Source organism: Sebastes umbrosus, chromosome 4, assembly GCF_015220745.1.
Source record: "Sebastes umbrosus isolate fSebUmb1 chromosome 4, fSebUmb1.pri, whole genome shotgun sequence".
Lineage (NCBI taxonomy): Eukaryota > Metazoa > Chordata > Actinopteri > Perciformes > Sebastidae > Sebastes > Sebastes umbrosus.
Genome location: NC_051272.1, coordinates 16,154,443 through 16,225,911, shown reverse-complemented (window position 1 = coordinate 16,225,911; position 71,469 = coordinate 16,154,443). Strand labels below are relative to the sequence as shown.

Sequence of the window (71,469 nt, the reverse complement as noted above, 5' to 3'; positions counted from 1 at the left end):
GCTGCAGACTGTGTGTCTGTGCTCTGCAACAGACCTCTGCTGGACAAACGGCAGAATAAAAACAGCATTTTAGAAGCAGAGCTACAGTTAGTGAACGCCACACTAGTATGATTATCATATCAGTAATTCTTTATTCTGTAAAATGTGTGTAATATTGCTTTCTTCCTGTCTGTTTCCCTCCTCCTCCTCCTCCTCCTCCTCCTCTTCAAGGTCTGGAGTCATTGCGTGACAGTGCCCACTCTACACCGGTGCGTTCAGTGTCCCACAGCGACTGCTTCATGCCACGCTCCCGGAGCCAGGCCACAGACCACAGCGAGAGGACTGCGGTGATCTCGGACGAGGCCTACAGCCCGTCCGACAGCGTCCTGCCCACCCCGGTGGCCGAGCACAGCATGGAGATGGCTGTCTCGCGCCAGATCAACGGGGCGCCCTGCAGCATTGAGGAGGAGAAGGAGTCGGAGGCGGGCACCCCCCGCGGGGAAGGGGGTGATTTTGGTGCGGACGGTAGATCCGCACAGGAGGGCGCTGGGGTGGACTCGGCCCTCAGCGAGGTGGAACAGGTGAATACATTTGTCTTAAGTGTCCTGCGTTTGCTCCTTGTGACCATTGGACTCCTCTTTGTCTTGCTCCTCCTCCTCATCATCCTCACCGAGTCAGACCTTGACATTGCATTTTTACGTGATATCCGCCAGACCCCCGAGTTTGAGCAGTTCCATTACGAATACTTTTGTCCCCTCAGGCGGTGGTTTGCCTGCAAGCTCCGCTGGGTGGGCGGGTTGCTCATTAACAAGTGAGAGTGAGGTCGTAGAGTTCGTAAAGCCCGTTCGAGGGTCTGAGATGACGGTTAGGACTCCGGAGTGATGGAGGGCAGCCTCGTCCCAACCATGAACCCTGCTTCTCTCATCCTCCTCCTGCAGACACACAGCTTGGACCACTCCTGGTATCACCAGGCCAGGATCCTTATTATTCTCCTCCACTTTGAGTTAACCCCCCCCCACCCACCAAACCACCTCCTCGTTTCGTTTATTTTCTCCCGTTTTCTTTTTCTTTTTTTTCTACAAAACCAGAGGATTTTTTTTTTTCATTTTTTTTTTTTATTTCAACTCATTTCAGGGTATTTTATTTTTTCAAATAACACAAAGGAAAAAAATCAAAGAACTGAAGAAGTTTAAACAGTTCCTTTTACAGGAACGGAAGATTTTGTCGCAACAGATGAACGTTGCCTTCATTTATTATTTATTGCTTTTATTAATCATGTATTTGCATATATGAAAAGGAGAAGATATGAACAGCAATCGAGGAAGTTGTCATTGAAATGAAGATGGAAATGAGTTATGTTATAGAGTCGATCGTCCAATGCATTCTCATCCCAACTTGTCATATACTGACACTTTGCCGGACCCCTCAGCATCACTCTTTTGGCCGCATTAAACACATACTTAATGTTGTGAAATAAACAACATTAAGGTTCAGGCAATAAATCCACTATCTTTCCTAACTAGGTTTAGGAAAAAAAACAACATGGTACTACAAACTACTACGTTTGTACAGTAAAAATGGATGAAAGCCTTGTGTTTGTTGGACCCATCCATCTCCCGTCCTGCCTGCCTGGTGCGTGTCTTTCCTCTCTTAAAGCTACGTCACCACACTGTCCGGCACACTTTCCCTGAGCGTTTAATATTGACGCGGATGGGTTTAGTTAATAGAAAGCCCGGTGCATTTCATACCAACGCTAAAGGGTGCCTTTAAGCGTCGGTATCTAACGCCGACGGCCGTGACAAAGTGTCTGTGTTTGACACCCTGGGAATGAGAACGAGCTGGATAGTCCTGCTGCTGTGAAGTATATGTGAGGTAAAGTAGTATAATATCTTTTGATATTGGTTCATCCCCATCAGACGTCAACTAGACAAACAGCAGATTCACCTCTGAAGGGAATAAAAGTGAAGGTTGATGAAACAGAGAGCAGACAGGGTGATTACCAAATGCCTTTTTGAGAAGATGTTGATGACTGAATTTTGTGGATTGTTTTAAGACACAATTACACTTCAGTAAACAACGGTGTACAAAGTAAACCGATGAAGAACACAGTTGTTTTTCTAACATTTTATAGGGATACAGTAACATAAACCGATAGTGTTATGTGAGATAGAGAAATATTCATGAAGAGCAATGATTCGCTGGCACCAATAGATAATAGTCTAGATAGATATGGTTTTAATAATTAAGTACTTTTGAATGTGCTCATTTGTTCAGTTGTTCTGTTATTTCTCCAATTAATTTGCATTTTTTTCATCAAGTTGAAATTCGATGAATTTCAATAATTTCTTTGTATGAAGAGTTTATTTTGATTTATTTTGGTTTCATATCAACCTTGCTCTTAGGTTTATGTATCATACTATATTATTATTATTATTAGAATAAGAATAATGATGTACTTTTTGTACAAATTAGTTTGTTTCCTAATATATATTGACAGGTTTTCCATGTATATTTTAACAGAACTGAAATGTTATTTTGTTATTGAAGATTAAATTATACCTTTTTTAGCGCTGTGTTTCAAGTAAGGTCAGAAGCATTTATGGAAATGTGGAAGTGGGGACTTAAAAAAACAAAAACAAAAAAAAAAAAAACAGGGTTTTTATCCAGATCCACTCAACACTGATCACACCTCTCATCTCTCCACCAGCAGTGAATCAGACTTCAGTGTGTGCACAATTTTAATGATCATTTTAATGAACATGTATTTGTACAGAATGAAATCTGGAGATATCATAACACCAACACAAATACCAAATAGTCCAAAAGCACATTTTCATCTTTATAACTTTACCATATCTTATTTTACTTGAAGAGTTTGGAGAGGTGACTGCGAGCCTGACCGATACAGGATCTTGTCATTTGTTCGTTGACCTATGACCTATCCTCACACTGAAATTCATTCAATTCTATCGGTCGATAGAAAATTAATTGGCAGCTATTTTGATAATCATTTAATAGCCATATTTCAAGCAAAAATGGCAAACATTTTCTGTTTTTTCCAATGTGAAGATTTTCTGATTTTCTCTGATTTTTGCAAATTGAAGATCTTTCAAACCTATTTTGAATATGTCACCTTGGGTCTCGAGAAATGATAATGGGCATTTTTCATTATTTTCTGACATTTTAATGACTGAAAAATGAATCAATTAATTTAAAAAATAATGGGGAGATTAAAAGATAATTCAATAATTGTTATTTGCAGCCCTAAACAAAATGTTTTGTCCTAATAAATTAAGAATGAACAGTTAAATGAGCAAACACAACCTCTTTGGTGGAGTTAACAATTAAGTTTGTAATGATGACATTTACTGAGGTACCTCGTGCATTATGTACTTCAGTTACTTCCCCTTGATTTCCATACCCGCCAAAATAAAAGCAGACACCAATATATATGTGATAAGCCCATATTGGTGAATAAGATCTGCCATTTAGATTTGTCGGTCAGGCTCTCAACTCTTCTGCCTCACAGCTCCAGGAAGCAATAACTGCCACAGCTGCTGGATTCTGGGTAAAATCTGTTTTTTGTATTGCGTGTCTACCTCCTGCACCAAGTGCAGGTGTAAGTGTTACTGTGTCTGTATGTAGGAATGGAAACAAGGTTCAAGGTGGTTGTGATGAAGGTTTAGATGGAGAGGAGTAAAGAAATATTTTGCAAAAGGAAACTTAGAGGAAGAATAAGAGAAAGGAAATGAGAGAAAGGTAGAAAAGATTGATTTAAAAAATTGGGAATGGGAGGCACTGACTCATGACTCTAATAGCTGTACAGGGTTGCTTGTTTTTGACCTGCTATTTCAAACGCCACACTCTCATACCAGCACCTGCAGCTGCTCCCCGACGGTGCTACCTTCTTCGTTTGCTCCTGTGTAAATCCGAGCGGCTAAATTGTAGTCCTGACCACAGAGTAGCACGCACTTTGGCGTTGTGGCTGGATCCACTCCTGTAGCTCATTATCCTTCACTAGTTATCTGTGGTGGAAGGAGCAGCACTGACATTTCCCAGCTAGAGGGAATATCACATCATTAGCTGGCAACTAACCGGTCATACATACAGTGTAGGAGCTTGTTTATGTCAAGTTAATCATGTGTAACTCGGATACATCCAGTAAATAGCAATGCAAAGATGAAGCACATTTTCCTAACGGGGTGGAGCAGGGTGGGCGGGTTGACTTTTTTTTTTTATGTATACATTCATACTTCATATTTATTACTTCTTTACTGACGTAAAAGGTCAACATGACCGGCCAGTCCAGCCAGGCTGAGTTGTTAGCAGGACATCTTTTAAAGGTCAGTCTGCGGAAGGTGTTTCTCATACATCTATCAGCATTATGTAGCTTCAGTGGTCTCTCTGAACATGCAACAATTACAAAAGAAAGAACAAGGCAGCATTATTCAAGGAGCAATAATCAGCTGTAAGAGCAAAAAGATTTACAAACGTGTGTAAAAAAAAAAATCCAACAATGAGTAAGTCAAATATGTCCTTTCTGTTTCTAGACAACCACGTACCAAATTGTTGCTGTGCCGACTCTAACGATGACCACTGAGACACTTAATTACTGTTGCATTCATTAAGAACATTTTATAAAAATCAGTTTTTCCTTAGAGACCTCTTGTGTGGATGTTTGCTCTGCTGTTTTCTTTGCTGTTTCATTGTTAAGTGACAGATTTGTTCCCTGTGCCTGGATCCTAACTGCAGTTTACCAAAGTGACAAAGATGAAGGAATGGAGAGTGAAAGACAACATCCCTAACAGCTGTACTACAGGCTTCTCCATCCTTAAAACCTCCCAGGCCAAGAGGGGAAAACAGTGTTCATCTCTGTCTGAAACTGTTTGTAATGTACACTGGACTGCCCCCAAGTCTCTGTCTTAATTTGTCTCTACAGGTTTCCTGTGACAAACTTTACATATTTTAGTTGCTGTGTCATGTTTACATAGTTCTTTTACTTCATGGGAGATGGCTGCAGTTTTCGGCCAGATGTGTGACTTTTGATGAACGAGTGCGATTGTCATCCTTTTAGTTTACAAACTAAACAGCTTGTCCGTCCCTGAAAAGCAGCAGCCATGCAAATACAATGTGGTGCACTGGAAGATGATTCTTGTTTAAATTGAATACACGGGATGGATGCAATAACAGAAACACCCACATGGAATAATGTAATGCAACAAATCCTACATGTGTGAAACTTGGGATAATTTATTGAGGCGTTTAGGGATGTTCAGGGTCATTTCTGAGGTCGTAGTTTGTGTTTTTCTACTGGACTGAACTTTACTGTGAGGTGTTTTTATTATTTTGTCTACCCCGTGTTTTGCTGCACATTTTCAGCAATTATCTTATTATAAGTCTTAAAAACCAATATATGTATGACATAATCAGAGATCAAAGATTGTAATTGGCTCTCCTTTAAACATAATTTAAGGTCTTTGTTATTTATGTGACAAAAAATAATGACATATCCAGTTTAGACGATTAAAAATCAAGTGATTTATACACAATTGGCTACCTAAATGTACTGTAATTCCTGGCCAATCAGGTTAATGTGGATGCTGCATGTAGAACTGAGGGGTTGATATATGAAACTAGTCATAACCGAAGACATCTTGATCTGCTTGTTGCCCCTCTGTCAGCTTCCAGTGGGCAGACCTTCACACAGCCGCGCATACACGTCAACAAGTGTATCTCCATGTCTGGTGGTGTGTTATGTCGTCTGCATCGTTCTATCCTGGGATTGGAGATTGCTGTTTAATTACATTATATATACCAGTATATATATATATCTATATATAAATCCATGTGCCAAATCCAGTTCTTGTTCAGTCTGATCCATTCCGATCCCATGTTTGTACTGTAGGTAACCTTCTGTACAAGTCAGTATAAAATATTGTTTCTCTCCAATAGTCCCTTGTAACTGGTGCCATTAAATAAAACTATTCAAACTTGAAATAAACATTGAATAAAAACGTGATGTGGCTCCCCGAGGCTTTGTGGTGCAGCACAAATTCAGCACACGGCTCGTTTTTCTTAATTTAAATTTTGTCTTTAATATAAAAAAAAAAGAAAATAACATTTACATAAAAAGTGAAGGACAATAACTGTACAGAACAAATATACAATTTTAGCAGTTTCAATAAACAGTTGGGTTATAACATTAATATGTTACAAGCAACGACAACTGGTTTGAAAATGTAGTGGAAAAAGTAGTTTGCTGTCTTAGAAAGTCGGATCCAGACGACGTCCCTAGCCCATGTGTGAAAATTTTGGCTTTAAGAAGGGTCTCTGGTTGGTTTGAGGGGTCGGTACGTTGAGGAAGCCCGGCGTCCTGCCTGCTGACGCGTCTCCCGCCGAGCTCCTGGACCCCCGACCTTGACCTGCAGCATACGATCCGCCTCCGGAGCTGGACGACGACCACGATTTATTGCTGCTGTAGCCACGACTGAATTCACAACAACACCGCAGCAAGACAGAAGAAACAGGAAGTAAGATTTCAGCTTATTGCTAAATACGATCTCCAACTACATGATAACATATGAGACAAACACAGTACTGACCCTTTAGAGTTGCCACTAGAGTTGCCATATGATTTCCTCTTCTTGGCATATTTGAAGAACGGAGCTTTCTTTCTCTTCTTTCCCTGTCCAGACTGACTACCGAAGTAGGTGGAGGACTCCTCCTCGTCATCATATGCGCGGCCTTCTGCCGTGTCTATCCACATGTCCCCACCAGTGTCGGGCTGTTCCTCTACAGAGACAATGTAGGATTAATACCACAGTGTGCAGAATAAAAAAAAAAAAAAGTAAACCAGTCAAGAGAATGAGGTGCAAAACGTCTTCTTACCAGGCAGCTGCCACTCAGAGTATTTGTCTAGAACCTGAATGACCTCAGCTCCATACTTCTCCAGTTTGTCCTCCGTCACACCATCGATTTGTAGGAGGATTTCGGGGTTTGAGGAAAGCTTCTCTGTTTGTGTGGAAAAACAAGTTAAAACATGCTTGTTGTATCGTTAGAGCTATTTAAAGGACAGTCTTAACAATTGTCTCAGAAATTACCAGCTATCTTTTTCAAAGTGGCGGTGGAGAAGATGTTGTAATAGTGAATGCCAAACGCTTTGCCCAGCTGCTTGCAAAGATCCGTCAGCTCCTTCAGGCACTCCTGCACCTTCTCCTCTCTCTGGGAGACGTTCTTGGCCACAGCAGCTTTGTGTTTCCTGACGCTGGACGCACTCTCGGTCTCATAGAACTCCACCTGCGATGAGACGGGTTACGTGTTTTGATTTATATCTTTACACTTTAATAAATGTTACATATATCTAGATCTTCATGTTACCTGCATGTGTCCAGACAGCACGTTCATGGCTTTGGATCCAGCAGAGATGTACGACACAGCTTGACCGCCGTTTGTGATGTAGAGATCCTCCATCAGCACGTTGTCCAGAACCAGTTTTTTGAAGAGACGGTCAGCGTTATGCCTAGAGTACGCTCCTCCCATCCCAAACATTCCTGACTGTACCTTGGCAGATTTAGACCCTGACAGAAAGAAACAATTCCCAGCATCAGACCATCTTGCCACATGGAATATGAACACAAGACATCATGCAGGATTCACAGTTGCAAACGTGCATGTACTTTACCTATAAAGATATCCACCAACATATTCAGTGTCAGTCGGTTTTGCTGCGCAGTCCTGCCAAACTTTGATCCAACTTTCTCGCAGGTCTCCTGGGCGAACCTCACAATCTGTTTCACATCTTCAGTGACATTTCTCATCTTGTATTGCTGCACACGGAGACAAACATTGTCGCTCAATTAGAAAACAGCCGGGTAGGGTTTATGAATTCGTAATGAATAAAAGAAAGAAATGATTCCTACGTTGGGTTTGGCACAGTTGTCACAGCTGACGTCTGCATGGTCCTTACAGTAGCTTTTGTTGAACTTCAGCTCCCCGAAGTACGCGAGCAGCTGAATTCTTCTGCACTCCATCATGTTCTCGCAGAAGTGCACCATGCTGTGGAGGTTGTCGATATGAGTCATCTGGGCCTGTCGGTTACCTTCTCGATCCACTGTGATTTAAATTTTTTAAAAAAAAGCCATCTGAGTCTACATTACTTTTCTATACAGTTAGTCATTATATATAACTATCTACATACATTTTGCATGCAATACGAAGGGTCTATATTTTTTGTCACATACTGCTGATAATCCTCTTGATGCGGTGGACGTCGGAGTAGGAGTAGAAGAGGATACAGTGAGAGATATCTCCATCTCTGCCAGCTCTCCCAGACTCCTGGTAGTAACCCTCCACTGACTTGGGCAGACTGGCGTGGATCACATAACGCACATCCGGCTTGTCGATGCCCATGCCAAAGGCTATGGTGGCACAGATGACCTGGCAGACAAAAGTAAACGTGATGAAACAAGAGCACTTTAAATCCTTTAAACAGCTACTTGCTGGCAAAATCCATCCATCAACCCATTCATCTTCTTCCACTTATCCGAGGCCGGGTCGCGGGGGTAGCAGGCTTAGCAGGGAATTCCAGACATCCCTCTCCCTAGCAACGTTTTCCAGCTCTTCCTGGGGGACCCTGAGGCGTTCCCAGGCCAGATGAGATATATAATCTCTCCAGCGTATTCTGAGTCTACCCCAGGACCTCTTACCAGTTGGCCGTGCCCAGAAAACCTCCAAAGGGAGGCGTCCGGGAGGCATCCTGATAAGATGCCCGAACCACCTCAGCTGGCCTCTTTCGACGCGTAGAAGCAGCGGCTTTACTCCGAGCTCCCTCTGGATGTCTGAGCACCTCACCCTGTCTCTAAGGCTGAGCCCAGCCACCCTACGAAGGAAACTCATTTCGGCTGCTTGTATCCGCGATCTCATTCTTCCGGTCACTATTCAAAGCTCATGACCATAAATGAGGGTTTTAGATGGACTGGTGAATTGAGAGCTTTGCCTTCCGGCTCAGCTCCAGCTCAGCTTTCCGGCAGAGAACCATGGCCTCAGACTTGGAGATACTGACTCTCATCCCTACCGCTTCACACTCGGCTGCAAACCGCAAATAGTAAACCATACCATCTATTAGTATTCTTCATCAGTGAGTGAGTGGTGACCTCACCTGGCAGCCGTCCTGGTTGATCCACTTGGTCTGCACATTTTCTCTGGCACCGTCACTCAGGCCTGCGTGATAGGCCAGAGCTAATATCCGTGCTCTCTGCAGACTCTCAGCCATGGCGTCACAGTCTTTACGGGACAGGCAGTACACGATGCCAGAGTCACCTGCAACATGCAGAGAAATAAAAAAAAAAAGACAAAGTCAGAGGCGGTCTGTAACCACTGACAAAATATTCCCCACTAGGATAATTCAAATTGCATAATACAAAAGCATTGAATTTAAATAATTTCTGATACAAGCTCAAGAACGGAATATGCTTTATATAACTGTCCTTTCAACATTATTCAGATACGACCTCAGAATTTGTTCACATAGAAATATGACTTGACTTTTCAACAAAACAGGTGCAGCAGTGTTCTGAAAATAACCAGGATCAGAAAAAGTACTCGTGAATTATTTACGTGGGTAGTGCTTCTTGATCCAGCCGATGCAGTCCTCGTCAACCTTTTTGGGTTTCTTGGGCAGGACAGAGTACTTAAGGTTTGTTCTGTTGAAACTCATAGTGAACCTGAAAATATATAGGATGGAAGATGTGAAGCTGTTGGCTGTTTGAATTTAAAAAAAATATTAAAGACAGAGCCCTGAGACGGAGCACGTACACTTGCGGCCGAGTCATATTCAGCTGGTTGAGGATGTCTTTCTGAACGCGGGGGGTGGCGGTGGCTGTCAGCGCCATCATCGGCACGTTGGGGAACTTCTGACGCAGTTCATGCAACCTTTTATAGTCTGGGCGGAAATCGTGACCCCACTGAAAGATTTAAGGTTGCAGGATGATTCACAATGGCTGTCGCATTAATAAAAGCATACTGCAGACTGTGTATAAAGCAGAGGAACACACCTGACTGACACAATGGGCCTCATCTATGACAAAGCGGACCAGAAGGCCTCGCTCGTACAGGTTCTGCAGGGCCGAGATCAGCTTGTTACTTGCACTCACCTTAGGGAGAAAAAGATGCATCAGTCTTGAGTAAAAACAGTTACTACTAACTTTATTTAGAGTGTAAATCGTTTATTTCTGACCTTTTCAGGAGTGACATAGAGAAGTTTAATGATGGGGTCTTTCCTGGAGAGCTGCATGTAAATCCTCCCTACTTCACTCTCACTTATGGTGCCAGACAGGCTTGTTGCTGGGATCTGAAATGTGGGACATTGCAAGATAACCGATACAACTTCACATATTCTAACAAGGTCAGACTTAATACTGATCCAGCTGACTTACATCCAGTGTAGTGAGTTTCTGGATCTGGTCTACGATGAGTGATTTGAGTGGGGAGATGACCACAGTGACTCCTGGTAACACGCAGGCAGGCAGCTGGTAGCACAGGCTTTTACCCCCACCTAAAAATACATCAGGTACAGAGAAATGTGGACATTGTCACTGCAGTTGACACCCTAAAGCTATTGTTGCGTGGCTAAGATAAACTTTTGATAACTACTAACCTGTGGGCATCAGAACAAACGTGTCCTCTGCCAGAATCGTTGCATTAATTGCTTCTAGTTGATTGAACCTGAATTGATGGAGACCAAAACGCTTGTGAAAGATCTTCATCATCTCCTGCGAGTGGGGGAAGTTGAATCCTCTGAAGCGATCGTGGGCTGGGTTTCTGAAGTTCGGTTCTGCATTGGAAAACATTAAAACTGAGTCAGTAAAATGCACCACAAGACCGTCAACCTAATCATTTTGTACATTAAAACTGAATACATTAGTATCTATTGGTCAGTTTAAATCCTTAATAACTAACCATTTCACCCCAGTCTGCCGTTGTTTTTAGATTGTTTAATTGACTTTTCTTGTATTTGTTTTTATTCTTCATATGTATTCATCACTTATCAGGTATGTATCATTTCTGAATCATACTAAAGAAATATGCTGAGGGTTAAAAAAAAAACTACATAGTTTTCTTACACAGTTGAAATTTTAAATTTGCTTTTTTTGTCCTGCAGTCCAAAACCTGATGGTATTCAATTAACCATCATAAAAAACTAATAAAACCAGCAAATATTCAAATTCCAGTAAATGTTTTGATATATTTGCTAATAAAAAAATGGAAGGTTATTCAATTATCAAAGAAAGTTGCCAGTTCATTTCTTGTCGATCGGCTTATTGATTAACTGACAAATTGTTTCAGCTCTAATTATATCTTTGCAACATATTGTAAAAAGAAACTGAATGATGACGTCTTGTAGTTTAAGTGTGCAATTAACACATTCAAAGACTGACCAGGTTGGTGAGAATATAAATTAATGCAAAAAAATAAGCTTGTTGGACACATTCTTAAGACTAAAAATATATGAATACAGCAGTATGATGACATAAATTACAAACTACAATTCATCTGCGTTTTAAGTTTAATTGCTCTGAGAATCTGGGACCTGTTAAGACTTTTACCGAGACATTTGATAAGTACAGGCCATGCTGACTTACCAGGAGAAGAGATCTTTGGAGGCTTGGGTGTGGAAGCAGGTGTTGTTGGTTTCCTCTCCCATGAAGACGTGCTTGGTCCCGCTTGATTCACTGTTGTAGTCACGGTGCTGGAGTTTTGGCGTTCGTCAAAGTAATCGGGGACATCTGAGTCATTGAAGTCATCTATGTCAAAGTAGTCATTGTAAAAGTCATCTAGTTCTATGTCTTCTGGCGCTGTACTGGCTGCTGGGGTATTAGATTTGTTCTGAACAACAGACTCTGGGTTCTTGGAAGAGAAGAAGAGTTCTGAATCATCCTGGTCTGTGCTTGTTTTCTTAGAGAAATTAAAAGATGGATTTGTGAGGCTGTGGGCTGATGGAGAGTTACGCATACTCTGATCTTCCGAATATATTGTCCCGCTGTTCTTACTGTGCGAGGGCTCAGAGTGATCAGAGTCCAGCGAGATGACTGAAGATCTCCTGATCTGAAGAAGCCTCTTGGAGTCCACGGGCACAGAGCCGCTGGATGACATAACACCAGGCGTATCACAGCTAAAAGAAAATGTCTCTTTAAAGCTGGGTTCAGACATCACAGTGCTGTCTGGCTGCTGCATCCTCAATAAACCACCAGTTGCAAGAATCCTCTTCCTGCAGGAGAAAGGCAGATGATTGCAAATCATACTGAGATATCACTAAATATGAATAATAACGCTGTTCTCCACCAAAGTGTACACACCTTTGAGCCCTCTTGAGCAAAAGCTCACCTCCACAGGACAGACCGATTAGTTCATGTTCAGGGATGCAATCAACCAGAGAACAAATGGACTGCATAATACTGAAGAGCTGCTCATCTGCGACGTGATCAGAAGAAAGAAACGACAAAATTGATGAACAGATCCTGATTTGCAAAATAAAATGCACACAAGATCTAGAGACAAATCAGAAAAAGGCATAATAACACCCACTTGTTTTGTCTTTTGAGTGTTGATTAGAGGGTTCATGAAGAGTTGTGATGGCTCCCTTTGATTGCACAGGATTGTCTCTGCTTTCAGCATCGGTTGATTTAGATCTGTTTGAAATAAAAGAAAAATGATGTCCCCTTTACTTTTTAAAATTTTCTTTTAGGTTAAATCTAATATCCAGATCAAAAATACATATGGACTAATAACTATTACAGTAATACAAATGCACCTACTATAATCACTTTACTAAAAGTAGTATGTTTTTTTAAACCAACGTGTGTATCTCAACTGACACATTTTCTTCAAATTAGTATTCATAACCACAACAAAAACACAGATAGGGAGGAAGAATGCATGGAATAAAAAATTATGATATCTCTGCTGCATCAATTTTGAATCTTTTTTAATGTCCATTGTGACTCCAAAAATCTTAGAGAAGTGCAATGCTAAACAGGTGGAGTACTCCTTTAACAGTGCAACTCATGAACTGTGATCATACTGGATTTACAGGCAATACACATATTTTAAGGGCCATCTAATTTGCTACCATATATATATATATATACACACACACATGAACCTGTGTGAACAAAAGATCAAATGCATAATAAACTGAAAAAACTGACCTGGTCTCCCTTGCAGACGTCGTATAAGAGATCTCATCAGGGATAGGAGAAGGGGGGATGTAATCAAGATCATCTTCAGGCTCTGAGTTGTCTTCAAGCTGTACAACCTTTGGGTCAATCCATTTGTTCTTATTGTCTAAAAGGCAAAAACACAGTGTTTTTTGTACAATTCAATGGACTCACATCTGCCCCACAATGAATGTACAAATAAAATACATATGCTACAACACACAGCTTGTTACCTGTCTGTCCTTTAAAAGGCTCCAGCACTTTATCGTTGTCGTCTTCACTATCACTCAAGACAGACGTCACATGAGGAGGAGGACAACGTCTTCTGGTCCTTTTTACTGGAGAATCCTCGACTTCAATCTCTGCTGGGTCCTGATTCAAAGTAGGTCCTGGTGAAACTGCAGCTTTGAAGACACTGTTCTCCAGTTCATCTGTTTCCATACGAGACTGTTCACATCTGGAAAGACTGTTCTTGTTTGTAAAACTGTTGCTCAACTCTGGTGTCATAAGAGAGAATTTTGTTTTTTCTTCACTAAAAGATGACACTGGATTGGTGCCCTTCACAGTTTTTTCTGAACTGAATGAGTCATTTTTTGCTTTGACAGGAGTTTCAAAGTCATCAAAATCATCCCAGTCATCCATCGGGAATCCAAGAGATGCATCCAGACTTGTGGTATTTCCTCCGTTGCCACTAGTGAACTGGTTGTCAGATTTAGCTGAAGCTGTCGTCACCTTAACAGCAGGAGCACAGTTACCTGCTGGGCTGATGGAGTCTGACTTGCCTTTTGAACTTACATTGAAGAAGTTGTTGATTTGGGCTTTTTGAGGTCTCTCAAGCTTGTTTGAAAATATCATAGGAGATTTAGTCACCAAACTGCTCTTAGGGACATTGACATTCCTGTTTGCCAAAACATTAGAGCTGATTACCTTGGTTGGGACTTCCACATTGGTTGTACCTGATGAGGACTTCTTTTTGAAGGAAAAGGCCCTGAAAAATAAACCAGTGTGGATTTATGAAAACATAATGTGACAGTTAAGAACATCTCAGAGACTAGTCTTGTTGAACTTCTCTAAACTTTTAACATGGTATGGGCACCTGAGGGCTAAGAACAAAATTAGACTATCCAGAATTACAAACATGGCTAGTAAAATTATTGGGAAAGAGCAAAAATTACTGGGATGTATATACTGTATAAAACACAGGTGAAACAAAAAGCCTGACAAATAGTGTCTGATCCCGCTCAGCCTCTTTTCAAAGAATTTATAAAACTGCCCTCAGGAAGACGCTATAGATCCGCCGCAGTAACCAAGAACATTTACAACAAGTCATACCAAATGCAATAACTTTACTAAATTTATAAACACCATTCACACTGGGAACATCTCCGCTATTCTTATCTGTATTATGCATGTTGTGCTATTTATTGTATGTATTGTGATTTCCTATGATGTGTTTTAACCCTCTGAACAGACTTTACAGTCTTTCAGAGGCTGTAGCAGGTTCAGTTTTAGAGCAAGAGTGATGGTGACATCTAATTGCCGAAAAATGCAATTCTTGCAGAAATGTCAAAAGTTTTTCATACCAAATCACAAGACGGCTTTTTCTATGGTGTTCCTCAAGGTCTTGGTGTCTTAATGTGGTATTTTGGAGGGATTTTTTTATCAATTTTATCAATTCTCGAGTGGTAAAAAAGGTTAAATTTAGCATCAAATCAGTGTAACAAATGGTATCAACCCAAAAATTGCTCCAACAACTTATGAGACAAAAGTGAGCATGGGAATGATCATCATATAATTTGATCATAATGTTCTAAGCCCTTGTATACTCTCACAATTAATTTTAATTGAGTAATTCATTAATTAATTCATTCATGTTTGAGGTGCATCTCAAATTAATCTTCAGGTTTCTAGCTTTCAGATGATGTACACCACTTCTATGTGACATCTACTGCTGACCTGCATAAACACCCACTGTGCCCCCCTAAAAAAGATCAAGGGAGTAATGCCCATTCAACTTGAGATTGAAATAAGGAGGATAGTCAAATTCTATTTTCTTGTTTTTTTTTTATAATTTTCTCTTAATTTGAAAAACAAAACAAAAAAAATGTCCTGTATTTATTCTGTCTTTAACTGTCTGACAAGCATAGCAGCTGATGGTAACAGCTGTTATAACAATAGGCCTTTCTCTCAGTAAACATTATGACTTGTCACAATAGGGAAAAACACAGGTGTACATAATGAAATTAATGATTGCTGAACTCCATTTAGCTGATATGATGTCAATATTACGACTTTTATTCTCGTTATATTATGACTTTATTCTCGTTATATTATGACTTAATTCTTGTAATATTATGACTTTATTCTCGTTATATTATGACTTTATTATCGTAATATTATGACTTTATTCTCGTAATATTATGACTTTATTCTCGTTATATTATGACTTAATTCTCGTAATATTATGACTTTATTATCGTAATATTATGACTTTATTCTCGTTATATTATGACTTAATTCTCGTAATATTATGACTTTATTCTCGTTATATTATGACTTAATTCTCGTAATATTATGACTTTATTCTCGTTATATTATGACTTTATTCTCGTTATATTATGACTTTATTCTCGTTATATTATGACGTTATTCTCGTTATATTATGACTTTATTATCGTAATATTATGACGTTATTCTCGTTATATTATGACTTTATTCTCGTTATATTATGACTTTATTCTCGTTATATTATGACTTTATTCTCGTTATATTATGACTTAATTCTCGTAATATCATGACGTTATTCTCGTTATATTATGACTTAATTCTCGTAATATCATGACGTTATTCTCGTTATATTATGACTTAATTCTCGTTATATTATGACTTTATTCTCGTTATATTATGACTTTATTCTCGTAATATTATGACTTTATTCTCGTAATATTATGACTTTATTCTCGTTATATTATGACTTTATTCTCGTTATATTATGACGTTATTCTCATTATATTATGACTTAATTCTCGTTATATTATGACTTAATTCTCGTAATATTATGACTTTATTATCGTTATATTATGACTTTATTCTCGTTATATTATGACTTTATTCTCGTTATATTATGACTTTATTCTCGTTATATTATGACGTTATTCTCGTTATATTATGACTTAATTCTCGTTATATTATGACTTAATTCTCGTAATATTATGACTTTATTCTCGTTATATTATGACTTAATTCTCGTAATATTATGACTTTATTCTCGTTATATTATGACTTTATTCTCGTTATATTATGACTTTATTCTCGTTATATTATGACGTTATTCTCGTTATATTATGACGTTATTCTCGTTATATTATGACTTAATTCTCGTTATATTATGACTTAATTCTCGTAATATTATGACTTTATTATCGTAATATTATGACGTTATTCTCGTTATATTATGACTTAATTCTCGTAATATGACGTTATTCTCGTTATATTATGACTTAATTCTCGTAATATTATGACTTTATTATCGTAATATTATGACTTTATTCTCGTTATATTATGACTTTATTCTCGTTATATTATGACTTTATTCTCGTAATATTATGACTTTATTCTCGTAATATTATGACTTAATTATCGTAATATTATGACTTTATTCTCGTTATATTATGACTTTATTATCGTAATATTATGACTTTATTCTCGTAATATTATGACTTTATTCTCGTTATATTATGACTTTATTATCGTTATATTATGACTTTATTCTCGTTATATTATGACTTTATTATCGTAATATTATGACTTAATTCTCGTAATATTATGACTTTATTCTCGTAATATTACGACTTTTATTCTCGTAATATTATGACTTAATTCTCGTTATATTATGACTTTATTCTCGTAACATTATGACTTTATTCTCGTAATATTATGACTTAATTCTCGTAATATTATGACTTTATTCTCGTTATATTATGACTTTATTCTCGTTATATTATGACTTTATTATCGTAATATTATGACTTTATTCTCGTTATATTATGACTTAATTCTCGTAATATTATGACTTTATTCTCGTTATATTATGACTTAATTCTCGTTATATTATGACTTAATTCTCGTAATATTATGACTTTATTCTCGTTATATTATGACTTAATTCTCGTAATATTATGACTTTATTCTCGTTATATTATGACTTTATTCTCGTTATATTATGACTTTATTCTCGTTATATTATGACGTTATTCTCGTTATATTATGACGTTATTCTCGTTATATTATGACTTAATTCTCGTTATATTATGACTTAATTCTCGTAATATTATGACTTTATTATCGTAATATTATGACGTTATTCTCGTTATATTATGACTTAATTCTCGTAATATGACGTTATTCTCGTTATATTATGACTTAATTCTCGTAATATTATGACTTTATTATCGTAATATTATGACTTTATTCTCGTTATATTATGACTTTATTCTCGTTATATTATGACTTTATTCTCGTAATATTATGACTTTATTCTCGTAATATTATGACTTAATTATCGTAATATTATGACTTTATTCTCGTTATATTATGACTTTATTATCGTAATATTATGACTTTATTCTCGTAATATTATGACTTAATTCTCGTTATATTATGACTTTATTATCGTTATATTATGACTTTATTCTCGTTATATTATGACTTTATTATCGTAATATTATGACTTAATTCTCGTAATATTATGACTTTATTCTCGTAATATTACGACTTTTATTCTCGTAATATTATGACTTAATTCTCGTTATATTATGACTTTATTCTCGTAACATTATGACTTTATTCTCGTAATATTATGACTTAATTCTCGTAATATTATGACTTTATTCTCGTTATATTATGACTTTATTCTCGTTATATTATGACTTTATTATCGTAATATTATGACTTTATTCTCGTTATATTATGACTTAATTCTCGTAATATTATGACTTTATTCTCGTTATATTATGACTTTATTCTCGTTATATTATGACTTTATTCTCGTTATATTATGACTTTATTCTCGTAATATTATGACTTTATTCTCGTAATATTATGACTTTATTCTCGTTATATTATGACGTTATTCTCGTTATATTATGACTTTATTATCGTAACATTATGACTTTATTCTCGTTATATTATGACTTAATTCTCGTTATATTATGACTTAATTCTCGTTATATTATGACTTAATTCTCGTTATATTATGACTTTATTATCGTAATATTACGACTTTTTTCTGTAAATACTCCATTGCACATTGTCTCTTTGTGCCTCACTGCATTAGACTTATAAACTATAAACTGTTACCTTCATCACAATGCTCACACGTTTTGCGGCTCCAGACAGATTTCTTTCTTGCCTAAAATGTCTCTTTTGATAGTAAAGCTTGCTGACCCCTGGACTATCCTATCCTTTCAATAAATGTCAGTATAACTGCAGCTCGTGTTGTGTTGATATCTAGTTTATAGCTGAGTAGTGTTTATCAGTTAGCACAGCTGACAGCTCAATGCTAACAGTTAGCTGTATTGTTTATCAGACTTACCCTGGTTTAGGTTTACCCAGAGACAGCTTGCTCTGAGCGGCAGTGCTGTGCCTCGCCAGCTGCTCCTTCAGGTTGTTTTGTGGAAGACTGGACATTGTTGTTGTTGAGAAGCTGAGCTAGAGCGTGTTAGCTTCCTCTCTGGAGGGAGACACACAGAGCGGATTTTGCGCCCATACAACAAACCGACTCCTTATTGGCCGAGGTCGAACAGGACTGAGGATTCTGGGAAATGTTGTTTTCTTACTACATACAAGGCAACTACAATCAGTGGTTATCAAAGTGAGGTCTGGTGACTCCCCCAGGGGTCCGTGGCAATCTGTCAGGGGGTCCTGCGAAATAATTTGCTTTAAATTTGTGCAATCAATAAAAAAGTACATATCTACAGATGGAGGCCATTTTGCACCAATAAAACAAGCATTTGTTGTGGTTGAAAAGTTAAAAAAATTACATCCTAATGGCTTTTCCCTATGACGGAGTATTAGGGCAACATTGAGGGGGAAAAATTCTGAGATTTCGAGAATATAAAGTCATAATATTATGAGAAAATTCGTATTTAATGAGAATAAAGTCATACTATTTCAAGAAAAAAAAAATTGGAATATTACGAGAATGAAGTCATAATATTATGAGAAAAGTTGTAATTTAATAAGAATAAAGTCACACTATTTCAAGAAAAAGAAGTTGTAATATTACGAGAATAAAATCATAACTTTACGAGAAAAAAGTTGTAATTTTACGAGAATAAAGTCATAACTTCACAAGAAAAAAAGTTGTGATATTACGAGAATAAAGTCATAATATTACGAGAAAAGTCCTAATTTAATGAAAATAATTCATACTATTTCAAGAAAAAAAAAGTTGTAATATTACGAGAATAAAGTCATAACTTTACGAGAAAAAAAGTTGTAACACTATGAGAATAAAATCTGAATATTACGAGGAAAGTTGTAATTTAATGAGAATAAAGTCATACTATTTCAAGAAAAAAAAGTTGTAATATTACGAGAATAAAGTCATACCTTTACAAGAAAAAAAGTTGGAATATTACAAGAATAAAGTCATAACTTTATTATGTAAAAATGGCATTTTATGTCTGCAGTAGCCTAAAATTAATCTTACAGGTCACAGAGGGATAAAACAAGTGTTATGTTAATGTGTGCACTCTCTTTCTAGTGATGTTTTGTGTAATCATGGGTGATACCTTTCTCAGTCATTAGCTATTACTATAGCCATCATATTTGAGCATTGGGCAGACAGCTGCAATATATTGTGGTGAAAGACTCAAACAAACAAAATTTAATAGACTTTATTTGTTATTAAACTGCAATGAATTGAATGATTTTTACTTAAGTGATCATTTCTTATTTATTCATTGAATAATCTGAATATATGCAAAGCCCCACCGTACATGGAATCACAGTCGGCTACTGATTATATAAAAACAACTCATGTTTGGACTCTGCTCTCCTTTCAGCTCTTTTGTAGTTTTGCAATCATGCAGAAATCAAACCACCGGGAAAGATGAGCAGGCAGCGAGTCCACACATGTTCTTCCCACGCTCAATGAAGAAATATCTGTAAGAGGAGAACATTGTTATCTTTCTAGTTGCTATACATTTAGTAATAGTTTTCCTTTATATGATTAAATAGAAGACTTACCCTCCAGTCCCCCAGCTAGATCCCCATGAGTTCTTCACTATCCAGTACGGGGTGCCGTTCTCCTGTCCATACCCGACTGCTAACACCGCATGGTTCACCTTGTCTGTGGTCTGGTGGCACTCAGTGCTGAAAGGAGGAAGAGAAGTGAGTAAGATCCATAGATCCATTTCACAGTTGTAAACATAAATCTCTCAAAAGTTTTATTTCTGGTGCAGTGTATGTGAATGACATCAGCTGACAGGAAGTAAACATGCACCCAAGCTGTTGCCTACCATTGCAATTCCTTTGAAACGGTCTATACACATGTCTGTTTTGATAAAGAAAGAGGAACTAAACCTCGTTGTCAGATACTGATAATAAATGAGGGACATTGTTACTAAAGCAGAAACTAGTAATATAATACTAGCTGTGAGTGGAGGCATTATCATATCCATCTCCCCAGTCTTTGTTGGAGGGAGATTTAAAATTATAATTTCGAGTAAAAGTGTCATTTTTCTAAGATATATATTACTATAAGAAAACATAGGAGTGATTTTAGTGATGTGAGCTACATCTCAAAGCTAGAGAAAAACAGTTTTTCCCCCCTAAAGAAGCAAACTCTGTATACGTTTTATTAACTATTTAGTATAGTGTATATTACCATGAAATGGAAGGTACCTTACTTTGTATATCATTATGTCAGTCTAGTGGAAAAGCATGAAAACTGACAAATCCATTTCCCAGAGCATACATGATAGTATTTCCATGACTTCTGTTCACCTGGTGTACACGCCCTGGGAGTACTGCATGAAGTCAGAGGTCACCTCAAAGGCCAAGCTGACAGGATTGCGTGTGGCGACCGCATCCACCATCCCCATCTCATCATACTGTAACAGAAAAACTCACATCACTCACAGGCCGGTTCAATAAAGACAATATATGTGGAGGAAAGACTCTGGTGTTCACTCACCGCGGTTATGTTCACCACCTCCTTCACAAAAGCAGCTGCTAGTTCTGGTTTATACACACAAACAGCTCCCTGATTTAACCAAAAAAAGAAAGTAAAAAGCCATTAAATATTTGACATCAAAGTCACAAAGTTGTTTATAGTGTAGGATGGTAAATTATTTAGTTACAAAAGCTGTGTATGGGTAGTCCTTCTCTGTCATTAGTCCCTTGTTGTACATGATGTATTCAAATGCTTGACTGGGAAGACCTCTAGAAGACAAAGTAAGATCTCGTTATAAAAATGTGTCCATAGTGATGCACACAGCGGTAGTTACAGGGACATTAGAGGAAGGAAATCGATGTTTGACTCTCACCCGTTACACCCATGGTTGTTGAAGTCATTGGCGCAGTCTACCAGCTGTTGTTCTGACTAAGTGAAATGAAAGAGAGATTATTGTAAACACTCTTAACCCTACTATGACATTGGAACTAAACATTTTTTTTACACAAGCGCAGCAGTTTTGATAGAGAAGTGAAAGAAACTCACCAGCGGTACGAGCTTCCCTGTGGCAATGGCGGTAACCGATTCCAGACAACCCGTGGTGGAAAAAGTCCAGCAGCTACCACAAGGTCCCTTTGGTGCAAAAAAAAAAGAAGTAAAACAATAATACATTTGATTTATGGATTGAATCAGATTCACAGATCTTTTTCAGCAGCAGGAAAAGCACAGGTGCAACTAATAACATTAACGATGGAACCGGTCCAGCAATTACTGCAATGCAGTAATTAATGTTATTAGTTACACCTGTGTTTGACACGTCATAAATCGGCCCAATTGCATGCAGCATACTAACTGTATATGTACTATATATACCAATATTTATAGTATACTGTTTTTGAAATTAGTGTACAATAAATAAGCATACTTTACTGTTTTATAGTAACAGGGTATGATATGTGCTGGCGGATGTCAATCAACCTGCAACTTTAAACTGCCACATGCCAAATTAAACTTAATAAAGAGACAGCAAAATGTTTTTTGTAACATGTATTTTTTTGCTTTGAATGAATGAAATCTTTATTGCCCCTTTAGGAGAATATGCTTTGCACAAAGAGCATAAAAGAATATCAAAAGAATTTCTGCACATAATAAAGCATGAGCATCATAAAAACAACATAAAAAAGCATCATTTGGGAAATCAATAAAGGACATCAGGTGCAAGTTCAACAAAGTGCAGAGATCAGACCATGTGATCAAGGCTTGTTAAGCAGGTGAAAGGATGTGATGCCTCTTTTAGCTATACCTGCGTCCTGAAGATAAAAGGTGTTTCTGTAGCTGTTTCACCACTCTCCACAATAAGTTGTATTTTTTCCAGCTGTGCTCCTCCATTTCCTTTGTGCCAGGGGTGTAAACATAGACAGTACAGGCAGTGCAGTTGCACTGGAGCCCGTGGGGTGGGGGGCCCAATACAATCGCCTAAGCAACTCATTGGACTGTAAAATCCAACACATTATTGTTAAAATATATGTATACATACTGTATATGCCTAATAGTGTGTGTGTGTGTGTGTGTGCTTCATAACTAATGACGAGTGTGCACTAGGTGCCGTCGTAACTACACCACTGCTTTGTGCATTGCACGGTCGCACAAAAAGGTGCTTGAATGACACGATTATGCGCAAGGCAAAAGAATGTATTAAGAACGCCGTTCTTGCTTTAGATGTAATTTTCACGCCAAGTAGTCTGTATTTACTGCAATGTAAATGCATCCCCGGGAACATGCAACGCTCAGAGCTATAGTGACGTAGAATAAAATGTGAGAAAGACAGCTTATGGTGGGCAGGAGGGAAGGTGGATGGGTCCAACAAACACAGGACTTTCAACCAGGAGAACGGTGTTTTATTTTGTAAGTCATGTTAGTGACGTTTGTGACATGTTTTTCGTACGTTGTTTCCGTACGTATTTTACTTAGTTTAAGTACTTATTTTAAGCTCAACCTTGACACTTTTTCCAAATCTAACTAACTGGTTTTGTTACTAAACCTAACTAACTGGTTTTGTTGCCCCCTGCTGGTAGGCTACTATGTAATATTCACGCCTCGGCGAGGTAGAACGTGACACTGACACGCTATCCTCTGGTGGACAGGCGGGTCTATTACACACTTTTGCATGATATCAGGTTGCAACAGCGCACTCAAAAGATTTTTTATGTACAAATAATGATTGTTTTGAGTATACTCAATGTTGTCACTTTTCCAGTGGGAACACACTACAAACACAGCTATTGGCCCCAGTTTGGGACCCATTCGATTACAATTTTATCACCAGTTATAGTTAGCAGTTAGCACCAGACGCTCATTTAATCTGCTGTTACCCAGCAACAGTGTAGCCTACTGTGACCTTTGAGATCAGTAACTGAATATAAAATGTGGGTGGATGCAAGTGCAGTTAAACATCACCTGGTTCTTCACATCCGTCACATAGTTTCCTTTCTTTCTCCAGTCGATGGAGTCTGGATATGGTCCGTCGCTGCTGAGGTGGTTCCCCTTGGTAGCAGAGCAGTTCTGTAAAAGACAGTATGCAAAATAAAGACCCTCACTGTTTAAAAACAAGCATCTATGTACACTACTTCCTGTGTGGATATCCTGTTACCTGTGGCTCAGACCAGAGGAACGACTTTCGAAATTCACTAAATGTCATGTCTGAAAACTGGTTCAGCCGCACTGCAGGAGGAAATGAAACAAAGCTCAGCACATTTTAACAATAGGAACATTATGAAAAAAAATTATAAATGCAATAACAAGCTGTTCCTACTTGTGAATGTGTGATTTCCTTCATTGTGTCTGTCAATCTTCCTCTTGTTCTCAGAGAATATCTGGAGTCTCTCATTGTACTCCTGCACACTGTACACTCTGTTGTGCTGTAGACATGGGAGGGGGAGTTAATATATGCAGTAGCCTATGAAGTATATTATACTCCTGACTGTCCACACATTGCTGATGTAGGAGCCCCCCTAGATGATGTACTTTGGTAAAGTTGGAAAGATATTGACAGATTCAAACTTCCTGGATCAATAAGTCATAACCGAAACGTTGTTATAACACAAACAACGGCTCTTTGTAACCGTAGTAAGGTAGACAACGAGCTACAACCTCATTTTAATCAACACATAACACATAAAGTAGGTCTCTATGTGCAGCCGGCTGAGAGACGACTGGTCAGGGACCGTCTACAAAATGCAACGCTGAAAAGAGAAAAATATTCAATAACTTCAGTATTACACAGTGTAGTACCACCAAAATTACTTCACACATCAATGATCTCCTCATAGTTGTACTACAACACTTAGTTTGGAAAAATATGCTTTTGCATAATTTTGGTGAATTTTTAATGAGAAAAATATTAAATAACTTCAGTATTATGCAGTGTAGTACCACCAAAATCACTTAACACATCAATTGTCTCTTCCTGATTATACTTATTAAACTAATTAAGACATTTTGATGGCACTACACTTTATAAAAGTGACGTTATTGAATATTTTTCCCATTAAAAATTCACCAAAATTATGCAAAATCATATTTTTCAAATTTAAGTGTTGTAGTACAACTACGAGGGGATCATTGATGTGTGACGTAATTTTGGTGGTACTACACTGTATAATACTGAAGTTATAGAATATTTTTCTCTTTTCGGTGCTGCACTTTGCAGACAGTCTCTGACCACTCGTCTCTCAGGCAGCTGCACATAGAGACCAACGTTAAAATGAGGTGGCTCCATAATATTAAGATTATTAATTCAATATAATTCATTCATTATATTATCAGTTTATGGTTGTAATCTTGCAGCTCACAATTGAGTATCACACTTAAGAGGTAACAATGTTACTGTGATTTTTTTTCAGGTAACTTCCTCATAATAACCACAGTAGGGGCTTTTACAGCGTTTGATAGATCTGATAGATAAAGTATAATAACCTACCTGTGTCATCCATGACTTGAAGTGTAACTCGTCTGAAAACAATGAATATTGTCAAAATGTTATGTAATGCAGAGAATTAAACAATAAGATCAAATGATCTAAACGAAACCATGGTAGATTATGAAAGTGAAAATGAACGCAAATAATAAAACTTAACAAAAGTTATTATAAGTGTATAAGATCGCAGCTTACCTCGTTCAGACAGGTGAAAAGCTGAAGCTGCTGCTGACAGCAAAGCAAAGCAAAGCAAAGTGTTCATGATGATCACTCTGTAAAGCTTCAGTCCGTGACAACCAACCTTGTAGGTAACAAACACACACTCACACACAGAGAGAGGCGGTGAGTGAAAGTGAAGTGAAACAGAGGAGAAGTCACGAGGTTTAACGATTCAAATTCCCCTTCAGACCAAAATACACAACAGTGAATGAATCAACCAATCATCGTTAAACTTAACACCCAGAGGCTGAATAGATTTTTTTTCTTCCTCTATAATTAAAATGTCCTATTTAGAGCGTTGCTGCCTCCTGCATGTCTTGTACCGCTGAAATAACCTCCATGCAGGCAATAGGCACTCTATTAAAGGAGATGTGTTACTTTCATTTTTGACACCACGAGAAACTTACCTCAAATAAGAAATAACATTAAAATAAAATGTGTTAGTTTGTTAGTTTAAAGGTAGGGGAGACCCAGGGCCAATTGTAAAAAAAAAAATTTTTGATGTCATTACTCAAAAACTTATTGAGCTTTTTGGATACAATTTTTTATTTAGGTAACTTGTATTTGTGTTCAACTTGTTAACAGTCATCAAATGTTTTTAGAAGAAATATTAGAGTCACAATATTAATTGAAACACTGTAAGTCAAATGTTTCATCTGCCCCTGCATGTGCAGGGGCGATTGTAACAATACATCCTAATTTCTCCTTCAAATGCTTGTAAATGCAAGGCTGGATTACCAACTGGGCGAAATGGGTAACAGACCCCAGAGGCCCAAAAAGCCTAAGGTGGGTCCTTATTGTGGTCACATATTCCTAAACTAGAATGGCACTCGGAGAGCGCAGACCTCTGCCCCCCTCTTCGGTCAGCTTGCGCCATCATCCACGTACATTTTTGTTTATGTTGAGATCAGCTGTACGTAGCGGGGCCTCGTAAAACACTTCATTCAAACTGGACAGAAACTAAATAAAACTCACCTAAACCGTCGTTGTTACTCTTTCCAACAGTCACCAAGTGTGCTTTGGTCGAACTCAACTGTAATTTCCCAGAGTTTCATTTGAAAAAACGCTGAAACTACAGTCGTCCCCCCGCTCTCTCTCTGTCTCTCTCTCTGAAGGAAGAAGGCGGGGTCATCCGTCATCAGTTACACTGTGCATGTGTTATACCCAGAGGTCTTAATGTTCTGGCTGATCGTAATGCTTAGAAAAATTCCTGAATCCGGACCATGATCCGTATCGCCATTTCATTCAAATCCATCGTGGACTTTTGGAGTAATCCTCCAAACGGACAAACCAACAAACCAACGCCGGTGAAAACATAACCTCCTTCCTAGGCCTTTGGCCTTGGCGGAGGTAATACAATTGTTTATTCTAACTGCCTCAAACTAATTGATTGGATGAAAACCTGGGGCCATATTCCAGCATAGGATTGTATCTGGACATATGGGGCTCAACAACAATTTTTTTCACTTTGGCAGGTTAATCCAGTCAACATTTATACCATAAATTGACATTAAAATACATGCAAAATAAATGAACACAAAGAGATTACAAACTCTGATTGTAATGCTACCTCCATACCTGAAACTAAAGGGATAGTTTGGGTGTTTTGAAGTGGGGTTGTATGATATGAGGTGCTTAAACATAGCGTATTACCTGCAGTAGATGATGGTCAGCACGCCCCCAGTTTGAAGAAACAGACAGGAGTACTGACACCAAAGCAAAGCAATACAGTGCTGTGGACGGGGCCGGCATCAAAATTTATTTTAACCACCTAAAAGAAAGGCTCACCTAAAAGGCTTCCGTGATGGTACTCTGCTTCTCCAAACTGGGGGCGTGCCGACCATCATCTATTGTAGGTAATACACTGACTATGGATAATTACGCCATACAACCCCACTTCAAAACACCCAAACTATCCCTTTAAGTGATTTTCAATTTATTGTGAAACTCTGTGGACACATTATATCTAGATGGTAACTTGTGTTTTGGCCCAAACTATGTGTGCAACACAACGTATTTTAACATGAAACAACATTTTAGGACATTTTCTTTTAGATAAAACTGAGATTTTACACTTTTATTCCACTCTAGGATACATCATGGCTTGCTATAGGACAGAGAGATGCTGGTGAAGTTAAATACTTTCAGATTATATTTTATTTCATTCTGAGCGAGCATGATGTCAACTGATAGACAATCTACAAAAACACTTGAGACAAAATGCCCCTGATATAAAATGGATTTATTAGCAAGAGGTAACTGGGAAACATACTTTTGTTTATTTGTTGTTATTATCATCATCATATATTTTCATTTGTTGTCTTTTCATTTTTTTTTCTTACAAAACTGCGAATACTTCTTAAGGTGTGGAAACATGAGGGTTGAAAGATAATTTTCATACCACTGGGTATTGCTAACAGCAAAATGTTTATTTGTTTATATACCTTATAAGAGTATGTGCATGTATAAGTGTATACAGTATAAGTATATAGTATTATTCTGTCTGTGAAGGTGTTGCATGCCTGCCACATGAGCTTCAAAAGTGTACTGTACATACATAGTAAAAATACATACAAATATTCACAGAATAAGCACTACGTTACTATATTCCTGCTAACAGAAATGGTTATAGACAGGATTACAGTATAAATGCAAAACACTTTGAAGTTGTCTCCTACTTCTATAAGTAATGGTTTCAGGACCAAACTGTTGTAGCGTTTCGTGTTTAAGCTTGAGATACAACTTTTTTTTTTTTTTGGAAAGGATTACACTGTTCCACATTGAGAAATATGCAGGGTTGCATGTACAAAATGTACAGCACATCTCAGTGAGGTGAATTAACAACAAAGTACAAAATACTTTCCCATGTTCATATAAAGAGCAGGTCACTCTCTCTTATACTACTACAAAAATAGTGTTTGAATGCTGCAGGCAGAGGTCATTCACATACGTTTTTATCATAGTTTTAAACAGCAATGCATATAACAGAGTGATATACAGTCACGTTCCACAATCACTGGAACAGCAAAAAGGACAGATTGTCTTTTAATTACAGAAGAGCAACAACCTTTTACTCTACACAAGTATCGCTTTAACACTTTCCAACGCAGGTGATCTTTTTTTTATGAGCTGAACTAAAAGAAACATGAAGCTGCACCCGATTTGACTGTTATCAGGCCGTTGAATAGGTGTTTTCGGTTGTTATGAGCACCATAGATGTGGGTCAGTAGGGGCCTACTACGTAGTAAAAGTGAAAGCGAAACTTAAAAGCAACATGTTCTAGCCAACACATTTTCACTCCCAACTCGTCAAATACCGCCTCAGCATCGGAGACCGACGCGGGTACCCCTCTTGCGTTACTTTTGGACAGACCAGGGACGGCGTGTCATTATACACTCATTACATGCATAGTGTCCTTTCAAAATAAACATTTTCACAGGAAGTTAGGTTTAGGTAACACAACCACTTAGGTAGGGTTAGGAAACGGTCGTGGTTGACGTTAACTTCACTGACTAGCAACTCACGGTACTCACGGGGCCGACGATACCAAAAGACTCACGTGACTAACGACTCACGGGGCTGACGATACCGACGAGTCACGTGACTAAAGACTGATATGACAGAATAAGTCAAAGTTACTTTTAGTTTCATTGTCTGTCTCTTGGTTGAAAGTCTTGTGTTTGTTGGCCCCGCCCTGAGCCGACTCTCACTCTATTAATACTACGTCACTTGCTCCGACCATCGAATAAAGCCGCGGGTGGGTTTACATTGGAGTTAGTTTAAAGGCTGGGTCGTCACATACTGTTGCTAAAGGGTGCCTCCGTGCGTCGGTTTCCGAACGGCGGTATTTGATGAGTTGGGAGTCAGAACGTATTGTTCTAACACGTTGTAAAACTGAATGAAACACAAGCAAAAAGGCTTCTTTAGGTTCAGGCAACAACAACTTTAAGTTAAGGAGTAAACATCGTGTTTTGGCTTAAAATAACTACGTTTTAAAAGTGAAATTGAAACTTAACGCTTGTGAACACATTGTTGGATTCAAACTCTGGCCTTCTGGGTAAAAACCCTGTGTTTTGTGTCCCATGCATCGTCTCCGACCTCCATGCCATATGGAGTTTCACGGCGTCTATACTACAGCGCCTGACTTCCGCTTCTGCTCCTGTCATAATTTCTGTGGTCATAAGAGGTCACTGTTGTGTTATTTTATACCTTCTTATGACCATGTGAATAGATGATAAAACCTACTAGTGGGTGCAGTAGGCCCCTATTGACCCACATCTATGGTGCTTATAGCAACTTATAACGCCTATTTAATAGCCTGACAATTTGAACATAGGTAGAACTCACCGTACTGTATTGGTTTATTTTAAGTGTAACGGTTAATTCAGATGACTAATGCTTCACCTTAAATCAATCTAAAGAGATGCAACCTTTCTTTATCACTTATAACCAATTAGATAAAATTAATTGTCTATCGCTTTACAACAAGTAAAAAGCAAACAATTTTAGGTTAATGAAGATGTTTTTTAGAGCAGAGGTTCCCGACCTCTGTGGACTGTTACCGACCCTCGGAAAATTTGCTATCGGGGAGCGAAGAAACTGATTCTGCGAAAAAAAAAACTCCAGAATTATAAAAGAATGTCTTTTCTGCATTTGTCATCAGCCCTGTCACATTCTCACCAACAATATATTGATTTTTAGCTGTGATAGCAGCATGGCTCTAGAGATGGCACCACTTTTTTGGCACAAATATCCATGGTTCCTAGAGGATGTAGCCTACTGACTTTAGTGATCCCTTGACTTTTCCTCTAGCGCCACCATGAGGTTCACACATTTGTGTTTTCTAGTGAAAAGTCTGAACAACTGTTTGATGGATTGCTGTGAAATTTGGGAAAAATGGGTTGGCTGTCACGTTCATTAGATCTTGCTTCCTAGAGGGCGCTGTTAAAAATGGTGGTACTAAAACTTTTAGAATTGGGGTCAGAGGTCAGCTACAGAGTCATTTCAGGATTAAGACTGCCATTGAGGTGAGAGGACTTTTAGTGTTTTTCATACTAAAATGTAAATATCCAGCCCTTCTGTGTTTCTCTTCCCAGTTGGGGATGCTTGTCACAATCTCTTCAGGGTTGGTTGTCACATGTGACTGACATGAGGATGAGTTGAGTATTATTGTTCTTTGATTTAAAAAAAAAAAAAAATGCACTTACAGGAATGATTTGTTTCTATTTATGTTGTCTTGGTGCAGGGGATGTGTGTTTCAATGAATTAACCTTTTAGAATTTATTTTTAAGATTAGCAACCCTATAGTGTGGGACAACCAACCCCATGATGGGGATGGTTGTCACGAGCGCACAATACATATTTGACAGTCTATATCTTGTGAACAGAATAAGTTTAAGGAGAGTAAGGTCACTCCATTCCTACCTGACAATTTAGGCTTCCACATTACACATTGAAAGGGAATCTATTAAGGATGCAGTTTTTGAGGGATTTAAATGAAAGTAAAAAGTGTGACGACCAAACCCTATTCTCCCTTACAGACATTCATGTCCCACTCAAGATGAATTATAATAACTTTGGTGATCCCCTGACTTTTTAATCTAGCAACTAGCGCCATCATCAGGTCAAACTTTAAAATGGCCCAATACTTTATGGTCAAATATTTGCAAAATTAAAAAACACTTCCATCATCTTCCCTCGGCTTTACTTTGTGTTAAATACTAATTAGCAATTGTTAACATGCCAACAGACTAAACAAATATGGTGAACATAAGCATGTTAGTATTGTCGTTTTCAGCATATGCTGATGTTAGCATTTGGCTCAAATCCACACTGTGCCCAGTGTTGCCAGTGTTGGGCTAGTTTCCACCCAGTTGGTCCACTTTTCATTAATTTCAGCTGGGAAAAATAGCGTTGGGCTGATAGATGAATGATTTTTTTTTGTCAGCATTTGGGTTTTGAAAATATCGTGGAAACAATCTTACCAAACAAGCTGTCATTTCATGGCCAAAAACACGGATGTAAGATTCAGTAAACTTTGTTGTGTCAACTCATATTATTTTAATTTGAATGAGCTACTTAACTTGATGTTATCATCATTGGCATTGACAGGGGAATTTGTATATTTAGTTGTCTGACTGCACTCTTTGTGGGATCCTATAGCCTATTTATCTAACATTTTATATCTTTGGTTATTTGATGCAGATATGAAGCTCTGTATGCTTATGATGTGTTTTCATTTGCACATCGTATGGTTTTACAGTTTTCCACGGGTTTCTGGCAAGGATATGATTTGGGCTGTTTTTTATTGAAGTGGGCGGCTTTTAAGTTGTGATTGAGCTGGAAACTGTTAATCTGATCTGGCAACACTGGCTGTGCCTAAGTAAAGCCTCACAGAGCTGTTAGCATGGCTGCAGACTATTAGTTTTGTTGAGTATGTGAGGTAACCCTCTCATCCTCAGCACATTGAGCACTCATAAGTATTAGTAGCTTTGTTTTGCCTTTAGGTTTCATTCCATTGGGCTGGTCCACAATGACACTGTCAGTATAAAAACGGTCCCCAGTGTAAACAAAACAAACAAAAACGGTTGGGAACCTCTGACTTTAGTGAGCAGAAATGAAGAAATCCTTCTTGTTTTGGTTTGGGAAGCACAGAGATGGTTATGCTTCAGGTACCTCGCTGTCATCTCCACTGATCATTGTTCCCTATCGTCAATATATTCTCTGTGCTCTTTTACCTGATTTGATGCAGTTACATTTTTACAATGCTACATTGGTTGCAGAGAAACTCAGTCATCGATTAAACTCAAGCAAAGAGAACAACGGCCGGCAGCGCGAGTGCTCAGAAAGTGCAAAGTCAACACAGTATGAGATGATGCAAAATAATGTCATTGGTCACTGAGAAGACACCGTTGTGTGCAAGCAAAGGGACCTCTGTTATTATGCTTGAAATACCCCAAATAAATAAAAAAAACAACCTTAAAGCAGGTGGCGTCATGGCAACGGTAACAAACGAAAAATATACACTGAAAGGTGTCGACCTTAAACATCTACTGTACAGAAGAGCAAATCTTAAACATGTACAACTATACAAAAGTTGATGTGTTTGTTAACTGATGTGTAATATTAACAGAGAAAATAATGTGGAGGACCAACTTCCCCATCAGTTGGGCACTTTAGGCTCAATTCTGAGTGAGGCTTCGTACATGCTTTCTTCATCCAGAACAAAGCTGTTATCCAGTAGATACTGGGCTACCTGCAACATTTAAAAAAAGAGATATCAAGTTTAAGGAATTTTCTTTCATTGAAATTGATTTTTACACTTTTCAAACAATACAAAACAGCTAAGCAGCCAATATTGTTCATTGTCTACATTAGTAGTTCCCAACCTTTCTAGTGTGTGACCCATCATCACCAGTATCATATGTCTATAGGTTACGACCAGGTTAACTAATGAGTCATTTTACCCCCTTTGTTTTATTTTAATAACATCTTTAGAGGCCTGAAGAAGAAAATGATCTAGCAATTCACATAGGAAACAAAAAAATTCTAATTGTCATACAATCCGTCGAGTTTAACTTGCAATACTTTAGTCAGGATGTCAGGACCATCACCAAGTGTTTACAACACAAGACAGTTAACAGGAAAAAGCAGAAAAATATAGTCATGCTACACAAAATCATGTCTATTTTTCAGATTTTGTTTCTAATGTTTGCCAGTTCCCAGTGCTATTTAACAACATAACTATGTCAACGAGTGCTTGAGCAACATTTCAACGGCGACTCGACGACGATGGAGTTTGGCCATTTTGTAGCTTTGTTGCTTGTAGTGTGAACATAGCATAAGGACAGAGGGTGTCATATGTTCAGATTGTAAAGCTCCTTGAGGCAAATTTGTGTTATGTACAATATTTCTGTGATCAGCTCTTCAAAAGCACCTTGAGTTTCTCTGGACAGGTGTTTGTGAAACTAATTGAGCACTTGGCATCTGCATTCGTCACAAGCCAAAACAGTTTTGTTTACCTTTGGTTGCAGGTCAATCTTGTATGCTGTTTGCTGAAACTGTCTGATTTCTCTGATGATGTGAGAAATCTGAAAAACATGAGAAACACAATGTTACATTTTGAACATATGCACACAATTAAAACACACGTTTTCGCTGAGTCTCATATGCGACAGGACACCGAACATCTCACCATCCTCATCTTCGAGAAGTTGACCAAGCTGTCTTCGGTGTAGTTTGGCGTTCCCTCCTCAATGAAAGCCAAGTCTGTGAGGTACATCCCCAGATAGGGCACACAGGGAGGATCACAGCTGGTGGGATGAAAAACAAACACATCATCCACTTGTACCACACGCTTTGCTTTACTGATCCAGTACAAAACTATGTCCTTGAACTGAACTCACTTCTTCAAAGCCTCTCTCAGGTTTTTGAACCTCCCCTCTGATGAGACCAGCTTCTGCAGCTTGTCAATCAGTGCCTTTGTCTTGAAGAAAAGGTTATCAAGAGCACAATTAATGCACATTATAGGAAGGAAAAGCTTAAACAATACATAGGCAGATACATACCTGCTTGGAAACCTTGAGCCAGGTCTTCTTGAGGCGGAAGACGGAGCTGCGGTTGAGGGAGGAGGTGATCTCCAGCACAGCGTTGTAGTTGTGGAGACAGCGGCAGATGTCGGCTACGGCCACCCATTTCTCTATGACCACCACTCGAGTGACCACGTCCTCACAGCGCAGGATCTCTGTGGCAATAAGGTTGCTTATCTTGAAAGAAAGAGAGAAAACAAATACTCAATATTATTATTATTTGACAATCACTAAAAGTTAGAGAAGATGAGTCGGAACATACATCATTGAAGTGCTTCGTTGTTCTCATGATGTACGGCGTCTTCTCATTTTTGTCATTCTTCATCCAGCCTTGTCCAAAGAATTCCCTGTTGACAGATGAGCAAACAGAAAACACTGAATTGGTCCTTGTGTTCTTCTTGTTGCACAGACATGTACAGCTGAGATGTGACAGCACTCACTCATATTGGATGACCTTAAACACCAGGTGGTCCAGCAGAGTGAGCTGTTCGGCGATCTCCAACGCGGAGTGGCTCTCGAAGGGATCGACCTTCCCTTCTCCCATCTAGGAGAAACAAAACAACCCAAACATCATTAAAACTGGACCAGGCAACTCAGCACAAAGTGACAGGTAAGAGAAACACAGAACAGAAGTTAATGTGATGTTGGATGTTTACAACAAGTTGGATGAGAGGCCGACATATCTAAAGGCCTGTATGTCAAGCTTTCTTTAGACTGAGCAATGGTTCACTGATTTCTCTCTGGGTAGAGAAATGTACATACAAGTAGAGCTGGGCGATAATTCAATATGATAATTTATCGTCTTTCAATGGAATCGTGTTGTGATGAAATCATATATTGAGATTTCATGATATACAATTACGAGCACATACTAACTCAAGTTTCTCGGAAAATCTGATCAAACTCAGTTAAACTATTGTCTTAATGTGATTACTCTGTACATATATACTAGTACTGTTCATTTTGCACTTAAGTTCTTAATTAAATGAGAAAATACTCAGTACTTTTCATTTGTCAAGTCACACAGTAGTATACAAAAATAGACTTTACAATGCGGTTACTTCATTATTTATTGAACTACCAGAAAACATGCATATAGTTCGAGATATGAAATTACCTATATTGTGATAGAAGATTTTGGCCATATCGCCCAGCTCACAGACAAGAACTCAGAATTTCACCTCAACTGCGCAAATCTATTTTTCACTTAATGTGGATTACAGCTGAAACGACTTGTCGATTCGATTAGTCAAGCGATGGGAAATTAATTGACAACAATTTTAACAATTGTTAACTATTTCAGAAAAAAATGCCACAGACTTCCTGGTTCCAGCTTCTTGAATGGGAATATTTCCCATTTTTCTTTGATAGTAAACTGAATATATTTGGATTTTGGACTCTTGGTTGGAAAAAAAACAAAGTATCTGGAGATGCACCTTTTGCTCATTTTATAGACGAAACAATCGAGATAATGAAAATAATCAGCCCTAATGTGGATGAAGTGCTCTCCTCCATCAGCCCCACATTGTGCCTCTGGTAGACCGGTATGAATATATTTGCATTATTTAGCTTTAAAACTGCTCTACACTAAATATTTACTAACAGCAGCTACTGACTTCACTCACCAGTTGTGTCACGTCTTCAAGGGTGATCTGATTGTCACCATGGTCTTCCTGAGTCAGAGTCCTGACAGACAGTAAAAGAGAAGGTCAAGCTCTGAAGCTAATCTTTTCAAATGTTGAGTTAGCATATAATAAATTGTAACGGTACACAACAGTATACCTGATGATGTTGGCTGCAGCTTTCCTCTCCTGGGTCAGCAGCTCGGGGTCATGCATCACTTCCTCCAGGAAGGAAATAGCTTTAGTCTTCAGCTCATTGTTGATGTCAAAGTCCTGGAGAGGGGCAGACAGCACACATACATACATACATAGTATAATTAGTTTTATCACCACTTGTGATATTCTTTGCCTTTTAGATATTATTTTACAATGTCTTATATTTTTAAGCGAACCAATTCTTGCTCAGTTTTCTTCATCCGTTATTGACGACAAAAATGACTTTCAACAGTCTCCGTGCAATATACGTACATATTACCATACGTACGTATAACTAGATGGAAGATGTGCAGTTTTGAATGCAATGAAAACGGGTTTTGCTTATCACATGTTACCAAAAACAAATGTGTGATGCACAATGACACAATACTTTCAGCAGCTGTCTTTGGAATTGGACTTCCAAGACAGGAATCTTTATTTTATTTCATTTCACATTATTGTTTTTGAACTTTGGACTGACTGGATGACGGAAATCAAGTTTCATATTTACTGCTACAATAGCTGACTTACAGAATCAATGTGTCAGTATATGAATATGTAAACAAACTAGTGTTAATATTAAGACTGTGTGTTGGCAAGAATCTGGCGATACAATACGTATCATGATACAGAGGTTACGATTCAATATATTGTGAATTTTAAAATCTAATTTTAGGAAACCTGTCATAGTATAAAGAAAAAAGTTTACTTTTTTATGCAGTCAGAACAGTGGGGTCTGCATTTGCATTTATCACAGTCCCTGTAAAATCCAACATCATATCACTACTTTGAGAGGGCCCATACACTGAGAGAGCGCATCTCTTTGTAAATTATATAAATATTGACTGAGTTAATCTTTGCATGTAAACTATTAATTAAAAATCTGTAGTGTTTTTTAGAATCAGTACAGTATTACAAAACATAATATCACAATATTTTATATTTTCTTACACCCCTAATTAATATGTCAGTGTTCCAGCAGGTTATGAGCGTTGCCTACAAATGTGCCTTGAACTGTGTTGGGATGTTTTACCGGAGAGTGTTTGGACACCCAGTGCCTCAGGACATTCAGGACTCGGTTGGTCGCTGCTCGTCTGATCACAAACTCTTTGTCTCCGTTTCTCTGATCTGTTGGGAAGCCTGCAGAAAACACATCCACACATGAAGATCTCATCAATATGATACATTTTGGCAACGAAGAGCAACAAAGTTTGGAGAATCCATCAATCTAATATCAGTTGACCTTTGTAATTCTTGGCAGCCTGGTTATGTTAACCTGTAACTGAAACTGTAGTGTAGCCCTAATGGGATAGTGAATAGGTGTGTGTACCAGTACTGGCGAGGGACATCCGCCTATATTTCTCCTTGGTAGGCGTGCCCTCGTTGGCTCCAGCTGTGGCAATAGCAAAGGCGGAGGCAGCAGACAGGGCACTGCGGTTGTTATCCATCTCTCGACACGAGGACATCACCATGCCATTGTTGTAGGAAAACAGGGAGAACTCTACAGGGGAGCACAGATAAAGAGACAATAACCCTCTGGAAACTGGCAGGAGATTGATTTTGGTGGTGGTCAGTTTGAGGAGAGACACAACACATTATAAATCACTCAAAATCTACAAAAAGACTGTTGGTAAAAGATTATTTATATAACTGAATCTGAATTGACTGCAGAATGACCTGCTTCTTGTTACACAAGCGTCCACTAGGGGGCACTGCAGGCCAACACAACAGTTTCCCTCCAGACTTTCCTTTACAAGAGGCTTTGATATTCAAGATGGTTGCAGCTAAATATAGCCACCAAATATCAGCATAACAGAAGAATCAACAGATTCTCTGCAGTCTGCTATGTTTAAATCCTGGGAACATACACCAACCCTACACCATGTGAGACACTCTCTGCTTCACAATTTACTTCTATACTTCACACAATAGATTCCTTTAAAAATCTATTGTGTGATTCTGTCATAAGATTTCGAAGGCACAGAGATAATCTTGGCTCCAGTTAAACAGCCTCATTAGTGGGGGCGGGAGGGAAAACACGCTCTTGATGTAGTTGCTATGACACAAGTTTTCCCTAACACCTACTGAAGCCAAACATTGGCTTTCTCCACATGATCATAACCATCGACCAATTTAGGTCTTATATGAATCAGGCTTCACAGTGCAGGTTTTTGTTTTTGCAAAAGAAATTAATATAGCAGCAAAAAACTATTTGCTATGTAATGATATAGAGGAGTAATGTCTACCTGAGCAGAGAATGAAGTCGCTCTCCCTCTGCGTGAGTTATCAGAGCTTCTCTGTGCTTTGTTGACATTGCCGGGCCGGCAAATCGTGCGTTGTTTTAGTGCATGTGAGCGTGCCCTACTGGCTAGCTAATGGCCATCGCTCTGCACTGCACTCATACTGTGTTTAAGCTGTTTACAGACGATCAGCGGTAAAATCGCTCTGCGCTGGCTGTGCCATTGTTTACCTATGGGGAGAGCGGTGCTGTCCATCTAGGCGGAAGCGTTACCCTTGCCGTGGCACACTGCTCGAGATTTCCACCGAGCGCTGCGCTCAAAGTTAAAATTATTTCAACTTTGACCTTGTTGCCGCTTTCACCAATGAGAACGGCTGCAACTGTTGTTGTTGCCTAGAAATGACGTGAATGAGCTCTTTTTGGGGAGATATTTTATCTGCTGCTTCTGTAAGTCTCTGCGCCCTACCTCGCGGTGAGTGAACGACAAATCTCTTATCATGTGAAGACAGCTGATAAAGGCGACCTGACCGACGGCGTTGTCGCGGAAGCGTAGCACCCACCCTGCGTTTCCCCCTCAGGTTAACACTGTTAGCTCTGTCAGCACTGTTGCCGTTGTTTGCACTACACGTGCTGTTAGCACCGTTAACTGCAAGCCGCCGCTCAGCTCGCCATGTGGAAGCAATAGATATGCTCTGAATTTCGAATTAAGCTCCTTTAACATGCAAAGACCATTGCAAAGTGAGAGCTTTAATTTTTATATAAAACAATGAATCCATAACCTACAGACAGTAAAGTGTGTCCTTTTTCCAAACCTAAGAATATTTTCAGCGACAAGCTTTTTGTCTTTATGTCTGTTACTCGTTGGCAGGTGCATTGGATTGGTGGCATGTTAGTGTAGAGAGTTGTAATTATTTCACTGCTCATGTTTAGGACACAATGTACCTGAGGCGTTTTTGCCTTTGACGTTTTTCGGGGTGGTTGGTGACTTGATGGGAGAGGATTCTTGGTCCCCGTCATCACTCTGGTTTTGATCATTGTCATCTTCTTCTCGTACGGAGAGATCTGTATCATAAACACAGATCAATAAAAAATATGATTCCTGCAAATCAAAATTGGAATAATTTGCTGATGATTAGCTCTTGCTGACCCACCTTGTTTGCTCGCGGGAGTGTCCTCCACCTTATCTTTCTTGTCTTCTCCCTCATCTGGGATTTTGCTCGAGACAGGGCTGGACACATACAGCTTGTTGATGTCCAAGGTGGTCTTGCTGAATGGGGACATGGACGAGTACATGCTTGCATAGCCATTTGAGGAGCAGCTGAGGGCAGCCAGGTCAAGAGCTTTGCCCCCAGTGATGATGGGGATGTTGAGGGAGAGCTTGCGCCGGCGGTTTGGGGATGAATTCTTGGCAATGGCGAGAGGAGGCGGGGAGGAGAACTTCCTGCTGGCCCTGGGGGAGCTGGGAGGCTCTCCATACAGGAGTTTACTGTTCTGACTGCTGGCAAAGAATAACTCCAGGGACCTGCATCGAGGGAGGATATATGCATTTGAATTTAGGACATAATATTTTTCTTTGATATTTGTCTCTATGTTTTAATAGCTTAGCTAAATACACAACACCTCCTAAATAGTTTATGCAAACCGAGTCAGCCCAGCAACCAGAGGATTCTGTGCAGCCGTGTCTCGGCGTTTTAGAGCAGGATACAAGCTGCAGTGTTGCAGAAAAACCTCTCCCACTCTCTGCCACCCTCCTGGCGACCTCACGGGTTCCCATAAATAGCACAGCGAGTGATAGTGCGCATGGCCGCTGCTGACACAAGCAACCAAGTGTAGGTGTCTCACAGTGACATGACAAGCGCCACGGGAGAGCATGCTGCAGGGGCGTGGGCATGGGGAGCTCCCCGTGATCTGAACCCCACAGTGGGGCCCTCGCTCTATAGGCCTGCAGAGCGGCGAGTTAGCCCCCACTGCAACACGCCGTCAATATTTCACACTATGGATCTTTTGCAGACAAGGAGAGGAGGGGAGGGTGGGGTCCTGCAGCACCGAGGTCGGTTGCCATAGAGCGACAGAGCCCAGTTGAGACACTCCCAGGCAGGCAGAAGAGACTGGACCCAATTACTGCCTTCGACCACTGAACACACACATGAATACACACGCAAACACACACACACAGTGACACTGAAGCATCCTAGAGCCCGTCTTCCTCTACTGCTCCTTCTGCTGCTTCTCTGTGCTCACATTAACCAACAAAACAAACTCCCCAAATGCACGCACAAAGCTTCGAAGAGCACTGGACTCAACCGCTCCAATGTTACATACAGAATGTAGACACTAATACTGTCACATGTAACACACATTACAAATATCCAGACTCACATTTCACCCTCCTCACATCCATCCTACATTTAAATTCCTTGGACTTGCTGGAAACAAATTAGATAGGACATGGCCATCTATCTATCACACAACAAACAACTAATTTCACACATGGTCATCAATCATGTGGCCATTTCAAAATGTATTATTCACATGGAGGTTGATGTCAATCAGTAATATCTCCAAGTTACTGATTTATTCTTGTTTTACACTGTTTGTAAGAGCTGCTGTCGAGAAGCATGTATTGCCTTTATGTTTGAAGTGAGATTCATCAAGGGAATCTAACCTTCTTATATGTAAAAACGAACAGAAATTCATAACTTCTGGCGATAAATACAGAATTAAACGAGTTATATCACTGCAGTTAAAAGATAACTTTGGTCGTTTTCAACTTGGATCCTATTTTCCCATGTTTTTGTGTCTAAGTGACTAATGGGGACATCGATCTCTGAAATTGGTCCACTGTTGACGGAGAACGCTGCAGCCGCCAGCCGCTAAACAAGTTGTAATGTAATCATTTGGGGCAACCTGGTACTCAGTTTACATCCACTAAAAGTGCTCGTTTTTTGCCACTGACAGGCTCAGATTGTTATTATAAGAGTCTGACAATATTATGGAAAGGACCCTACAGAGATATGAAATGTTTTTCTTACCTTTCGCTTTCCGTTCAGTCATTGTGTCATGTGACTCATTGCCGGAAGAGAGAACGGCGGAAACGTGAGTGAGAGTTGGAGAGAGGAGTGCCAGGGGACACTGGTGTTGTCAGAGTTTGTTGTGTTGGAGCACAGAAAACGTAGCTTAGTGTTAGTTAAAATATTTTCTATGTCATGGCTGAATATTTAGATGATTTCAATTGCAATGTGGATGCAACGCCGGATTTCAGAAAAAGACTTCTCTGAGCGAGACACACAATAACAAACGGACCGGATCAAGCGAAAGGTAAGAAAAACTTAGGGTCCATAAAGTTGTCAGACACTTATAATAACAGTCTGAGTCTGTCAGTGGCAAAAACAAGCACTTTTAGTAGATGTAAACTGACGGTACCAGGTTGCCCCAAAGGATTACATTGCAGCTTGTTTTGCGGCTGGATGCTGCGTCGTTCTCCATCAATACTGGACCAATTTCAAATTGTTGTCCCCGTAAGTCCCTTGACACAAAATCATGGGTAACTAGCGTCCAGGTAGAAAAATACTGAAGTTATCCTCTAAACCTGTAAGCTCTTTGGCTCCTGCACTTGCCTTGCATTAATGAGAGGATGACAAAGCTTCAATGTCATCTTTATGCAACATGGTAAAGTCTTGAAGGATGCCAAACATATCAAATAAAATGTGTTTGTCTATTGTTAACGCCGTCAACAACCTTGCATCATTCAAATCCGTCCACATGTGACGTGACTCACCGAGCAGGGATGGCACTGATGGGCTTCTTGTAGATGGTGATGAGTTTGTCTAGCACCACGTCAGCGGTGGTGAACACGCGGTAGGAGTGCAGGAAGGTGTTGAGGAAGTCGATGGAGAGGAAACGGAGGTCGGTCAGCCTCTCCAGCAGGCGCTCGACGCTGGCGTAGCGGATCTGCAGCACCTTGCAGGAGTTCATCATCTTACTGAAGCGGATGTCCACATCGTCGCAGTACAGACTTGAATCTGACCTGCTCAGAAAATTAAAAGGAGGAGTGAAATTTTATATAAATTTCAGGAAAAGGCTGCAAAATATGTTTGTTTTTTTTGCTTATAAAAATAAGGCTTACTTGATCATCTGTGGCACTGTGACTTTGGAGTTGTCTTCGAAGGCGTTCATCATCAGCCCATTGCAGCGGATGTTGTCTATGCACTGTGGGACAGATGCAGTAGGAGTAAACGGAGAGGACAGAGGAAATGTTAGTGAGTTCTGTAACGTGCAGGCTTTCCGCCGACATCCTCGGCTTCTTGCCTGACTGCTGGAGACTGTGATGTGTGTTGACGTGCCTGGCTGATGTCACTGGTCCACGCAGACTTCTCCTGCCTGGAGGACGCCACCAGGATGACTGTGAATGACTGGGTGTCCTTCGGCTCCACGACAATCTTGAAGTCCAGGTGCTCCATGTCCTGGCCGCTCTTGTCTGATTTGGCTTTGAGGCGAACACAAAGACATTACTAGATGTCACTTTCTCTATAAATTCATGCACATTAACAGTAAAGACATAAAAAGGCATACATTTCAAGTGTTTATATTGTATTACTTTAACAAGAAACTACGAAAAAAAAAAGAATTTGGCTAAAAATAGGGGAATCATTTGACATTTATTTAGTCTGTATTACTTTCTAGTGACACTGCCTGCCTTTAGAGCACTTTGTCAATTATTCCAAATGTGAATTATAAAATATTAATAATTCTAAATAACACTGTAGTAATAATACATTATATACATTAGCACACATGGTACATATGATGCATATCTCTGTTGGCTGCTATATGAATAAAACACTCACACTCATCATCTGTCCCCTCAGGGTCCTCCAGAAGAGTGCAGTCTATCAGCGAGACTACTCCATTCTGGAAGAAACATACAATATACATTTAGTTTCATCACTTCAGCCTCTTTGACATTGCAGCTACCGTACATTTATACTACAGTTGAACCTTCAAGTTGGAGGTTCATCAATTGCCTGCTATATTGTGAATTTTAGAATTAAAAAGTCTCTTTATATTATCTAGTTTGCTAAATATCCTCCAAAGTGAAAATACAGATGTGATTGTGAAAAAGGCTTAGCAGCATCTGTACTGCCTATATAAATTTAAAAAATATATATATTGACAACGTTTTATACCTTTTGTATTTAAAATATTTTAACTTTTTCATTTATTTTCTGTTTTTTTATCCATTTGTCAAAGGGAGAAGAACCAAATGTAAGGTGTGATTGACTAAAATTATTTGCAAAACACACTCAACAAGTCTTCAAAAAGACACATACGATTATACACTAGTCCAAAAGTATTCGACGAGTTGGGAGTAAAGATGTGTTGTTCCTGTGAATCCCTTGTGTGTGTGAGGGCAATTTGAATCTAGTGCGGAGATGGTGGACCCCGCCACCAACAATTAAAGCTACAGAGAGATAATACTGATACTGATTTCATGAAAATATTACGGATTATAATTCTAAAATGGCTCTGATCAATATTTTTATAATAAATGACAATGACAATGTCGAGTATCCACTGCCTCCAAGTGGCTTAAAAAAGCAGTTATTGTAGGTTAAAAATGTTAAAACACCTCACAAGTCAGCCGATTAGACTGTATAGCTCCAGCGGTCATTGCCACTGATAAAAGCCACGACATCGCTAACCCTGCAGCTTTCGTCTTCTGTCAGTTAATCCGTTCAATTTAGCTCAGAGATTCAGTTTTTTTTGCAGTGCCCGTATAGGATTGTGATGTTTGAAATAAGGAGCAGCTCCACTGCTAGCTCAGCAGCACTATAGGCCCACCTTCACCTTGGTGAGATGAAGCTTCCCCCCAGAACCCCTGGTGCAGATGATTAAATGCTTGGAGAAGAGAAAGCACTGCCTCTCCCCCTCCTTCTTCAGAGACAGAGAGCCCAGTCGCCCACGGGTGATCTTGCCCTTCTCGGTCATCGGCACCTGGATGAGAGACCCTGTATGTGGGAATAAAAGAGTGTTTGCAAATAGAAGGAGGAAGGAGGAAGAGAGAGGGAGAGAGACCATATATAAGTGGAAAAGAGGAAGAGGAGCAGGCAGTGGAGAAACTGAATAACAGAGAGAGACAATATCAAATTGCTTGTCTTGCCTTCTTCTACATATGAATACATGTAGAGTCACACTAAGGATTAAATAATCTACCATTTGTGTTTTCCCTCTCCTCATCCATCAAGGCCTGTTGGGGACGTGTGACATTTACAGTCCCAGATTCATCATCAGTTTGCCTCTGAACAGTCTAATTACACTTGGAAATTAAAGACTCTCCTCACGAGGAGGAGCACACGTTCCCCAGAGAGAGAGAGAGAGAGAGAGAGAGAGAGACATGGGTCTTTTTATGGGTATTTCCCCTTAATGCAGAGCTGAAGCTGTGAGATCAGGCTGTCAGACAGGTGAGGAGGGACAGGAACCCCCCCCCCCCACACCGCCCTTCTGCCATGATTCTGCTTTTCTGTGGAAATGGAGATTTCTTTGCTTGGATCTGAAGCGCAGCACTTGAAGGCAGGCATTACCTTGTCTTACAAACGTCTGGCTGGTGTCAAGGAGAATCTCGCAGCCCTCTACGATCATGCGCTCTATTGCCAGATTTTTCCTGATGTTCTCCGTCTCGCTCACTTCGTCGTGCATGATTCTGGGGAAAAAGGACATTTAAAATCTCATTTAATATAGAGATACAGAAATGACACAAGAAACACAAGAAATCTTACTGTAAATGTTCATTTTATGACTTTATCATGTTTTTTTTTATAGTTTCAGTGTGATTGACTCAGTAAAATCTCTCTAAAAAATGTCCACTGACTGTTCATATGCCAAATTTCTGAAATTAAATAAATAATATAGAATAAAGTTAAGAAAGTTACCTGGGACAACCTTCAGTTATGTGTGCATTAACAGCTTTAGGCGAGTGCATGTCATAATTTATTTGTTGAGTCTCTCATGGCACATGTCCACAGGGGCGTTTTTTATCGAGAGTGATCGCCTCGCTTCCCCAGCATCGGACGCTTGATGGGCTGCCACTAGATACCAGACACCTGATTGGACGAACGCTTCCCCTTGTTGGCTGCTGCTCCCAGCTTTCAAACTGGAACCAACATGGCGGCTCGTTTGGACACTTTTTTCTCATGTATCACGAAAAAAGTTCACCGAAATAAGCAAAGCAGTTGCTGAATCTGTCTTTATTTTAGATCGACAACAGTTAGTTTAAAAGTTTCTCTGGAGTTTCCAGAGGCAGCGAGTCGCATTAGACGCCCGTGATTTGCATAAAGTAGCCTAGACTTCAGCTTTATGCAAATGAGGAGTGGCCAACGTGACACCCCATCTCTCCAATCGTGCTGCCACGCTACCAGAATGCATTGCATGGCTGCTTACATAGACGATGAATGGGAAGTGTGGAGAGAACGGAGGCTGTGGACATGTACCATCAGGCTACATACTGCAGATACTACTCAGGGGTTAAAAAGTACTACAATATCTGCATGTTTTTTACAGGTAAAAAACTAATAATGTACTCTATGTTTCTATATATACCTAATATTCAACTTAAAATGTTTTATGTTTTATGATTACTGTTATACCGCCATTATTACAGAAAACAGGATAACCAGTTTCATCATACTGGTAGTTTGTTTAATGAGATTAGATTTACTAGATTTATGTAAATGTATATAAATGCAGGGCATTTTTTGGATGAACAACATGACTTTATTGTGTCTGAAACCAAACCTTTATGTCGTGTAAAGTGATGTCACTCTTGAGAAACCATGCGACTCTTGTCTTCAACTTTATTATATGAAAGTACCTGGAAAGCTCCTCCAGCTTAGATTTGGCGTAGTCCAGACTGGTTCTCTCTACATGTTCGTGGGGTGTGTGGGCCAGAAGTTCGTGGAGCGTAAGAATGTAGCGGGGAATCTACAGAGACAAAATGGACATCAACAGGGGAGTCAGACTCAAATATAAACACTTGCATGCATGCATAAATGTAGCAACAACAACAACACAAAGATGCACACACAGGAATATACACGTGCCAAACGTGCACGTACACTAATGAGAAGTAGATCAGTGGAGAGCACAATCTACACTCATCAGCAAAATTTATTATCAACACAGCACAGCCTGCAGTAGGCCCCAGCAGAGTGGACTGTCGGCAAACTGCGTGTCTCGCCAGAAAGGAGCTGTTATTAAAGACTGAGCTCCAAAAACACAACCGCCTTTTTATAGACATGAAAAACACTACAGGGATATTCTGAGCAAAAGCAGATAAATGCCTGCTGTTCCTGTTCACGATCAGCGATGCTACAATATGGGACATCGCTCAGAGAGACAATGATCGCTCAGGAAGGAGGCGGGTCTATGAAGCCAAGTCCTGACTGAGCCATGACGGCCAGAATGGAGGCCAGAACACATGACTGAAAATATTGCTTTGGTTAAAGTGGAAATTAGTCAAATCTGGTTTATTTAATCCTATGTGGTATTTTAGGCAAAACTCACTGGCACTACCATTCGTATTCCAAATTACATCCACTACTGTGTTTGTAACTACAACAAAAACGTTACTAAGTTGTGCGGCAGGGGTCTACAGAGCCTGTGCGCTCATCTTTCATCTTCAACTTAGCCTTATAGAACGACTAAAACAGTGCTACTCAAGGTTATGCACTGCAAGTTAATTGCAATTAGGGAAATACGTTTATGATATGCTTTGAAGGCAATAAATAAACGCTGAAAATTACCATTAAGGTACTCTAATAGCGATGGAATAGAGGTTAAAGTCACTGACACACCAAGCCGGCAGTCGGCTTAGTTCTTTTTCGGCGTGTCCCGCACTGTCGGCTCTAGTGTGCCCGGGCCAGAGTTTTTTCCGGCAGATTCAGCATGTTGAATCGGCGGTGGAGCTCGACGGTGAGAGAAATCACTCTGATTGGCTGTTGAGTCAGTGCACGAGAAGAGAAACGGATGTGAGGAAAGCAAGCCAACGAGTAAAAAACTCTTTTCATTTTTCGTCTTCATGTCGTCTGATCATTCCAACACACGGATATTTGCACAAGGAAATTGCCATCTGGAATGAAGCTAAGTGGGGAGGGAGAGTGGTCTAAAAATGGTCGGCAAACGGCGCTTTGTTTCATGTACGTATCAAAACAACGGCTTGTATATCCGCAGTCCTCGGTCTTCCGATTTCCCTTTTTGAATGACGAATACAGACTACAGCCGCCTGCTAGTGTGGAGAGTTATTTCCTCTAATGCAGCGCAGAACATACGTGCTAACTGGTCTTCTGCTGTAGTCTTTGCAGTGTGTTCAAATGCAACTTGTTGGCCAAGACACAGGCAATGTGAGGCGACGCAACAGTCGGCTTTCATCGCCGCAAGTTCTTTGATGTCAGCTTGGTGTGTCTGGGCCTTAAGATGTGTCCCATTTTAGGATATTCGCCGGGTAAGACAAGTTTACAGCAGATCATAACTTAATGTACTGTATAAATTCAATGTTTACAAGCATTAAAATACCATGAGTGTGGGTTGCAAATTGGACAAAAATATTTTTTTAGTTAAAAGTGACAAGATGCATTAGAAGAGAGGAGGATAAAGTATATGTGTTCGTGTCGTGGTCCACCGCATCACCCTGTCGGGGTTTATTTCACAACAATGACCCGCTAGCTGTACATTATCCCGCTTATTACAAGGCCTCCAGAGTCCGATATCAGAACTGCACCCATAGCAACGGTCTGTTAGACATAACAATGGTCTGCTATAAAGAAATAACAGACTGTAGAACGCAGTGAAATGAAAAAGCTGTGTAATAAATCTAGTGACCACATACATTACAGGTACACTATATAAAGAATATTCTAAGAATTGGACTTGTAGACGAATAAGACCTGTCATTCATTTTGGGAGCGATAGCAGATTCCAGTTATAAGTTTTGCATTTTGCCTTCACAGACGGTGCCTTTTAAAAGACATCCAGCTTTGAATAACCAGAAAACAAAGCGGCCAACTGCTTTACCGACAGCTACAACTGGGTTTCATTGGCATAGCTATAGCCAGCTAGTACTAAGATGGTGAATTATACGGCCCAAAGGTAACATTTCTATATGGAGAGGAGAACTTGGCCCAGAATGGCTGCGAGAGCTCAGAATTAACGACAAAATCTGGCTCCAGGCTGCAGCTTCGCAGCAAACAAATGGCTCTGGCTTTATTTCTTGTGTATATCAGCGAGACAAATGAGCTCACCTGGAACATGGGGTAGGTGAGGAAGGTCTCCAGAGTCCTCTCCTCGCAGTCGGGCTTGGCCTCGTACTGCTTCAGCAGCTTGTCAAAGTCTCGGTTCTGCTTGCAGTGAGCCAGGATCTGCAGGCTGTACTGGTGGTTCCTCACAAACTCCTGGTAGATGTTCAGCATTGGCAGCAGGATGTCAAACAGGTCGGCTAGAGAGAGAGATCAATACCAAGATACTGTAGCAATGACAATAACAATACTGAAGGCTTCTTCTAATCATAGTTCACACTCTGAACGCGCTTCACAATGATGATCACATTATGAAAATGAAACGTTTCTTACCCAGAACTAATGTTGGCCAGCTCGCTATTCTGGCTTTTAGACCCTGGTAAAATATCTGATGTAGAAACATGATAGTTTCACTGGAAAAAAAAGAAAGAAAAAATGATTATCTTCTCAAACAATTACAGAGTTTGTGTTCATAATGATGCCAACATCCAGTGACGTTGTGGTAAAGGAAAGCCCTAACGCCGGCAGGTAGTGTGTACGAGAGCATGGGTGTGCAGGTTTTGAGCATGAACGTGCTTGGATGAGTGTGTGGGTGGATTTTGAATAGACCAATGAGGGTGCATGCAGATTGCTGTCTTCATTGTACTGTCTGTGTGTCCGGCAAAGATTTGTCTGAAGGGACACAAAACTCAAATCTGGAGCCTTGAACCTAAAATAAGAGAATCTTAGTCTGTCTAGATGATACAATAGACAGCATACAGCTTGCTGACATCTTGTGTAATGTCAGTGAGAAATTTATATTGAGGTTGAAATAGAGTACACGTCACTAAGTCTTATAACCTTTAAAGGTGCTGAATGCGAAATCCGGATCATTTCCAGTGCCTCTGCACAACACATTGTCACTCCCAACTCGTCAAATACCGCCGCCTTTTTATTTCAAGTTTGTGCATGTGAGCGTGCCCAACTGGTTAGCTCAAAGCCGCTGCTCTGCACTGCTCTCATACGCCGGTTACAGTTGATAATGTTGTCCCTACCGACTGCGCCATTGCGGAAGTACCCGACCTCCAAGGTTTGGTTGACATTAACTTCACTGACAGGAAGTTAGGTTTAGGCAACACAACCACTTACTCACTTAGATTTAGGAAATGGTCGCGGTTGACGTTAACTTCACTGACGTAAGACTCATGTGAGTGCAGAGCGCAGTGCAGAGTGGCAGCTGTGAGCTAGCCAGTGGGGCACGCTCACATGCACAGAAATACACTAAAAGGCAAGCACGGCCAGCCCGACTATATCAACAAAGTGAGGAGAAGCTCGGACTACAACACACTCAGAGGGAGAGTGACTTCATTCTCTGCTCAGGTAGACATTACTCCTCTATATCTTTGCATAGCAAATAGTTGTTTGCTGCTATATCAATGCTCTCGATATCATATAGAGAACCATTATATGTTGATTTTTTTACTGTAAGAGTAGACATGCAAGTAACACATTGTATGTATCCTTGCGGTAATATGTATTGAATGCAATTCCTTCCTCATAAAACATTTGCGAAGCTGATTTGATAAGTATTTTTCAATCTGCATATTTCACATCCATTTTGCTAGCTAGCAGTCTTCCTCTTTTCTTGCCTTTTGTTCGTGCGTGGTTACGTTTCTTGACCAATTACTGCCACCAATCGGTGATCAGTGGAACTGCTTATGTGCACGAGAAATAAACAAATTAGTTTTCTGCTCCATAGCGCTACTAGTGTTAAAAAGGTACCTTTTAAGATGACAACATTCTGTAAGGCAATAATGTAAGACCTCTGTGGGACAAGAGGATCCAACCTGTTGAGGAATATGCTGCTGACATCATCGTGGGTGATGGGCGGTTTCTTGGAGCTGGCTGCCATGCGCAGCGGCCTCAGGAAGTTGTTCACCAGGATGTGAAGCTGCTGGACGTACTCGGCCTCCGAGTCCAACATGCTGAACACCACCTGGTTCCTCTTCCTCATGCTCTCCGCGTGTGGCGAGCGGATGTAATCCTGGATGATTGTCTTCCACTTCCTCCTGCAGATCCAGCCTCGCAGGAAGCTTTGGACCTGAGGTTTTAAAGGGTGTAGTCAGTTTCCATGCAGCATCTTAAGATACTCTAAAAATTTAACGACAGATTTAAATCTTTACTTTTTTGATTTTCTTGATTTCTGAATCGTCATCGGTTGGGGTGGCTGCAGGGCTGTTGTGAATCTTCTCGTTGTCTTTGAGCAGCCCGGAGATCTGCCACAGGAAAGAGCAATCATTCCCACTCACACACTTCTCACTTACTGTACCAGCATGTAAACAAAGCGACTGAGTCAACAGGACAGGACCTGTGAGCACTGTCAACACTGAGACATTAGCCTGACTAAACTAGCTGTGTTCACTTGGCTGGTACCTCTGCTTCAATATTTATTTACATTGGTCATTTAAATGCAACATGTACCAAACTGTCCTGCATATTTACGAGAGGTAAACAGGCTGCTGACCAAAACAAAACCCAAAAAACGACTGGAGCTCCCGTGAACTGTTTGAAGCTAAGTGTCTCCATTTACTTTGTAGACGAGACGAGAGAGTTAATTGTCATTGCATTTCATAGAAGAGATGCAATATAAAGCCGTGTTCATGCATATTCAGCACATAATTTGATTTCAAGCATCACATTTGCACATTAAAGTAAAATGACTATTTGATCTGAAGAATACAGCCGGGGACGCAGCCCTATTGGAGGCATTGTTTCTGAGAGGAGATGCAAAGTGGAGCGTGGTTGGCCCCGAACACGTCTCTCTCTCTGTGACGGAGCAGTGTTTCCATTTCAGTCCTCTCGCACTACTTCATACACATATGAGACAAACATAACAATAATGAGCAGCATAATCCATCATTTCCCCACTGGTTCAGCTGGTATTTGTTGTGCTGGCAGGATGAGGAGAGAGGACGGGACGCAGACACATTTTGGATAGGAACGAGTGTGCGATTCAAGAAGAAGTGGTAATATAGTATTATTGTGCCAGTTCAGGACGTCTATTTACGGCAGGTCTGACTGATATTGTGTGTGGCTGCCACACATTTGTCTATAGATGGAAAATCCTGTTGGTTATTATGGTTTTGTCAGAGAGTACAACATCCTGAATATTTTAACAGTAAAATGTCCACCATCAGACGTCTAAAATAGCTCAGACAGATACTCCTGAGTAGGGCTACTATCTGTATCTGTTTATCTTACAAATATATGTGTATTTGGATCTATACCCTGGTGTTAAATTGTTTTCTACTACCACTAATACTTCTCATACGAACAAAATATGCAAAATAACATAATATCTTATCCATTAAATCATTTTTAATAAATAAAAGCTATGTTTGTTAATTGTCAATTGTCCAGATGGAAATTAATAGTCCTTGTTGAAACAGAACAGGAGGGGGGAAAAACAAAGGCCACAATGCAAGATTTTTCTTTATATTTTTCTATATAATTGGGAGATAATAAAGTTGATCTGAAGCATCTTCGATAAAACAGCTATTGATAAAAATCTGAAAGGCTTTCTCGGCCCATTAGCCTGCACGTTTGAGAGAGTCCCTATCTTCAACTCAAGTCGCTCAATGCAAGGTGTCAGGCTTCAATATCGGACCATGAGGTAAAAATGTAACCATCAGTCAAGCTTCATCTTGAACTGCTCAATAAATCTGATGAAGACTGATGAGAAGTAATTGAGGATGAACCTCAATGATGTGTGTTTTTAGCCTGTAGCCTACTTGTTTACATTTGGGCAAACCTTCACGAGAAAAAGCACCCGATTTGACTGTTATCAGGCCATTAAATGAGCGTTATCGGTCACTATAAGCACCATAGCTGTGGGTCATTTGGGGCCTACTGCGCCTACTATGTTGTAAAAGTGAAAGCGAACATGTAAGACTGAATGAAACGAAATGTTTTGAACACAAACAAAAAGGCTTCTTTAGGATAAGGAAACAAAAACAGTTAAGTCTTCTCCTGTCATAATTACTGTGGTCGCTAGAGGTTGCTGCTGTGTTCTTTTTTCCCTTCTTTTAGTGATCTACCATGTGAATCAATGATAAAACCTAATATTAGGTAGAGTAGGCCCTATAATGACCCATATCTATGGAGCCTTTTAACAACCGATGACGCCAATTTAATGGCCTTATGTGAGTTTGTCTATTAGCAGTTCCTGTTCATACTGTACAGACACAAATCACCTGGATTACTTTGATAATGAAGAAAAATTATGACAATGAGCCAAGATCTGAAGTTATAAGGAGCGCCTTTTTTATGATCGGAGATCCTGACACCCCTGTAAAGAGTGATTTCAGCTGATTGTAGCAAGGTGTGTTTAGATGTATGACTCTGAGAAGAGAGACAGGGGGATTGAATATTACTGCAAAATCTGTACTTTGTTCGTATCTGTTCAAATCCAAATAATGTACTTGTATTTGTTTACGTTCCTCCTTCTCCTCAGCGTAAAGGCATCACAGTGAGTATTACCTCTGACTTAAGCCTTTCAATCTCTATTTCCCCATCTTCTATCTGTTGTCGAAGTTGCTTAGCAACTGTTTTCTCCGTCTCCACAATCTGAAGCAGATGAAGATACTTCTGCATGAGAGTCTCATGCTCGTTGGCCAAGTTTCTGTAACTGTAACACACACACACACACACACACACACACACACACACGGTTGCAGCTTGAGTAATGAATTTCACATCAGTGTGTGTGTAGTTTCATCTCACATCAAAGCAATCAGGTTTTTCTTGTGAACAAAGCATTTTTCTGTCATTCCTCATATTTTAACCCCGCTTATGAAACCATGGCAACATCCCCTACAGACCGAGCAGTCAGAGATGACTTACCCTCCACTGACTAATTCAACGTCTAATTGCCGTGTCTGCACATTTCACTGATGTGTGCCTTTACCTGGCGTGTGATATTGCCGCCACCCATTCATCGCAGTCCTTTACATCTTCTGTGCGTAACTCCAGCGCCTTTTGGTTTTCATGGGTGAAGCTGACGGTGAAATAGTACTGAAACAAACAAGAGGGGGAGGGGGAGGAAACAACAGGACTATCATTAACCTGACATGTTTTATGTTCTACACAGAAAGGAGCATTCATTATTGCATACCTTCTAGATAAATCTATTATATAGCGGCTTAACTGAAGCTTCTCCACCGCTTCTGTGTCTGTGTTTGTTCCACTGCCTCGCTGCCGCCAACATCAAGCGGGTGATTTAAAACCACACAGGGCCTGGGGAAGCCACATCTTCCTCGCCCACCAGTGCAATTGATGGAGCACAGTGAGGGAAGCCTCCCCCAGCTCGGTTCCTGGGATGTCTCTGGTTCCCAGGAGGAAATGCCATAAGACATGGAGGATGGAGCCACGGCCAATTACATAACTGAGCGATATCTGTTTCCTAGCAACTGAAGCTCAACTGAAAATAAGGTCTAAATTAGGCCTATTATTATTATTATTATTATTATTATTATTATCAGCATTTTAATTATTCTATTTATTAAGTAATTTACTAAGGTTTCATAGATTAAGCATGGGTCACTAATAGGGTCAAATTTGGGGTATTCAAATTGTAAAACATCTATATTATTTCCTCATATAAGGAGCCATTCTGCTTATTTTACATTTGCTAATAAATACTGTAACATTTTGCTGATAATAATTAAAGCTGCAGTGCGTAGAATTGGATCAAATATAATTAAAAAAAAGTTAATTTTATAAAAAACTATATCCTGACAGTAGTGCATTTGAAAAAAATCATGTGCCTCTGTGTCCTCTGGTGCTCCTAATGCTATCTGCAAGATTTCACAGACAAAAAAAAACAACCAATCAGAGCCGAGCTGGAGCCTGCCGTCTCTGAGCAGCTGTCAATCACTCACACACTCTGATCAAACGGTCAAACTATGCAGCGCTGATTAAATATGAATTAATATTATGTTACTGTAATACCTGTTTCTCACCTCAAATGTTTTCAGAAACATCTTGTAGTGTACTGTTTAGCTGTAAAATGAGAAAGTGTGCTCCGGCTGGTGGGCGGTGCTTGGTATTTCCTCAACAGATCTCAACATGTCTGCCGGGTCACAAACTTTCTCATTTTACAGCTAAACAGTACACTACAAGATGTTTCTGAAAACATTTGAGGCAAGAAATAGGCATCAGCGCTGCCTAGTTTGACCATTTGATCGGAGTTCGCAAGTGATTGACAGCTGCCTCCGTTGAATGAACAGCCAATAGGAACTTTCTCTCTCTGAAATGACCTGTGATTGGCTAAAGTCTCACAGGCTAGATGTTTTAAAGCCTGGAAACAGAGCTATGAGGAGGTGCAGAAGTCTAGTTTTCTCTCAGAGCACTTGAATTACAATATGCTGAAAGGTTATTATGGGATTTTTGCCCAATGATGCCAAAAACTTTCTGCCTACTGAAGATTTAAGAAAATGTTTTATACAAAACCTTGTTTTTGCTATTTTTATAGGACTCAACACTTCTGCTGTCACTGGTTAAATGACACAACGGTCTAACTATTTGTAAAAATATAAAAAGAGCAAACATGCCTTTACTTCAAATATAGTGATGTTTGCAAAGTGTGTACGTTTGGGTAAGTTTTACCCAAGAAAGTGTCCAAGCGGCTGCTAAAAATAGCTTATATCTTACAAATAGTGAAAATGATTTTCTCATAGGAAAGAATAATACATCACTTGCATTTATAAATGTAATTATCCTTTAATTACCTCCCGCAAGGAAGTTATGTTTTTGGTTTTGTTTGGTTTATCTGTTTGTCAGCATTTATTACGGATTATGGAAAAAGCTACTGACCTGATTTTCATGAAACTTAGCTGAAGGGTGAAGCATGGGCCAAGGAAGAACCCAATACATTTTGGAGCAGATCCGAATCCTACACAAATTATTTTTCACTTTTGTTAACATTGCTTTCTGGATGTTCTTAAATGTAGTTCTTGGGTTTGTTTTTTCTCAGTTTTCTTTTCTTTTACTACTATTTATGCTTGCTTAGTTTTCGAGTATATACAGGTAGATATTTTTTGTGTTATGTGTTCTTTGTTTTTTTGTTTGTTTTATTTTGCTTTTAATGCCATTTTTTAAATTTGTTGAAATAGGGGAGGACTTTATATCCAAATAATTGTTCAGATAAATAAATCTAAACTAGAAAGTGAGCCATGATAAAACGATACCACAACTCCCATAAGTGAAATGTCATCTTTCCTGTTGGACTGTTCCAGGCGTGCTGAGGGAGACCAGACTCTAATCTTTGGCCTGCAGATGTTCAACAGGCGCCTATCAACCTGCGACTGATCATTATTCATGGTTGACTGCTCTTCCATCTTCACATTCATTAGGTATTCATCCTACCGTCAAAGAAAAATCTATTTCTGGCAGAGAGGCATGCATGTTGTTGTAGTTTTCCCTCATGATCTCTGTGAGAGCGCGGTGAGTGTCTGGTGTGAGGCGATGTTAAGCACACTGTCTGCTTCCTGCTTTATGTTTACGGCTGAGTCATGCACCTTTTAAAAATCATTACTGATCTTAACAGAGATATATGAGATTGATACGGCATTGATCATATGCTGTAGATCCTTGGGTAGTATTTGCTCTTAAATCTATGATCTTTTTGTTATGGGGGCAACACGCACTTGTCAGTCTTGCTGTGCTGTGGATAAATAATTAACTAGACATAATTCTTTTGTCTTGTATAATTGATTCTGATTGACACACAGCTCAGTTTTATTGCAGCAATAGTGTAAAAGGATTTTCCTGAATCACATAATGAGATCTATACAGTAGTTTATGCCCTGGAGATCTATACGTGTTGCATCCACTTTCATTTTAATGAGGGGCTTTAGTTTGGATGTCAGCCTTCTCCACACCAACACAATCATACTTAGTCAGATCTTTTGATTTACAGTGCACCAAATCAACCACCTCTTGCTCCCGTAGCTTCTTGCATTATTTGTCGAAGTGCTTCTGTTCCCCCAGTGTGAGCGAGCTGTGTTTTCTATAAATGGACGCTGACCCCTCCGAAGTACTGCAAGGAACAAATTTAGCCCAGATAGCGCTCACATTAATAGGAGAGATGCGACACACACTACTTCTCTCCTCTCTCTCTCTCTCCGTTACCCCGCCTCTTCCAACTGCATCATTCTTTAGGATGCAAATAAGGGTTGCCATAGAAACCTCGGGCTCAAACGCATTATCATTTTCACACTAACTGCATTTGAGGATAAATATAATGTAGGGATTATGGTGGATTGCTAAAACGTTTGCACAGAATCCAGGTGGGGACGGGAGATAGAGAGGTGATATCTTCTTTACTCTTATTTATCCTTGTAAAAGGATGTTTGTTTGTTTACAATGAGAGGCAACTCTTCAATCACATTCATTGTTTGTGCTCCTCTCGGCTGCTTTCACTCTCTGCAAACAGGATTCACAGAACACAAAGCGTCTCTCGAGTTGATCATAAATCCAGTCCATCTATTGATCAGGCTTTTCTCAGTGTGTTCACATTCACATTTATGAGGAAACCGCACTGCTGATGAAAATAAAAAACAACCCCAAATCCTTTCATGGAGGTTTTTTTTTTTTTTTTGTGTGGCATTAAAGCAAACTGTGAGAGCAGCAACATTAGCCAGTGTGTTGCATTCTGCTTTGTCAGCACAAAGGCAGCTGTTCACAGGAAGAGCCTCATGGACTCACTTTGGACTGCAGCCCTGCCGACAGAGTCAGGCACAGAGCCTGGAGAGAGGAGAGCCCAGTGGCAGCGAAGCATTATGTTCCTCCACTTGTTTATACAACAACAACAATGTCAACAACCTTTCTGCTGCTCACGTTTTGCTGAGTTAAGAAGCATGCTAGAGGAGATCTTTTAAGATGGAGTGGATAAATCAATCCTGCTGGATGTTAAAACACCGTAACAATGTGTGATAGTCTTCATTAAAGATACCACTAATAAGAAGCAGTAAAACAATTTCCATCTATAATGCAAAAAAAAAAATTCCAGACTTCATTCAGGTCATCTAGATCAGAGCTGACTGATCACTGGCACCCTGCTGTGTCTTCAGCTTTACAGCTGTAATTCCATCATTTCACCACAAGATGGAAACCTTGAGACAACAACTTTTTTTTTTTTTTTTTTTTGCATGTTTTATTGGAGGGAGCATTAGGTATATCACTCTCCGCCCTAAAACGTCAAAAAAAAAAAAAAAGATGATGACTGAGAGTCAAAAGCAAAATATGTGACCCAACCAAGATGCAAAATGCATCACCCTGATAAGAAAAAAACACCCATTTGCATTTTCATGCACCACTGAAAACTCTCCCAGCACCAATAAAACAACAAAAAAGGATCAAGCTCCTCAAGCTTTGCTGCAACCTAAAGCAAAAAAAAAAAAAAAACACTGCATAGCCCAGTGCCAGGGCTGCTGTAATATCATTAGGTGTTAATATTGTTACCTCATCATTAATGCCATGCATGGATTACATAACGTGCAATACAGCAATCTGGAACCTCGTGCTATTATTCTGCTGCGCATGGATTTGAGGTCATCATGCGATTGGATGAAAATACGCATAAGAAACAAGAGACTAAAATAGTTCACATGCAGGCGTTTTGCAGGAAAATGTTTAACACGAAGCCTGAAAAACAATAAAGCAGAGAGAGAGGGTGCAGAGAGAGGCTGTGTGTATGTATGTGTGTGTGTGTGTGTGTGTGTGCTCTCCATACCTGCTTTTCCAAGCCCTCCTTGGCTGACTGTGAAGGTTTTGGTGAAGGCGCCCTGTCGCATATGCATCCCTCCAACAGGTATAATCCCGAGGGTCGAGAGCTGGACTCGTTCTCGAAATAAAAGAGCATATTCTGTAACAAAGCGAACCACTTTGTGTGCCATTTCGTGTTGTCTGAGCTCTTCTTGCTCAAGCAGCTTCGCCTCGTACCATCCTTTTTCGCCAAAAGCCCCAGGTAGGTGACATGACCATCATTAAGTCGTATTCCCTTCTGCATTTTGAGGAGGAGACGAGGAGACTTCTTCTTCTTCTTCAGCTTTTTGCGCACTGTCGTTTTTTACATCCTTCTGAAGAAAAAATCAAAATCAAAGAAAGACAAGACTTGTCTGCAGCAGCAGCAGCAGCAGGCTCGTCCACTGCATTCACCGTTGCGTTGGCATTTAAGTCAAAGAAGAAGAGGAAGGAAACGAGCAGCACAAGTCCAGCATCCTTAAAATCTTTTGTCATATACTCCCAACGCTTTAGAGGTCCACATTATCCGATAGAAAAGACAGAAAGGTGGGGAAAAAAAGAGTCTAAACAACGCAAGATGAGAGGGAAAAGGGGGGGTTTCTGGGTTCGTCCCTTTTCTCTCATGAAATCTCCAGAAAGCAGTAGAGGCTTGGTGCTTGGTGTTGGTGCTGAGCTAGGCAGAGCTGGGTGAAGTCACATGACGCATTGCTTGGGAAGGCAGATTTCAGGACCTTGGACAGGGACGTTTTCAACAAGATGTTTCACTTTCAAGCCTCTCCAGTATCAAGTATAGCTGCACTGTAAACAATTGCTGTTAATTTACAGCAGGATTTCAACAGTATTAACCTGTTATTGCTAAAAACAGTGCTTTACTGTTAATACAAAAGCTCATAGGCTGTTTTTTAACTAATGCATTCTTAAAAACTGTCTAAAATATCATCAGTAACAGTTGCACATGCAGTATTTTTTTAATTCTGGGACCTGATCTGCACATGTGAGGCTTGCACATTGTACATGATTGTAAAATCAGTGAATTAGCTTTATTGTTCTTCACTCACATGTTGTTATGGTTTGCATTTTGTGCTTGTAGCCAGCTATAGACATACATTTTGGGAAAAGTGTCAACAAGTCTATTATAGCCTTTTCCCTAACAAGTGCCTTTAATTGTATTTAGTGTGACTATTCCTATGTCTGTAACCTAAAGTCTATTCATATAGGCAAAAAATTATGTTGATTAAAATGTATGTAAAAAATACAATTTAAGTAGTGCATTAAAACAAATCAGTAAGATAATGTAAAAGAAAGGTGACAAAACAGCTATATAATGTATCTTTAAAGAGTAAATTAACTGTAAAATACTGTGAAATTAATAAAAAAAATAGTTCAAACTGTATTTTTCACTAACAGTACAAAGCTGTAAATTTCAGCGACAGTATAATAATGTTAATTTTACAGTAACATAAAGGCAACCATGCTGCCAGTTCTTTACTGTTATTTTACTGGGAAATTCTTAACAGTGTAGCTATACTTCTGGGGGGATACAAAAGAGAAATGTGGAGAGAAATGTCCACTTTAATTGAAATCACAGCCATTTAACAGGCTGCTGAATAAACACATTTTCAATTTATTTTCTTTTTGTCATTAAACATTCAGCACATTCTTCCTGACAAAGCAAATCAATATTTTGAGTTTTTAGGTGGTTTTATAAAACACTAAAAGTTGCTCTATGACCTAGAGGAGTCTTTTTTTTTTTTTTTGGTGCTGTTCAGCCCCTGAAGGACAATATTAGTTCACAACTTAAAAATCTGAATAAAAAAAGTTTAAATGCTACAATGTTTGTCTCCATGGGATCCACTTACCGGCTCTTACAGAGCTTTCAACTGCATCTCATGGTCTTCATCCACCTCTGAGTAATGGACCTTGGGTTGAAATTATTTTGTCACACATCTCAAGGTCAACATTGAACTTCTATGCTAAAGTGACATATTAATAAAAATGAAAAACAAGAAAAAACATTTCTTTACTTTACGTTTTGCCCCCAACTAAAATTCACAAATAATTTACATTACTGCCAACAATCTATGCCATGATATCTGAGGTTTTCATGTGGTTGAATTCAGTTATAACTACCAGTATATCATGTCCTGAGTTATCACTATTATGCTGCATTGCCACTCATCAATAACCCAGATGAAAATAGACTCACTGAAATGGATTACCAATAACGTCAAGTTGATTTTCATACTGTGGTCTCGTGAATGAAAACAAATTGGTCCTTTTCACTGCAGACATTTTCACACATGTGTTACTAATAACATTTACAGTGGCTCTGTTAGTGAGCCAACATGCACAATACCAGGACCAAACCAAAGTCATTCATTTTATTAGTTACACTTGTGCTTTTCCTGCTGTGACAAGTCAACATATCTTCTACGAAAAGGGCCTATGGTTGCATAGAAGTTGTGAAAAAATAAAATTACAAAAAATAAAAAAACAAGATTAGTTGCAGTGTTAAGTTCTGTATTTTATCTTATTTATTTAACCTTTATTTAACCAGGCAAGTCAATTAAGAACAAATTCTTATTTACAATGGGGGCCTTGTAAAAGGCGAAGCCTCCTGACGGAAGGGGGTAAAAAGAAATATCAAAAGTTAAAAGGACAGCACTGGCATACATGACAAGCATTACATACGACAACAAGCATTACATAAATGAAAATGCAGACAAAATGCAGACAGGCACACAATCAACAGACAGTATCAGGCAATACAGCAACAAAACAAGAGTAGCAAGGAGTAAAGACAAACAATCACAACAAGCTTTAGATTTAAAAGCAAGCACTACATAAAAGATATGCAGACTAGTACAAAGTATCAGGCAGTAGCAGACAAACAGCATCAGGAAATACAACAACAGATCAAGAGTATAGTGTACAAGCAGTAGGACAAACAGGCAAAGCAACACGGCAGCAGCCAGACAACAAATACATGCATGGGACAATGTTAAGCAGCAGACAGACAAAGCCAGGACGTCCATAATAGAGTTTTTAAAAGCAGATTTGGGGATAAAATTGTATGTGATTTGTAATAAATAGGCTAAAACTTGCAAAAACACCAGCATGGTCCTTTAACATGTGTTCTGACTGTTTAAGATCAGTTGTTGCTGCAGCAGTCAGTGGCAGGAAGTAGATAGTAGAAGATAAACTGCTGTCACATATTGGCTCTGTGGTATCTCACAGTAGGAAGTACACTCTGGAGTATATAACATGGATCCATTTTACTATCGGATACACGGAGTACACTGTAAGAAAGTCTTTGAGAGAAATTATACAGTACAGAAATAAATATTTAAGACTTTAGACACCTTTATGATGTGAATAAACACTGTGTATTAATGTATAGTAGTGAATCCCCATGTGTACAACTCCGTTTTTCAGAGACATGTATGGTTTATCTTTTACAACACATGTGGTTTTGCTTGAGACATAACCTCTTCAAAAAATGTCAGTCTTTTCTAACTTGTATTTAGGACCTAAGGTAAAAGCATAATGCTGAGTGTTTACATGTCAAAGTTGCATGTAAACAATAATATAAATACAGTATATATTGGGGTTTTTCAGACTTATTTTTCACCTGATTTTATTTCCAGATGAAATAATTCCCCAAACAGAAACACACTTTCACATTAAAGGAACTCACCCTTATCTTTCCATCTCATTCCCTTAATATACTGTTAACCTCAGCTCTGAACACTGTATCCAGCTTTTACAGTGAGTTGATAGGTCAATTAGTTAAAAAGGGGTATAATAAAAAAAACTGAATTTGCAGCGTGAGCTTGTTTGAACTGCACCATGATGTCATGTTTGAACTGGCAGACTTGTGTGTCTCAGTGGTTACAGAGCTGCACTATAAAACATGCTGGAGCACACAGCCAATATGCCTCTTTGAGCACCCAATTTGTTTAAAAGGCACAGGCTCTAATCTGGTGCTGTCAGTCCTCCGGCTACTTCTCAGAGAGGAGATTTATTTATTACTCCATCTCCATTGTTATCTGTGCTCTCTCTGATCTGTTCTCCCATAAAACCTGACAGGCTCTGCAGCGTCTTCCTCAACGAGCCCTTTTTTTTCTTCAATTAGTTAGATATTAACCATTAAAACCAATAATAATACAGGTGGTCAGTGAAACCCTGGCTGCGTGTATTTGTTTTGCAATAAACTGATGTTTAAATGCTGCCAAGTTTTTGAATAGATTTGCATAGACACACATGTGAGCGGCTGATAACACTGTGGGTATTTTTGGTCTGCACTGTGTGAGGAGAGGTGCAACACAACGGTGCTGTGGTCGTGCTTAATGTGGGACTTTTCAGTCCATCGTGCTCCGTGGATCACTCAATCCAAAAAGAGCAGTGAATGTGAAATGATGTGTCTGAAAGTAACGCTTACTAAATGTGTGTGTGTTTAAAGTGATCTGAATCAGCAGCATGTCATCGCGTCTATCAAGCTGAGGCTCAGCGTCTCTGCTGGAGAAAACATCTCACTGAGGAGGGAGGGTGTGTGTTGTTTATGAGTGTCATTAATGGCTGATAATGGCGTATTTAAGAGCTGACATCTGTGCTGTTAACTTCTCCAACGTGAAGATTATTTTCCCCATAGAAAACTGAATTATTGCGTTGAAGCCAGTGTATCAATATCAACAATTTAAATCAAAATGTGTTTTTGTATTCTGATTAAATGGTAAAGTTGAAACATACAATTATTTTTATCATCGATTAATCTGTAGATTATTTTTTCCCAATTAATTAAATAAAATGCAAGACAAGTGTGAAAATTGCTGAGCTGTAATGTTTTCAAATTGCTTGTGTTGTCCAACCAAGACACTCAACAATTACATTCTTCTTCTTCTTCTTCTTCTTCTTCTTCTTCTTCTTCTTATTATTATTATTATATAAAACAGACAAAAGCAGCACATTTGAGAAGCAGGAACCATCAAATATTCGCCACATTTTGCTTGATAAATTACTTAAATGTTTAATCGATTCTCAAAATTAATTTTCAGTACTTGACTGATTGATTAATCGACTAATCGTTTCAGCACTAATTAAAACCTTAAAGGTACAGTGTGTAGGATTTGGTAGCATCTAGTGGTGAGGTTGCAGATTGCAACCAGCTTAAACTTCTTCCGTGTGCCAAGTGTGTAGGAAAACTACGGAGGCCGACGCGAAAACGTGAAAATACGAATGCCCCTATCTAGAGCCAGTGTTTGGTTTGTCCGTTCTGGGCTCCGTGAAGAGGACCTGCTCCCTATTTAGATATAAACCGCTCATTCTAAGGTAATGCAAACACAATGATTCTTATTTTCAGGTGATTATACACTAAAGAAAACGTACTTATCAATGATATATTCCATTTCTGCCAATAGATCCCCCTAAATGCTTCACACTGTTCCTTTAAAAAATGAAAAATGTGGAAATCCACACTCACAAACTTTTTGGACACTTGTTGGTTTTTATTCATGATAATAGGAAATGTATTTATTGTCTTGGTCATTTGTGCGTATGAATTGTATTTTGCCACCATAGAATAGTTAAAAAAGTAAAAAAAATCAAAAGTGCAATTACGAACAGAACTGCCATTTTAAATTGTTACAAAACATAAGATATTACATTCAATTACATTTGTTTTCAAATTGATTTCCCATATGAAATCCTCCCTGAAAGCCCACACTGATTATGTATCCACATGTTGTTTCTCGCATTCATGACATCTGGTCAGATATGTCAAACAAGAGAAGAAAAAACTACAACAGTCATGCATCACTGTCTGTCTTGGTTGACATTGTGATCTGCGCCCGCGTGTGTGTGTATGTGTGCAGTAACGTGGTTCTGTCAGTGTGTGTGTGTGTGTGTGTCAAATGGTGTTTTCTGTAACAGCTCTCCGTGCTGTCAGTGTTCAGCAGAGGATGCTGCCTGCCGTGGCGTCCTCGTCCTTCCCTGAGCCGCCTATGAAAAGGCTCCAGTCCTAATTACATGATCCACCAGGCTTCTAATTCGCCATACTCCTCTCAAATGACATTTACTAATTACTCCTTCCTTTTTTAGAAACAGCTTTCTGGATTTTACCCAGGCTCCCTCATGCTCATTGTCATGTAGGAACAAATAAGTTGGCTGTTTGTGGCAGTCACAGCCTATTTGATTGAAAGTGAGTAAGCAAACATACAAACAGACATCTGAAATCCCTTTAGAGCATGAGGTTGTGTTAAACAATCTGGATTATCCGGAGAGAGGAATTAAATAAAACCAGAGAGATGTGGCGGGGGGGGGAAACCTGCAATGCAGTAATGTTGGGACAAAAAGCGGAGTAGTCAGAGCCGACACAACTTTCTTCCCAGTGATGCTCCAGCCTCAGCTCTCTCGGTTGTAATAATCGTGTGTGGAGCCATGTTAACGCTGTATGCAAATGACCGTCATGTGTGCTATTGTTGGACAGAAAATTAATAGATCAATGTGAATGATAAAAGATGTGTGATCTTCCCAAGATGAATCCCAGACTCTGTTATAGATATGAGACCTGTCTGGGATGCTTCAATACCTCCTGCCCAGTGCATGATGGGAAAACCTCCAGCCAGTGGCGTGCACAGACTCTCTAAGCGACAGAGGTGAAAATTCAAGCACATGGTTAGGGGCACCACTTTATAATGATACGTCTCCTTTATAAAGGATTGATAAGTTGTAACTAATGGTTAATAAATCATTTACTTATGTTTGATAGATCAGTTAAAAACAAAAAAAGACTTTTGTTGTTCTTTCTCCTTTCATTAATAAAAGGTTAATGGGACTAACTTTACTAAGTCATCAATTCTGCAGTTCATAATATACGGTCACGACTTTCTAATTTTCCAATAAACTACCAAGGCTACACTTAAAAAGTTTAAAAAATATATTTCTACAATAATCTTTCAAGTTGGCAGTTGTAAATGTTAATAAGTTAGTTAATAAATTCATTTTGGTCCAGATGCACTGTAGCTCCTTTTCCAGAAGGTCAAAGGTCAAACAGTCTACTGAAGGGATCTTCCTGATTAATTAACGTAGAGCTGCAAGGATTAATCGATTAGCTGTCAACTATTGAATTAATCGCCAACTATTTTGATAATAGATTAATTGGTTTGAGTATTTTTTTAAGAAAATAAAGACACATTTCTCTGATTCCAGCTTCTTAAATGTGAAAATGTTCTGGTTTCTTTACTCCTCTATGACAGTAAACTGAATATCTTTGATGTTGTGGACAAAACAAGACATTTGAGGACGTCATCTTGGGCTTTGGGAAACACTGATTGACATTTTTCATTTTATAGACCAAACAACTAATCGATTAAATCGAGAAAATAATCGTTAGTTGCAGCCCTAAATTAAAGAGCTACAAAGATAATGCAAGTATCATAGTGTAAAAGGAAAAACATCAGCCCAAAAGTTGTTCTTATTAATTACTTATAGCTGACCCATAAAGCATAAGTATATAATTTATTAACATTTAAGCTTAATTAGCTATACAAAGAGGGCCTTGTTTGAAACATAGTAGAGGGTTATGGTTAATTTTTACCCTCAGGTCGCATCAAAGTGACACTTGAACTAACCAGAGGGCACTTTTGGGAGCACTTGGGCATCTCAAGGACCCCTTGAGCTGAATGATTGAATGCATAAATGTTAATTTTGATGAACGACAACAATCTTGGAGGGGAGAACACCTGTGGTTGAATTAGAGGCTGCGCAAACATCCTGCATGTGTTTACTGCCATCAAATTAACATGCTGCAGAAATGTATTCATTTTCAGTTAGTTTCTATGTTTTACAGGCCTAACTGGGCTGCAGTACAGTATACAACACAGTTTTGGGACTTTAACTGGAATGGAGGCTGACATGTCTCGCTGACGGTCTCCAATGTGGCAGGCAGGCATTGCTCCCACGGCTGCTCCCTCTCAACTCAGGCTGATTCTCCCGTGTCAAGACCGGTTAGCCGGCCTGCCACTCACAGCTCATGAGTGGGGGAGTGGGAGAAACTGGACCCACCAGACACTGGCTGCATAATGCACGGGCAGTACAGTGATACTGCTGGCCACGGCACACAATATCTAACCTTCAAATCACATGTGTTTAGCGAGTTACATTTTCAGGACAAACACTCTGCTTTTCGTCTTGTTATCGGAGCTGGCTGTGGCCATGTGTTGTTTCGCTGACACTCCCGTCGCTTGTTGTGTAACAGCACAGAGATGTTCTAGGATCTCCAGGGGCCACTGAGGCTTGGTCTCATGTAGGAAGTCTGGGCTTGCGCACATGCAGATTTCATGTCTGCCTGGGTGAGCCTTCACCGACCAGAAAGATTTTATTTACAGTTTACCTTCACGTCAGCCAATCCCACTTTGATTTCATGTCTGGTTGTGTACAGAGATGACCACATAGAGCCACCAGACTATTTAGTAAACCAACATGGTGAAATTCAAGCACATGTCACTGTATACATCATATCCTAAAAACTATGTTTTTTGTTTTTAAAACATTACACAGCCTGGCGTCCCAGTACATATCTGAGCTCCTCTGCCCACTTTCCAACCCCAGATCTCTCAGATCCAAAGACCAGCTGCTCCTGCGTCCCTCGATCAAAGCAAAGAGGTAAGGGCGATCGTACGTTTGAGTAGCCGCCCCAAAGCTTTGGAGCAGTTTACCATTTTCAATTAAGTGTTCCCCCTCTGTAGACACTTTTAAGGCTAAACTCAAGACTTTTCTCTGGCCTTTGAGTGCCCTTAAGGTTTTATGTTTCACTTTTTAACTCTTGTGTTTTATATTTTCCATCTCTTCCTTTACCTAGGCTACTTATTTGTGTATGGGATAGTTTTGTTAATGTTATCCCTTTTGCCTATTGCCATTGTGTTATTTTATTGTACAGCACTTTGGTCAACTCTGGTTGTTTTTAAATGTGCTCAATAAATAAATAAACTCGAAACTATAAACCACAGTCATCTCTAATGTGTTATATAGTCTATAGCCCAATAGGCTATCACAAATCACAAATTTCCCTCAGGGGGCTTTACAATTTGTTCAGCATACGACATCCTCTGTCCTTTTTGACTTTTTGACTCCTCGAACAAAGGAGGAAAAAAGGGAGGAAAAATGGAAGAAACCTCAGGAAGAGCAACTGTGGGGGATTCCTCTTCCAGGCTACATGTAACCCAGCTGAACAAAATGGGTTAAAATAGAAATGAGTAAAGTTAAACAATTGAACTATTTACTTAAGGATTAACTTAATGCTTGTATTTCTATTATTAGACACTACAGTTGTGATAACTTGGTCAAATCTTTTGTTTCACCCCGAACCCATCCCTTACTAGAATTAACTGGAAGTTTTGCAGCGCAGTTACTAACTGTAAGTGTGGCTCTGTCTATTTCTTGAAAATGCCCACTTAAGCTATAGTGTCCAAACATGTAGTTGACGCGTGTTTCAATAAAACTCCGTAGTCCATCTTCGTCGTTTCAACCGTTTATTGAAAATCTTTCTAAAGTCTTCAAATACAAAAATGGTAACAAAATATCAAAAACATAAGCGGTAAAAAAGCAAGAACAGGTATATTAAGCGCGGTCAAAGACTAGTGTGCTCTCCAGGCTCCATAGCTTCAACTGAATCGTTTAACGAGCACATGCAGCACAATTTAGTTTTTGCCCAATCAGAAGACAGGGCTGGCTGCAGTCACAATTGGTACTTATTGAGCACACTGCAATAAAACTACAGAGCTGCTTATCCCAAGCAAATAAAACAAAATGTAAATTAACCACAGTTATTTCTCTATTGTACAAATGGCTCTAACACTAACATTAACCAGAAGTTTTGCAGTGCAGTTACTAAGTTCAGCTCAATTAGTGTCACTTCACCTGTCCAGGTAAGCTAACGTTAGCTTCTCAGTTCTGTTTTGCTAGTTTTGTTGTGTGTTAGCAACAAAGTCTTTCTAGGTGACTTAAGGTAATGTGTACGATATGCATTTAATTGCTTACTCACATCTTGGTTACAGTTGAAACATTTTAATTCTATTTACGTGTCTGATTTTTGTATTGTGTCAATATACAGTATGATAAGCATATTTAGTTAGGACAAAATAATTCTAATAACTTTGAACTAGAGAGTGAGAAAAAATGTTCAATACGTAAAGTATTTGTATTTAATAAGGGCTTACTTTGATGAAGTTATGACCTAGTATGTTGTTGTACAACATAAGAGAAACATTTGTGAAATATGAAGGAGAGCAGAACAGAGACTATAAGCCTGTTTGTAAATGCAGGTGAGGTCTTTTATTGAGGATCCAGTGAAGAAGATCCATCGACTCCATCAGATGGCGAGCCTCCCAGCTGGATTTCCAGGAACCTGCTGGATCTACATCGCCACTGAAACATCCAGATGAACTATCTACTTTGTGGTAGGATAGTGCCAGTCACCCAGACTGGTGCCAACTCAAACATGCAATATGTAATGGATAATGTACAGCGAGCTAGTCATTGTTGTGAAAGAAACCCAGACAGGACGATGCCATGGAGGGGTCTCTCATCACCCTGACGGGGTTTCTTTCACAACAATGACCCGCTAGCTGTACATTATCCTGCTTATTACACGGCTACTTACCATAGCAACGGTCTGTTATACATAGCAACGGTCTGCTATAAAGAAATAACAGACTGTAGAACGCAGTGATTAACCAATCAGAATCAAGTATTCAACAAAGCCGTGTAATAAGAGTGAATGAGAGTGTACAGGCAGATCAGACCTCCATTTGATCTGAACTCAAACAAAGTTGACTTTGACTAATATGGTCATCAGACACTTACTTGGAAGTAACTTGAAACTGTGGTGAAATCCCACATGAGGACAAATACACAGTGACTTAAGGTGATCACCAAAGCTCCTTTAAAGGACAATTTTCTTAGGTTTAACGGGCCCAGTTTTTTATTTTTCATATCAATATAAATGTTGCATTTGTTTTGCTATTCATAGGCAAACTAAAGTTGCAGTTAACTGAATTCACTTGTGCTGTCATGTTTATGGTCATTGCACTCAAAACTTAGCTCATTCCGAACCTAGAGCGAGGTGTACGTACCCAGGTGTGGGTTACATACAGGTGTGGAAATTTCTCGATTCTAAGAAGCATCACGATGCAGACTTGAAGGATTTTGCAGTGGCAGAACATAATCGTGAGTTTGGTTTCATTTCAGCTCAGTGTGAGTCTTTACTGTGTTTTGCTGTCATCTGCTGTTGTGCTAGTTTCTATCCTTTCTTCTCTTTCTCTCCTCTCCTTTGATCGCTGTGTGTCACCCAGTGGCCAACCTCTGGGTCTGAAAAGTGAAGCCAATGCGGAAGTGCCTTAAACTTACATTCTTTCTAACAGCCAGCAGGGGGCGACTCCTCTGGTTGCAAAAATAAGTCTTACTGTATAGAAGTCTATGAGAAAATGAGCCTACTTCTCACTTGATTTATTAATAATAATAATAATAATAATAGCTTGGATTTATATAGCGCCTTTCATGAAACCCAAGGACGCTATTACCTCAGTAAACATTGTAAACAGGAGTTTATGGTCTCAATCACTAGTTTCAACTCTTCTTCAATACAGCATGATGTTCATTTAGTAAATTATGGTCCCATTTAGAGTCAAATAGACCATAAAGCAGGGTATGCTTTAGGGCGTGACTACCTTGTGATTGACAGGTCGCTACCACGGCGTTGTCTCGTCTGTGTTGTCTGTTTCTTCGTCTTACAACTTTAACCCTTTCACAGTGTGTTTTCAGTTCATGGAAGTCAATTATAACCTTTTTGGTTGCTGAAAATGTGTTATTCAGTGTTCGGTTGTACTTAGCTCCAGCCTCGCGCGTCACTTCTGGTTGCAAAAAAACAGCATGGCGACAGTCAAATACCAAGATGGCAACGGCCATAATGACGAACTCGAGGCTTCAAAACCGCAGTCCACACACCAATGGGTGACAACACAGTGACTACGTCCACTTCTTATATAAAGTATATGGTGTCACCGAGGGTGGAGCTTTGTACACACACACTCTGCTGTGCCGAGCAGAGAGACAGTTAGAGAAGAGAAGTCAGAGAAAATTACAATATAGACAATCCATGTGACAAAATGATACAGAACGTGAACATAAACATGATCCCCATTTTATCTGAAAACATTCAGCTTTTTATTCCACATGCATGATTCTATTTTTTGCAGCCACCGATGAAACTGTGCGTACTGTTCGAGTACTCTATTTTAGGAGCAGGACATGAATTATAGAGCAAAGTGGCCAACAATGTGTATTGCATTCCCTTTCTGCTGACCTGAGTGCACTGAGAGAGAGACGCGTGGAGAGTGTCTGTGATGAGTGACCATGAGCTGCTCTTGGAGTGTTGGTGGGCCGTGTGATGGCAGAATCCCAGCTCTTGGCAGCGGCCCAGGCCATTGTGATTTGTGCTCGCTGCTGCCTACAGGGTCGCCACCTGGCTGCCGCTTCCTCCAATCTCCCTGGGTTACACAGAGTGCATCCACAGCAGGTCTGTAATTGAATTTCACACATGTCACAGTCAGCTTAACTGTGTTTTCTGCAAGGTGCGTGTCCCTTGAAAAATTCAATCGTGATATGCTTGAGAATGATCGTGATGAGGGAGAATGTACTTCAGCTCCTCTGCACAGTTTGAAATACTGTCGCTAAAATAAATGTAGTATGGTGCCAAAACAGTAAAACCTTAAATGTTGTGTAAGCACGCTGAATTTCGTAGGGTTGACCTTGACCTGCCAGAGGTTATCTGGATGTAATATTAATCTTCCATACCTTCTCCTGCAGAGCCACAGGGTTTTCTGCCTTGTTGCCTTCTCATAGTTTTTGAAGCCTTATCCACATTTTTGATATTCCAAGTCTTGCAGGTAGTGCCTCCTCCCAGGCTGTGTTGTATCCCATAAACAAATAGGAAAGTCAATAGGTAATGTGAGGTGCTTTGCCTATGTGTCGGCCAATCCAGGTGACGGACACAGGATGTGAACAGCCTCAGAGGAAGGTCTGTCTAGGAGGCGAAACGGCCGTCTTTCTCAACTTCTCAGCTCCTCTAATCACAAAAGTTTTAAAAAGGGACTCTATTACTTTTTGAGAATTTTTATAACCTTAATAACCGTAA

The 71,469-nt window shown here is 39.5% G+C and overlaps 4 protein-coding genes and 1 long non-coding RNA gene across 11 annotated transcripts in view; 2 read left to right on the top strand and 3 right to left on the bottom strand.

Annotated features, from left to right (window-relative positions):
- Positions 1–5,998, top strand: part of LOC119486400 (FERM domain-containing protein 5) — a 69,231-nt gene extending 63,233 nt beyond the window's left edge. For 2 of the 3 annotated variants that reach the window (XM_037766474.1, XM_037766476.1), the window contains one exon: positions 211–4,637. In XM_037766474.1, the coding sequence (XP_037622402.1) occupies positions 211–794 (584 nt within the window). In that variant the 3' untranslated portion in view covers positions 795–4,637. Of the gene's footprint in view, positions 1–210; positions 4,638–4,731 lie in introns of those variants that run through there. The other variant, XM_037766475.1, reaches the window with a different exon arrangement.
- Positions 5,999–6,054: 56 nt separating this feature from the next.
- blm (BLM RecQ like helicase) lies at positions 6,055–18,974 on the bottom strand. 2 transcript variants are annotated; one of them, XM_037766473.1, is made up of 22 exons: positions 18,787–18,974; positions 14,121–14,181; positions 13,427–14,030; positions 13,185–13,320; positions 12,562–12,665; positions 12,333–12,447; positions 11,619–12,244; positions 10,634–10,810; positions 10,413–10,531; positions 10,214–10,327; positions 10,032–10,130; positions 9,793–9,941; positions 9,595–9,701; positions 9,137–9,297; positions 8,220–8,415; positions 7,899–8,089; positions 7,661–7,805; positions 7,357–7,556; positions 7,080–7,275; positions 6,868–6,990; positions 6,582–6,771; positions 6,055–6,466 (listed from the first exon to the last, which is right to left on the bottom strand). In XM_037766473.1, exons 1-22 carry the CDS (start codon positions 18,879–18,881, stop codon positions 6,271–6,273), a joined length of 4,104 nt encoding a protein of 1,367 aa, XP_037622401.1. In that variant the 5' UTR covers positions 18,882–18,974; the 3' UTR covers positions 6,055–6,270. The 2 variants fall into 2 exon arrangements, with proteins under 2 accessions (XP_037622401.1, XP_037622400.1); XM_037766472.1 differs by having other exon boundaries at positions 13,427–14,181.
- Positions 18,975–20,076: 1,102 nt separating this feature from the next.
- ctsh (cathepsin H) lies at positions 20,077–25,708 on the bottom strand. Its single transcript, XM_037768626.1, has 12 exons — positions 25,544–25,708; positions 25,352–25,383; positions 24,185–24,290; positions 24,023–24,093; positions 23,830–23,934; positions 21,919–22,005; positions 21,746–21,801; positions 21,560–21,641; positions 21,394–21,462; positions 21,204–21,310; positions 20,445–20,570; positions 20,077–20,360 (listed from the first exon to the last, which is right to left on the bottom strand). The coding sequence occupies exons 1-12, from the start codon at positions 25,608–25,610 to the stop codon at positions 20,291–20,293; spliced, it is 978 nt and encodes a 325-aa protein (XP_037624554.1). The 5' UTR covers positions 25,611–25,708; the 3' UTR covers positions 20,077–20,290.
- Positions 25,709–31,509: 5,801 nt separating this feature from the next.
- On the bottom strand, positions 31,510–58,972 carry rasgrf1 (Ras protein specific guanine nucleotide releasing factor 1). Of its 2 annotated transcripts, none has more exons than XM_037768122.1 (27): positions 58,270–58,972; positions 53,443–53,549; positions 53,016–53,163; positions 50,660–50,752; positions 50,324–50,577; positions 48,831–48,910; positions 48,504–48,697; positions 46,079–46,188; positions 44,793–44,911; positions 44,053–44,219; positions 43,059–43,122; positions 42,555–42,697; positions 42,338–42,420; positions 41,990–42,238; positions 39,363–39,733; positions 39,154–39,273; positions 37,303–37,473; positions 37,006–37,112; positions 35,938–36,050; positions 35,781–35,841; positions 34,596–34,699; positions 34,418–34,502; positions 34,135–34,332; positions 33,973–34,052; positions 33,762–33,879; positions 33,589–33,657; positions 31,510–32,822 (listed from the first exon to the last, which is right to left on the bottom strand). In XM_037768122.1, the coding sequence occupies exons 1-27, from the start codon at positions 58,543–58,545 to the stop codon at positions 32,730–32,732; spliced, it is 3,777 nt and encodes a 1,258-aa protein (XP_037624050.1). In that variant the 5' UTR covers positions 58,546–58,972; the 3' UTR covers positions 31,510–32,729. The 2 variants fall into 2 exon arrangements, with proteins under 2 accessions (XP_037624050.1, XP_037624051.1); XM_037768123.1 differs by having other exon boundaries at positions 44,059–44,219; positions 58,270–58,971.
- On the top strand, positions 34,568–67,236 carry LOC119487333. 3 transcript variants are annotated; one of them, XR_005206690.1, is made up of 3 exons: positions 34,568–34,765; positions 55,772–55,888; positions 66,837–67,236. It is a non-coding gene; the product is annotated as an uncharacterized LOC119487333 (long non-coding RNA). The 3 variants fall into 3 exon arrangements; XR_005206689.1 differs by having other exon boundaries at positions 66,127–67,236; XR_005206688.1 differs by lacking the exon at positions 66,837–67,236 and having other exon boundaries at positions 55,772–57,108.
- The last annotated feature ends 4,233 nt before the right edge of the window (positions 67,237–71,469 follow it).

What these genes read in the sequence shown, in the direction of transcription:
- blm (XM_037766472.1), bottom strand. Translation starts at nt 18,881, where the DNA reads ATGTCCAGTCTTCCACAAAACAACCTGAAGGAGCAGCTGGCGAGGCAC. An exon ending in AATATGACTCGGCCGCAAGT is followed by an intron (nt 9,702 to 9,792) that starts GTACGTGCTCCG and finishes ATATATTTTCAG; the next exon opens with GTTCACTATGAGTTTCAACA. An exon ending in GTTGGTGGATATCTTTATAG is followed by an intron (nt 7,557 to 7,660) that starts GTAAAGTACATG and finishes TCTTTCTGTCAG; the next exon opens with GGTCTAAATCTGCCAAGGTA.
- ctsh (XM_037768626.1), bottom strand. Translation starts at nt 25,610, where the DNA reads ATGAACACTTTGCTTTGCTTTGCTTTGCTGTCAGCAGCAGCTTCAGCT. An exon ending in AGGAAATCACACATTCACAA is followed by an intron (nt 24,094 to 24,184) that starts GTAGGAACAGCT and finishes TTCCTCCTGCAG; the next exon opens with TGCGGCTGAACCAGTTTTCA. An exon ending in AACAACCATGGGTGTAACGG is followed by an intron (nt 21,642 to 21,745) that starts GTGAGAGTCAAA and finishes TTTGTCTTCTAG; the next exon opens with AGGTCTTCCCAGTCAAGCAT.
- rasgrf1 (XM_037768122.1), bottom strand. Translation starts at nt 58,545, where the DNA reads ATGCAGAAGGGAATACGACTTAATGATGGTCATGTCACCTACCTGGGG. An exon ending in AAGCTGGAGGAGCTTTCCAG is followed by an intron (nt 44,912 to 46,078) that starts GTACTTTCATAT and finishes CTTTTTCCCCAG; the next exon opens with AATCATGCACGACGAAGTGA. An exon ending in GGCTCAAGGTTTCCAAGCAG is followed by an intron (nt 34,053 to 34,134) that starts GTATGTATCTGC and finishes CTTTTCTTCAAG; the next exon opens with ACAAAGGCACTGATTGACAA.